General features: G+C 32.3%; 4 protein-coding genes across 8 annotated transcripts; 3 read left to right on the forward strand and 1 right to left on the reverse strand.

Moving 5' to 3' along the window:
* Window positions 1–3890: 3890 nt before the first annotated feature.
* Window positions 3891–9747, forward strand: LOC112710445 (uncharacterized). The gene is made up of 9 exons (XM_025762655.2): window positions 3891–4328; window positions 4439–4616; window positions 5117–5440; window positions 5575–5785; window positions 6291–6428; window positions 6534–6658; window positions 7351–7555; window positions 8140–8393; window positions 9435–9747. The coding sequence occupies exons 2-9, from the start codon at window positions 4510–4512 to the stop codon at window positions 9601–9603; spliced, it is 1533 nt and encodes a 510-aa protein (XP_025618440.1). The 5' UTR covers window positions 3891–4328; window positions 4439–4509; the 3' UTR covers window positions 9604–9747.
* Window positions 9748–18542: 8795 nt separating this feature from the next.
* Window positions 18543–30203, reverse strand: LOC112710447 (uncharacterized). Its single transcript, XM_025762657.3, has 19 exons — window positions 30009–30203; window positions 29536–29648; window positions 29367–29442; window positions 29113–29255; window positions 28455–28625; window positions 24878–25082; window positions 24174–24259; window positions 23742–23973; window positions 23484–23607; window positions 22633–22769; window positions 22329–22437; window positions 21910–21952; window positions 21580–21742; window positions 21318–21388; window positions 21124–21217; window positions 20053–20271; window positions 19706–19915; window positions 18874–19176; window positions 18543–18801 (listed from the first exon to the last, which is right to left on the reverse strand). The coding sequence occupies exons 1-19, from the start codon at window positions 30033–30035 to the stop codon at window positions 18676–18678; spliced, it is 2652 nt and encodes an 883-aa protein (XP_025618442.1). The 5' UTR covers window positions 30036–30203; the 3' UTR covers window positions 18543–18675.
* A 109-nt stretch (window positions 30204–30312) lies between these two features.
* Window positions 30313–35767, forward strand: LOC112710448 (cation/calcium exchanger 4). 5 transcript variants are annotated; one of them, XM_025762662.3, is made up of 4 exons: window positions 30313–31198; window positions 32073–32178; window positions 32938–32998; window positions 33345–35767. In XM_025762662.3, exon 4 carries the CDS (start codon window positions 33473–33475, stop codon window positions 35441–35443), a length of 1971 nt encoding a protein of 656 aa, XP_025618447.1. In that variant the 5' UTR covers window positions 30313–31198; window positions 32073–32178; window positions 32938–32998; window positions 33345–33472; the 3' UTR covers window positions 35444–35767. The 5 variants fall into 5 exon arrangements, with proteins under 5 accessions (XP_025618447.1, XP_072058662.1, XP_025618446.1 ...); XM_025762661.3 differs by having other exon boundaries at window positions 30368–31198; window positions 32025–32178; XM_025762660.3 differs by having other exon boundaries at window positions 30370–31198; window positions 32009–32178.
* A 2511-nt stretch (window positions 35768–38278) lies between these two features.
* LOC112710450 (large ribosomal subunit protein bL17c) lies at window positions 38279–40813 on the forward strand. Its single transcript, XM_025762663.3, has 2 exons — window positions 38279–38693; window positions 40195–40813. Exons 1-2 carry the CDS (start codon window positions 38426–38428, stop codon window positions 40602–40604), a joined length of 678 nt encoding a protein of 225 aa, XP_025618448.1. The 5' UTR covers window positions 38279–38425; the 3' UTR covers window positions 40605–40813.
* Window positions 40814–72089: the final 31276 nt, after the last annotated feature.

Raw genomic sequence — 72089 nt, forward strand, 5'->3', positions numbered from 1 at the left:
CCGTCTTTGAGTCCCCATTTAGAACAGCCTCCACATGAATCCTTGCGTTTTGAGAAATTTTGTCATTTCTATTTCTTTTTTTTTTGTAAAATAGTTTGTGTACCAATATGACTAAATAAAATGTCATATTTTTAAATTAATTTGAGTTGGTCGAATAGTCAGCTTACTTGTTTGTCTAAATAAATATCGAAAGTTTAAATTCCTTTTTTTATATACAGCAATTCATTGTTCAGTAGCAGATTCTTAAATTAAATTCAGAATTAATTCTTAACCTATCAGATTAAGAGATATTATGGACAAAAAAAAATCATTTTTTAAAATATTAGTATTTCTATTATTATCGAAAAAGTTGTAATATGTTAATAATAAAGTGCATTAAAAAAATTTATTAAACTTAAACTCAGAACTTGGTTGTACAACTCGTATATTAATAAATTATTTTAAATTTAACTGGTATTACATATAGAAAATGAGTTGGAAAACCACGAGGAAGAAAATAATTGAGATTTTAGCTAGTGATGAACAAGTTGTTAGTTATAAATGTATACTAGCAATTCTTTATTTTATGTTTAAAGTAATTTTACACATTTATTTCAATTCATGTTACCTTAAATTTTATTTGTTATTTTCTATGAAAAATTATGGTATCTTGTGTTTTAATATATTTTAGAATTTTTTAATATTTGTATAGTTTGTGACAAAGAAGTCAATTATTATTCTCAACCAAATCAGCAAATGCACTTTTGCATTCACCAAGAATTAGAGTAAACTTTCACTTTAATCTCTAACAATCTGCTAATTAATAAAATCAAAATGCTATGTCCATCTTTAACTATTTATTTTAGGAATCAATATGTACAAATATTTTTATTTTTTTATTTTTAATATTAAATTAATAATGGTGTTTTTTTAAATTGTGATTTATTGTGATATTTTTTTAAAATGTTGGATGATTTAATGTACGGAATACAAATCGGACTGTCCGATTTTTAAGAGATACAGAAATTGGACCATCTGATTTTTAGGTACACAAATCGGACCGTCCGATTTCTGTACACGGATCGTCCGATTTGTGTTGAAAAAATTAAAAAATTTTAAAGTACACAAATCGGTGGATCCGATTTGTATACTCCAAATTTTTTTAATTTTTTAACACAAATCGGTAGGTCCGATTTGTGTATTCTAAATTTTTTAAAATTTTTTCAACACAAATTGGTGTATCCCATAGTTTTAAAAAATATCAAAAGTTACCACGTTAAAGTATAACACTCACTTTACTACCATATCAAAATTTTTTAGCCAAATTTTTTTGACAATTAAATTTAAATTAACTCAATTATAAAAACTATTTACAAAATAAAATGCATGACATGTGTTCCAATGCTTAGCACACAATTTAAAGAACTTATATTATATTTATAAGTCTTTTTACACTTTTTATACTTTTTATTAACATTCATGTGAACAGATAATGATGCAATTCTAGTTATTGGAGGAGACTTATACAAAAATATTTTAAATATCTTTTTTTAAAGTTGTTGACGCGTCACATTAACTAGTTAATAATTTATTCTTCAAATTTGATTCAGCTCGATTGGTAAACATAAACCAGACTGAGTCATGATTAATTTTTTTTAATTTTATATTATGACATCGTGTATCAAATCGATAAACTCTACCTTCTTCTTCCTCAACGTCACTCTCTCATTTAAACTCGAACTTTCTTATCTTTCTCAGTATGGCTCATTATTCTCGCTCCTAAATATGCTCAATTTGTTTGGGATAAATAATTCCTTACACAATCAATAAAATGTATACATTTTGTTTACTTTTAAATTAATACAAATTCTTCATATCTTGTTCATAGATAAAAAATTTTAACAAAAAATCATGAGATACACAAATTAAATTTTCAGCTTTAAATCATCGTTCATAAAAAGAGACACTTAAACCCCTATTTGTTTAAAAAAAAAAAAATACTTAAACCCTCATCTATTTAAAGAAAAAAATATTTAAATTTTGTATTGTTACCGGTTAATATAATTATTAACACAGGAGTTAGAATGTCCCAACAAAATGAATAAATAAAAATTGGTACAATATTTAAGGAAAAAAAAGTATAATTTTTGTCTTTTGAGATTTGTTAAAAATTTTAAAAATATTCTTAAATTTTATTTTATTTTAATTTTATTTTAAAATTTTTTGATTTATATTAAATATATTTTTAACAGTAAAATGTTCAAAAAAATTAGGACTGATTCATCAATAATACATAATAACGATGTATAATTTGATTATTTTAAAGATTATTTTTGTAAAATTATTACTCAATTAATCTTAAATTTAAAAAAAAAATAATAATGGTTAAGAATATATTTGATGTAATAAAAAATTTTTAGAACAAAATTAAAATAAAATAAATTTAAAAATATTTTTAAAATTTTTAATAAACATTATGAACAAAAAAATATTTTATTCTATTTTAATTTGTTAAAAAAAAGTGTATTCATATGAAATTAATATTTAAAAATTATTAAATAATTTAATAAAGTTGATTAAATTAATATTGAGTACTTTTTTCATTTCTAAGATCTAAGGTCAAAATCAAAATCGTTTCAAAACAATTTTGCTCTTAAACAAAAATAAAAAACCCTCCTTACCCTCACAACTAACTTCTGCATCATCATCATCATCGTTGCGCATCTCTCTCCCTCTCCCTTTCTTTAGCGCCATCACCACTACCACCATAACCATCACACCTTCTTTCTCTCTAAATCACTATCACTCACCACAAACTAAATTCAGTAACAGCAACAACCAAACTTAGCAACAACAAATTCAGCAATTTCAGCAACAGCAACACACTTTCAGCAACAGCAACAGCAACAGCAACATCCACAAAATAAATCAACAGAAATTTTAAATTTAATAACAATTCAACAATTATCAACTACAACTTCAGATACAAAATTAACAACAACAGAAATTATAAAAAATAAAAAAGAAGAAAATAATGTTTATGTTTTTCAAAAAAAAAAAAGAAGAACGAAAAGAAGAGGAAGGAAATGACAGTGCGAGAACCTACTGTCATCAACCTCTGGCTGCCGCTGCCCTCAGTGTGCTGGTTCTACCATCTTTCTTCCCCCCCTTCTTTTCTTCTTCCTCTTCCTTCCAACTGCCATCCACCGTCGCTGTCCGTCGAAATCTAGCAGCCAGTACAAGCACCGCCTTTTCCTTTTCAGAACACGTCACAACGCCGCCATGTTGAGGGATTCGAACCTGAAGACGACAAACTCGAAAATGCTTCTATTGATTCCACCACTCTCCACTCTCTATTTTTCCAGCTTCTCACAACTGACTTCACTCCTTCTACCTCCATCGATCCCCAACCCAAACTCGCACCGTTCGATCTCTCGAAATTGCTGCTTACCACCTTAGATTTCTGGATGAGAATGAATTCGAAGGCCTTTCCATCAAATACTCCTTCTCCAATCACAATGCTTCTCACTCCAATTTTACTTTCTCTCTCACCCATCCCAACGTAAAGCTTCTTTGGAATTTTCTTTTTCTTCTCAACTTGAAGTAAAGGTAATTTGACGAGAAAGAGTAAAATTTTGAGAGAAAGGAAGAAAAAATTGGTGATAATGATAAAGGGAGTTAGAAGTTAATAGAGAAGGAAATTTTTTTTAATAATAAAATCATCTGAAAAATATTATTTATGAATAAAAAAATAATTTTATAATATTTTATAATGTTAAAGATGATTTTAATAAAAAAAAATTAAAATCAATTTTAATTTTAAATTAAAATTTTAAAAATAAAAAAATACTTAACTCATTAAATTATTATCTAATAACTTTTAACTAGTAAATCTTGTGGCATCACCTATCACCTAACTATTCTTAAATACAAACTCCACGAAAAGACACCTGCTTTCCCAGGAATCAGTATTAGATTTGACTCCATAAACCATAATGGGAACAAAGACAAACTAAATAGGAAGGGTAATAACAAAGTTCGTTACATTTTTCGTTTCGTTTCGTTTCGTTTTGTTCCCACCCGCCGCACACTAGAGTTCATTATCCAAAGGCAACCACATACCCAAACACATTGCATTTCTTTTATCCATAAACCCCGACCCATTTCTTCCGTTTATTCCCAGATCCGACACTCTATCCATCTCGCTCTCTGTTTTCCCACTCTTCCATCCCTCACTACCACATTGCCGCCACCGCAACCACTCACGAGGACCCCATCCGCCGCCACCTCCGCCGCCGAGGATCTCCACTGTTCCTCCATCCCTCTCTTTATCACTCACGATATTCAAGGTATGATATCTCTGCTAGGGTTTTTTATTTTATTTTTTAAATTTCTGTTAGGGTTTCAAAATTTCAGAATTTTGTGATTGATAATTTGTTGCTAATGTTTGTTTTTGTAGGTTTTGCAGTCGGCCAAATACGTATGTGAAAAGCACACAATGTGTTGACTTTGAAGCAAGAGGTTTGATCAATGGCGGCATGTGTGGCTTCCCCGTTCTCTAGTATGCCACATTTGCAGAGAGGAGCTGTTAGAGCAAGAGCCTACTCAAATCAGCCTAGTTTCAAGACTGTTAACAGGTTTCGTGCCTCTTATTTACGTTATTTTTGAAAGTATCAGTAATTCAACATATATTGAATATTTACTATTTATAAAATAGTAAGAACTGTAAATATGGCATATTGAACCCTTTTTAATTTTTTATATTCTACTCATTCTAGCCAATAATAGGTATTTCATTAAAAATATAATTTTGAAAACCGAACCTTTAATTGTCGTACAATATGAGAGTCCTGGGTAATTTTGCATAGTCAGTGTGGATGCATTATGTAAACTGAAACTTTAGTTCCTTACATGCATTTTTCTTTTTTCTCTCTTGATTAAGTTTCTAAAATTACAATCAGCATTAATAGTTCTCCATTTCTCCTAGTTCACCCTGTATAACTTAAATGCTTTGTTTATACGCGGGAGCTAGGAAATAGAATCTTTGTGCTTTGCTACGAGATAAATTGGGTGATCTTTGTTGCTTCGTTGCCTGTTATGAAGTTGCTAGTCTAAAATTCCAACTTTTTTTTACCAGAAACTCTTCCAGAAATCAATGTCAGTTAGTTCGCTTTGCTGCTTGGAAAATGTTTGAGCCAAATGCATCTGTCACCACACATTGTAAAATTAGTAGTCGTCTTCAGGTGACCTCCTTCAAGTGCATAGGCTTGGGGGCTTTGGTTGATTTGGATGGTGTAGCAGTCTCTAATTTGGTGCCCGTTGTTGATCAAGTGCTGTTGTTGGCCAGCATATTTCTCACGTATACGGCAGGAATAGTTAATTTTGGGAAACCTTCTACTAGTTATGAGAAGGTCACTTCTGATAAAAAAGTGCTTTCTGGAAGCTCTGACAACTATGGTAGGTAAGGGTAAGCGTGTCAAAGATATCAGGGTTTAATTATTTTCATCATTTTTCATGTAAAGAAAATTTCTTAGGATTTCGGAGAGAAAATTATAGTTTTTTTAAAATTTAATTGGTACCTATGTATTTTTGCAGTGTAGTGAAAGAAAATTACAAACTTGAGTCAAAGTATACATTCAATGCGGTGAGAGGAAAGCTGTTGAATTCTCTAAATGCTCTAGAGCAAAAAACTTATTCAGGAGATATCATCCTTCATTCTACTAAACAAAGCTTGAGTTTAAAAGCTATCTCTGGGGCTCCAAAGTTAAGGTTGCTTTGGGGTGCCTTTCAGAAAGTTGAGGAAGAGGTAGGCAGTGTCTTTATTTTCTCATATGTTATGTTGTCACATCTGTACTGGAGTTTTGACATGCTTGGGATGAGCAGTTGTTCTATTTGAATAAACACTTGAAACATGTTTTGCGTTTAAATATATTTCAGATATCATCAATATGATAGTTTTTCATTGCTGATGTGTTGTGAAAAGTCTAATTTGGAGATGTATTTTCTTTGAACATTCATATGAAAGAGAAGTCAAGCAATGGCTTTTTTTTGTGAAAGTCTAATTAATAGTTTTTTTTTATTATATAGATGTCATTAGAAACTTAAAATATTTTCTCTTATGGGCTTGGGAAAACTATGTCAGGAAAAAAAAAATCAGTTTCCAAGTTTGATTCCCTACCCCATTATGTTGCTAAGTTTTCTCTATATAATTTATTTCTTGATTCAATGATGCATACCAATGTGATTATGGACGCCAGTTACTTTTGCAACCTTTTAATATTGTTTTGAATGGTCTTAAATTTATTTTCCAGGTTAAGAATATTTCGAGCACTAGATCTGTTGCCATGGAGGATAATTTCTTTTCTGAATTTATACAAAGATCCTGTCATTCTATCTGCGACAGTTGGCTGGAAGATGAATATTCCCTATTAAAGGGTAATTTTGACAAGGTATATCAGGAAAGCAAATTTTAGTGACTTTAGTCATGACCTTACTGCCAATATGTTTGAATAGTTACTGAATTACTGATTCTACTTCTTTGCCTTTCTTGTTAGGAGCTTTCTTCTGTGATACATGAAAAGGTAAAACAAGATAATTCTATTGTACAGAGCATTACAAGGTCCGGAAAGATAGATCTATATTTGGAGTTACTGCAGTATCTTAGTTTTGGTTCACTTAGGTAAACCCTATCATTTTTTTTTTACCTATATAATATTTTTAAATTATAATCATTTCTATTACTCAATGTGCTTTTTTCCTTACACTTTCATTCATGCAGTCTTTGGATTGTATCAGTATGTCTTCTATCATGTATATAGTCAATGCTATAGATAACATGAATTCTAGTTGAGGTCTGCTGCCAATGGGCATAAAATCTTTAGCTTTGTTTTTGTATGTGAAAAACATATATTGTTGTCATCCAGGTTTCTGTTGATGTTGTCACTTGGTTAATGGTTTGTGTTGTTTAATTTCCAAAGGAAACATAATCAGAGAAGAGATTTTTTTTTCTTCTGGATTCTATTTTCACTTAAAAATGTTTCAAGTTGGAAAAAGAGTAAAAGAATGCCTGATGTCTCAGTGAAATTTCTAATGCATTAGCAGCCATTGCATGATTTCTAAATCCAGATCTGGCCTAGTATACAAAGGAAGACATGTCTTGCTTTAATGATGATGATGAGTGTTGTGACATCAAGTTATTAAAAGTGAAATACCCATTTAGATGTACAAATATCATTTTCCTGTCTTGAGGCTATGATTATGCATTTGTGCTGTAGTTTTTTCTTTCGATTCCAACAAGTTTTGAAATTATGTTTTTTTTTTTTTTTTGAGATAATCTTTAAGGAATCTAATCGATCATCCATATCTTATTAGGGAGGATTGTTGCTATGATTCCTGTATATTTGGTTTGCATGGCATTTCTATATTGGAAGATTTAGTGATAGCTATAGCAGATGGGGTTGCAAGTGTATATCTGGAGTTTATTTCTGTTGATAGTGATGTATCGAGTAAAACCAATAGCTTGGACATGTCATTATGTGCTTTGTCCACCAGAGAACTCCAAAAATTACGTAACGAGGTACATGGTTACATCTATGCTGGTCCGATGCTTGTTACAATTTGAAAACATTTACATTTATAATTTCTTTTATTTACTTTAATTTTTTAATTTTAATATTTTATTTACTCCGTCTACCTGAGTACCTGACCGAGCAGCATACTACTATCCACTAAATGGTAGGGTACCTCAACTAGGATTCTTACCCACGTTTTTTGTTATCATCACTTCTCCATGTTTCCCTTTCCTTTTGCTCACACCTTTCTACTATGAATTGTCCTCTTATGCGCGCTGTTCTTTCATTCTTTGCTATTTATTTATTAATTCGGAGCCTTAAACATTGCTAAAATAATCAGAAAATTATTATTTGCCATAAGCCCATAGCTTTCATTTGCAATTCAGCGCCAGAGTGGGCTTCAGCTTTGTATCTGGTCCTTCAAGAGTTTGGGGAGTTGGGGATTGTCCTGCTATCTGAGGAAACTTGTAAAAGGAACAATAATTAAAGTTCATTGGTTCCCAAGATATACCTGTTTTTCAGTATTTTTACATTTTTTTTCTCTACTGCCCATGAAATTTGATGGAAACTTTGATACACCTGATATCAGGTGGCTTTGAACCAATGGTTGTACCATAACATGGATACGGTTGTGTCAATGTATGAGGATCGATTTGATTTGTGCACACTTGGGAGTCAGCGCATTGATCTGCCAAATATTAGTCAGACTGAAACACAAAGTTGGTGGAGGAGGCTTAGCCAGCTAAATTCAAAAACTGTGTCCCCTGAATTACAGTGCTTGGTGATAAATCATTTTTCAATGCCAGTAAAGCGGACTAAGGAATTAAGAGCCTTGGCAGGATGGTATACTTTCTTGTTACTCTATTTAGGCTTATCAAATTCTTTTTCTCTCTTTCTATTTGAACTCTTTGAAAATGGTTTTCTTCCTATCCTTTTCTATCAGACATTGATCCATTTAGGCTGTAGCTGATCTCTTCTATTAGGACAAGGCTTAGTTGTCACTCTGCCTTTATTCCTTTCAATTTTTTATAACATACAAAGGAAATTGATTGTGGGAATACAAAGGAAATTGATTGTGGGAATACATTGTATGCATCAGGGACTGAAAATGAACTTTTAGTCTGAATATAGATAAAGATTAAGCTTAGGCTGTCAAATCTTTATTTCGTTTATTATATTTTTCTTAAACAAGACGTGAAATTCTATTAAGTAAATTTTTACAATGTAACGAGCCCACTTGGGGAAGGTACCTTATGGTAAGGCCTTGTGCGCTCTCACCACAATAGCTTATTAGCTATCTTCTGAGTTGTGATTCTCCTATGGTTTTATACTCGTAACATACTCTCCCTTCTGGATGTATAATATGTTTGTGTTTACATTGAGAATTCTAGACTTCTAGTTATGTTTAGGGGCTGAAGAGGGCATCTCTGTCATCCTTAAACAGAACTCATGCTTTGGTGAATGAAATAATGAATCTTTGGAATTAAGAAATTGGAAAATCTGCCAATGTGAATTTCAACTCTCTTTCAAATACTAGTTAGTGATGTGACCATTAAAAAATAAATCGATTTTTGACCATATCAGAAATACTTTGCATACAACACGAAAACATCCAACAAATTTCCAACAGTTTTTGTGTATTTTGAACACAATTTGAACAATATTTGTAATTTTACATCTTGAAAAGTTTGTGTAATTTGAGAACAACAGTATGTATTTTGTTTTGAAATGGCATTGTATTTGTGATAAACAGGTTTGTGCACATGTTTTTAAAATATATTTATAAACATTTATGTATTGAATGTTTATTGGATACTTTTTTGTTGTAAAAGTGGCATTGCTTGACAGCAGATATTTACTTGTTTTTGTTGTAATGCATTGTAGGCGATATTATTTCAGCTTGTTCCTGGAGTTATCTGACATATCAATGCCTCTGATTAGAGCAGTTATTGACAAAATGAGTTCTGCAATCTCATTCTTTTTGGTTACTTTGATAGGGAGGTCTCTAGGACTTATTTATACAGGCATTAGGCAGTCCCTCAGATGGAAATGAGAGATTACAAACAGGTGCAGTTTTGTGTGGTTCGGTATATTTCTTTTAATCATTATATTTGGCTTTCATACACGATGGGATTAGCGATAAATTTTTGTATAGGTACTGGTAAATTGAAAATTTGCGTCTTTCTTTCTTGTTCAAGTGAGGCTTCCCTAGTTTATATGTTTTATACATCTGAAAGCTTTTTTTAATGGCCGTTAATACATATACTGGTATACCATGGCCAGCATCGGGATCCTTACTTCGTGCAGCCCTAAAACAGTAAAATTTTGCATATAAAGCCTAAGCACTCTTTCATATGATCTGTCCAATTGAATCGTATTTATGCCATTTTCAATTTCTCTATGGTCTTGAAAAATAAAATCAAAATACCTAAATCTCCTTGGTTTGTAGTATGACACTCTCTCTATTTGGACTTCTGTTAGACGAAATTCCCACTATAAGTAGACAGAATTCTCTTCATTAAGGTTCAAATTTGTAACTAATGTTTATTTAATTATCGTAGATAAATTGAAATAAATGGATTAGGTTGTACTCTAATACATGAATATTAATTTCGTGTTTCATACGAGTTTTCCCTTAAATTCTAACCTTGTTTTGTATGTTTTATTCGGGAGCTTAAATTTTAGGCTAATTTTTTTCCTCCATGAAAGTGAGATGAATGATATACTTAAAGATTGTAATTGTTGGTGTTTTTTAAAATTGTGGTACAAATAGGGTTTGAACTCTGAACTCAATTTTTTTAATTTGTTCAAAACAGAAATCTGTATCTAAAATTAATCGGTGCCGCATTTAAAATTAACATTCTAATAGTTTACAGTCCAAAAAATAAAAAAAAACACTATTGTCAATTTAATATTAAAAAAATAAAGTGTAAATTTTACTCCCTTAAAAGTGATCTGTTTAGTATGCGGTAACAAATTTCAACAAGAAAAATTAATTCGTATTAAAAAAAAATACAATTAGCTATTTTTTAAAAATAGTACAATATTTAATTTTTTATTACAATAATTTTAAAAAATAAAACAAAATATCTAAAAATTGTAAATAGATTTAATGTCTTTTAAAAATTAAATTCATATTTAAAATACAAATTAAATCAAATTGAAATTTAAAATTTAAATCTTAAATTTTTGTTTCAAATTTAATATATTTAATATATTAATATATTATAATTTAAACATACATCTAAAATTTAAAATAAACTATAAATCATTTAATTATTAACTAAATCCATTTAAAATAAAAGCAGAGAAGTCACAAAACCCCACATCCAAAACTCAGAGGCTCACAACGACAATTCAGCGGCACACTCTGAAGACACAGAGAATTCATCCCGTGCTGCCATGTCTGCACCACAATTCTCCTCGACCTGCATCGTCTACGCCCTACATCCAAAACCTAGAGGCTCATAATGGTGCACTTAGAAAACTAAGAGAAGCCATTCATTGCCGCAGTTTGTTCGTGCCACCGTCCTCCTCGACCCTCATCATCGACGCCCCACATCCAAAATCCAGAGGCTCACAACGGCAACTCAGCGGTGCACATTGAAAACCCAGAGAAGTCAGCCGCCGTTCATCCGCGCCACCCTTTCTCCACCATGGCACTCATCCACAACGCCGCATTCCTCTCCTTCCAAGCTCATCTTCGTCGCCGCCGTTTGTCCACATCAACCATGCCGACGACTTACCTGAGGTTTGGATTATTTTGACACCACTAATTTTTGTATTATTCTGTCTAAACTTTTGATTTTTTTTTTAAAATGAAATTCGAATAAAATGGTGTGAGGAGATTTTCATATATATTGTAATGTAAAATTATTTTTTTATGTGCAATTTCTGTATTTTGGAAGTGTTTACATTTTTTAATCGATATTTTTGTGTTGGTTAGCTTGCAGTAATTGCTATTTGTGGATAAGCTTATGCTTGCTGCTTTACATTACATCAATGTAACTATTACGGGGCAATTGGGTAAAAAATTATGTCAAAGTTCAAATTAATAAGTTGACATGTTTAAAGGGTGTAACAAAATTGAACATATTTGAGCATAGTTATAGTGGACATATTTATGAATATGCCTGTATCAAACTAATAGCTGAGTGGCTTATGAACAGAATTTTAAAATTCCTAAATACATAAATTAGTTTAAACGTGATTTATTATCTTCCTAAAAGAAATAGTGCAAAGGAACCTACCGGTATAACCTAAAAGTTTGAAGATTAATTTTCACCATCCTCATCTATAGTTCATTTAATGTTTAATGAGATTGTTACTGTGATTAGTTTTCTTTTTTATGACTAGTTTTGTTTTGTTCCTGGTCTGTGTGTACTTGATTTTCTGCTCGGTCAAACTTATAAATAAATTATTTATTATTCAAGCTCTATGTTCTATATGCAATCTTTGTATTGGGAATGTATTTGTTTTGATTGGTAACTTTTTTGTTGTGGATTTTTTCCTAAATTCAATCTTTAATTTAGCGAAAGAGCGATTAATCAACCTATCATCGATTATTTATTGATTTAGGATGTGTAATTTTATAAATTTAGATTTATAATCTTATCATAGATATATGAGTTTCAAATGTGTTGTTGAAGTAATTAGTGTAGGCTTAAAATTCATATCGTAGGCTTGAACGATTATTAGACTTAAGCACTTATATTCTTATTTGTGTGTTTTAGTGTTACGCATTACATGAAAGTTTTCTTTTCTACCCCCAATAATAAATAATTTTCTTAATTTAGGGTTTTTTACTTTTTAGAATGAATTAACTCTGACGGGTGCAAGAAAATTATGATTAAGTTATATTTTATAGTGTGTTAATGATCGAAAAGTGTTATTTTTGTTAAATAGCTTTTATAGTTAATTAGCTTGCTGGGTGGATTGCCTGAGTTGGTTACACTGCAAATAAAAGAAATATATCTATTTGTTAGGATGAGAATAAAAATAAGAATTTGTACAAGTAATTAGCATGGATTATTATGATTCAGGATGTGTTTATGTTGTTACCTCAATTTTACAAGTGTTTTTGGTGAAAACTTTATGTTTAATTTTGTGATATGAACAATGTGCAGTGTAGAATTATAATGCCGGTTAAAAAACGTACTTCAGCTGGTCCAAAGAAAGGAAAATCAGCAGCTAGTAAGACTTCCCATGGCAAACTTGATGAATCTAATGTTAACAATGTCAAAAAAAAGTTGGAAGGTCGAAAAAATCAGAGGGTCCTAAAAAGGTAGTTTGTTTCTCACTTTAAAAATTTTCAAGTATAGCAAGTGAGGTACACAGTTTCACATATACTAACTAGTGACTCAATTTTTTAGAAAACATTTGATACCCGCTGCTCTCCAACTACCATTGAGGATATGATGGAGCATCTAAAAGATAAATATCCAATCAAATACTAAGAAGTTGAGAAAATGAATTTTAGATGCTTGAGGCACATCCCTAAGTGGTTGATGAATCAAGATTTGATTGTCGTCTTGGCACGGTCATATAACAAGGATCGAATACATTTGGAAGTTGAGACCGGAGACATACCGGTGAATGCACGAGTGATAAGTCAAGCATTGGGACTCCCTACAAAGGTAATACGTAAAATATATATTTAATGTAAAGTGCATATATGTTCTCTTCTATGGTGCCTAGTAAGTCTATTGCTAATTAGTGTTTTTTCGATGTAGTAATACTTCTCTCAACCATGTGGTTTTCGTTTTACAGGTGATAGTTTCTCGAAATTAGATCAGAAGAAGCATCATCACCTAATAGAGATCTTTGAAGGCAGAACCCAACAAGAGGTTAAAACCTATGTTATTAGATGTTCAGTTACAACAGAAGTAGAAAAGGAGGAGTTCTGGCACTACTTCATAATGTTTGTCATGAAGGACTTTCTGTTTGCTTCTAGTAATAAGTATATTACCACTTTATTCATCTTAGACGTGATGGATATGCGTAATCCAATGAGATTTTTTTGGGGTAGACACATCTATGACTATGTTAAGGAGGACTTAAGGAAATATAAGTAAGATGAGATAAGGACTATTGATGGATGCATGTTTGCTCTCTTGGTATAACAAGTGATATGGCTCAACTTACCAAGAGAGCAAACATGCATCCATCAATAGTCCTTATCTCATCTTTCTTATATTTCCTTAAACCCTCCTTAACACAGTCATAGATGTGTCTACCCCAAAAAATCTCATTGGATTACGCACATCCATCACGTCCGGGATGAATGAAGTGGTAATATACTTATTACTTGAAGTAAACAGAAAGTCCTTCGTGACAAACATTATGAAGTAGCGTCGGAACTCCTCCTTTTCTACTTCTGTTGTAACCGAGCATCTAATAACATGGGTCTTAACCTCTTTTTGGGTTCTGCCTTCAAAGGTCTCTATTAGGTGACGATACTTTTTCGAATCTAATTTCGGGAAGCTATCACCAGTAAAAACGGAAACCACAGGGTTGAGAGAAGTATTACTACATCCAAAAAATATTAACTAGCAATAGACTTACTAGGTACCGTAGAAGAGAACATATATGCACTTTACATTAAATATATATTTTACGTATTATCCTTTGCAGGAAGTCTCATTGCTTGACTCATCACTCGTGCATTCACCGGTATGTCTCCGGTCTCAATTTCCAAATGCATTCGATCTTATTATATGATTGTGCCAGGACGACAATTAAATCTTGGTTCATCGACCACTTAGGGACGTGCCTTAGGCATCCAAAAAATCTTGGTTCATCGACCACTTAGGGACGTGCCTTAGGCATCCAAAACCCATTTTCTCAACTTCTTGGTATTTTGATCGGATATTTATCTTTTAGATGCTCCATCACATCCGCAATGGCAATTAGAGACCAGCGGGTATCAAGTGTTTTCTAAAAAATTGAGCTATTAATTAGTATATGTTAAACTGTGTACCTCACTTGCTATACTCGAAAATTTCTAAAGTGAAAAACAAACTACCTTTTTAGGATCCTCTGGCCTTCCAACTTTCTTTTTGACATTGTTAATATTAGATTCATCAAATCTGTCATCGGAAGTCTTGTTAACTGCTGATTTTCCTGTATTTAGACCAGATGAAGTACGTTTTTTAATTGGCATTATGATTCTACACTGCACATTGTTTATATCATAAGATTAAACATAAAGTCTTCACTGAAAATACTTGTAGAATTGAGGTAACAACATAAACACATCCTGAATCATAATAATTCAAGCTAATTACTTATACAAATTCTTATCTTTATTCTCATCCTAACAAATAGATATATTTCTTTTATTTGCAGTGTAACCAGCTTATGCAACCCACCCAGCAAGTTAATTGACTATGAAAGCTATTTAACAAAAATAACACCTTTCAGTCATTAACACACTATAAAATAGAACTTAATCATAATTTTCTTGCACCCATCAGAGTTAATCCATTCTAAAAAGTAAAAAATCTAAAATTAAGAAAATGATTTATTATTGTGGAAGAAAAGAAAGTTTTCATGTAATGCTGTAATACTTAAACACACAAATAAGAATATAAGTGTTTAAATCTAATAATCGTTCAAGCCTACGATATAAATTTTAAGCCTACGCTAATTATTTTATTAACACGTTTGAAACTCATATATTTATGATAAGATTATAAATATAAATTTATAAAATTACACATCCTAAATCAAAAAATAATCAATGATAAGTTGATTAATCGTTCTTTGGCTAAATTAAAGATTGAAATTTTTAGAAAAAAATTCACAACAAAAAATTACCAATCAAAACAAATACATTTCCAACACAAAGATTGCATATAGAACATAGAGCTTGAATAATAAATAATTTATTTATAAGTCTGACCGAGTAAAATATTAAGTACACACAAACTAGAAACAAAACAAAACTAGTCATAAAAGGAAAAACTAATCACACTAACAATCTCATTAAACATTAAATGAACTTTGGATGAGGATGGTAAAAACTAATCTTCAAACTTTTAGGTTATACCGGTAGATTCCTCTACACTATTTCTTTTAGCAAAAGATAATAAATTACGTTCAAATTAATTCATGTATTTAGGATTTTGAAATCCTGTTCATAAGCCATTCAGCTATTAGTTTGATATAGGCATATTCATAAATATGTCCACTATAATTATGCTCAAATATGTTCAATTTTGTTACACTCTTTAAATATATCCACTTATTAATTTGAATTTCGACATAATTTCTGACCCAATTGCCCATTAATAGTTACATTGATGTAATGTAAAGCAGCAAGCATGAACTTACCCACAAATAGCAATTACTGCAAGCTAACCAACACAAAAATATCGATTAAAAAATGTAAACACTTCTAAAATACAGAAATTACACATGAAAAAATAATTTCACATTACAATATATATGAAAATCTCCTCACGCCGTTTTATTCGAATTTCATTTTCAAAAAAAAAAAATCAAAACTTTATATAGAATAATACAAAAATTAGTGGTGTCAGAATAATCCAAACCTCAGGTAAGTCATCGGCGTGGTTGATGTGGACAAATGACGGTGACAAAGATGAGCTTGGAAGGAGAGGAATGCGGTGTTGTAGATGAGCGCCATGGTGGAGGAAGGGTGGCGCGGACGAACGGCGGCAGGAGATGACTTCTCTGGGTTTTTAATGTGTGCCGCTGAGTTGCCGTTGTGAGCCTCTGGGTTTTGGATGTGGGGCATCGATGATGAGGGCCGAGGAGGACGGTGGCGCGGACGAACTGCGGCAATGAATGGCTTCTCTGGTTTTCTAAGTGCACCGTTGTGAGCCTCTGGATTTTGGATGTGGGGCGTCGACGATGAAGGCCGAGGAGGACTGTGGTGTAGACGAATAGCGATAGGGGATGAATTTTGTGTCTTTAGAGTGCGCCGCTGAATTGCCGGTGTGACTTGTGAGCCTATGGGTTTTGGATGTGGGATTTTGTGATTTCTCTGCATTTATTTTGAATGAGTTTAGTTAATAATTAAATAATTTAAAGTTTATTTTAAAATTTTAAAATTTAAATTTTAAATAATTTAAATTTTAGATGTGTATTTAAAGTATAATATATTAATATATTAAATATATTAAATTTCAAACAAAAATTTAAGATTTAAATTTTAAATTTTAAATTTTAGTTTGATTTAATTTGTATTTTAAATATGGATTTAATTTTTAAAAAATACTAAATTTATTTACAATTTTAGGATGTGTTTATTTTAATTTTTTTAAATTATTATAATAAAAAATTTAATATTATATTATTTTTAAAAAATATCTAGTTGAATTGTTAAAAAAAATCCATAGCAATCCAATCGCAGCATGCCTTGCCACAACCTTCGTGGCTCACTAAAACAACCATTCATCCAATATATATACATATATAATGCCATTCGTGCATAGGTATTTATCCAGTAGTTTAAAGCTTTGGAAAAATTATTTAACTTAATATTGGATGATCATGATATATTTTTTATGGTAAAGCCGTGTTAAAGACTCGTATTAGTTTCTGAAGTTTGATCCAAACTCCAATTTGGTCTTTCAAATTTGACCTCCATAACTATTGTTACTCCTAATCCTATTTCCGTAATGCCGTGCTGAGGTCTGATAGTTGGCATGTTGAACCCCATTAGGGCTGGCAATGGGTAGGGTAGGGTAGGGTTTGGACCATACTCTAACCCTACCCGCGGGTTGAAAATTTTATTAAAATTCTACTCTACCCTACTCGCGGGTTGAGAATCTCTCAACCCTAACCCTACCCGCACCCTAAAATTCTAAACCCTATCCTATCCTACCCTACTCGCAGAAATATCAAATTTTTTCAAAGTAAATATAAAATTCAATTATTTCGAATTTTATACGTATTAATAACATAAAAAATAAAAAACTAATGCTCTAAATTACTTAATTAACTAACTAGTTTTGTGGTTGTTCACTTATTATAAGTCATTACATAAAAGATATTGTGGGTTCAACTCTCCCTTTACTATACAGAGAGATTTTTATAAAATATGTGTTATATATGAGGTGCGGGTAGGGTAGGGTAAGGTAGGACATACCCTAAACCCGTACCCTACCCTACCCGCAGGCATACCCGGATCGTACCCTACCCTACCCGAACGGGTTGGACCAGATTGGATACCCGCGGATAGGGTATGAATTGCCAGCCCTAAACCCCATAGAAACGACGACGCTGCTGTGTAACTCAAATAGCCATTAGTCAGTCCATCTCCCCAAAACTGCCACTCTTCCCGGTTGCCGAGGTCAATTGCCATCTAACTACGAAGCCTCGGGACCACCATGGACCATATTGGCAACGCTATAAATTTTTAAGAATGGCCAATTTTATTTATTATATATTGAATAAAATGCTAAAACTGACTATGAAAAATTACAATGCTGATAAATTTGATCATAAAAAAAAAAAAACTAAGTTGTTACAACGAGAGAGGAATTCTGATATATAAAATTACTCAAACTCAAAATCTATTGACAATTCCTAAATTACCCACCAACTAAACCTAACCACCCCAAATTCTAACCCAATCTCATCCTCAATTCCAATACCCTTTGGTCTTCACCACCACCCCCAATCTTGGTCTGAACATCCGGCAATGGTTTGAATCAGGTGCAGAGGACGAGGTCGTAACACCAGCGTCAAAAACGTCGTTGTCTTCGTGTTTATTGGCAACAGTCACATCATTATTTTTTATAGTTTTTTAGGATTTGAATAATTTTGTCTATCAAAATCCATCTTTAATAATTACAAATTAATTTTATTTTTTTATAATCAAATTTATTAGCATCATAATCTTTCATGTTAGTTTTGATATTTTACTCTATTCTAAACTTAAATTGGATCCGGCCAAAGGGGTTAAGTTCCCACAACCAGGTTTACCATGGTTCAAATACTAGTCAAGAGAAGTACCTATAGTTTGTGTTCAAAGAGTTATCTCCGATAAAAACTACCTGGGTGTGAAAAGATCATGTAAGAACATTATCCTTTTGGCAAAGTCGCAAAGATGCAGTTGGCTGTTGAAATTAAGTAGTTCAACCAATCTACTTAATTACAGGACCCTATACATGCCACCTTTTTTATAAATTAAAAAGTCACTTTCCAATAAATTCAGCAGATCAACCACACAATCTTTGCCAGACCCGTTGAAGTGCCCTTGAATTTCAACCAAAGTAGCCTGAAACCAATAAACAAAACCGTTTTAGAATTGCAACCACAAAGCAAAGACACGTTTAGAGTTTTCACTAACCCCTTCATCATGGTGCTTTAGCCACTCTAATATAGAATTCTCAGTAGCTTTAAAGTCAGTTGAATTTATTTCCTTCATGTCACTGACTTTCTGACGTTTGGTTGTGAATTCCACTGGTCTAGATGGTACTATATCCATTTCCAAGTCACATTTTTCCATCAAGCTGTGCTCAGAAATGTTGGCTTCACAATGCGTTTCCACTTGCTGTATTTCCGATTCGCTGTCTTTCTGAGCCTGGATGTCATCTTTGGATACACCACAGCTTTGCATTGTCAAATAAGTCTTGATGTGCTGATAAGTGACCTGCGAGATTGAAAAACTATTCAATTGCAAGCTCAACTAAGTGACAAGCATTTCAAATAGCCAGAAGTTACAAAATATTACTGATATGTATTACATGAAAATGAACTTTGCATAGGTTTTTGATACACTCAATTTCATTCATTAATGATAAACGCTTATTAACACGAGAAAAACTTAACGGGTGAAAAAGATAATGATAAAAATCTCTATTCTGGCGACGATACTGTAGAGGTATGTTTGGTTGAGGGATATCATGAGATGAAAATTTTCATGAATAAGCTCCATGTATAAGTTTACACACAAAAATCATCCATTAAAATTTCCTCCATACTTATACCCTGTAACCAAACATCGAGTTAGTTACAATTTACAACTTGTTGCTGAAGTACCTAGCTGTTTCTAATCTTGCTCATTGACCATTATCCACTCTGATTGGTCATTGGATAGAAACACAACATACAATGAACCATATGTATCAAACAAACTATCAATTATCAAAGTACTCGAATAATAAAGGTAACAAACTCACATTTTCTGGCAATTCATCTTTTATAGGCTTCAGCTTATCTTTAGATCCAACCTTTAAAATAGCACCCTGAATTTCAGATTCGATCTCTTGCGTCAGTCCTATCACCTCACAGAATCTACTCCAATCAAAAGGTAATCCTTCTTGTGCAGCTTCCAACAGATATTCAGCAACAGTTTGCTCTTTTATAGGAGCTGATCTACCTGGAAAGTTCTGAGATTACAAAGATTTTGTTTATTTGAATTCATTGGTTTGGTGGAGGAAGAAGCAGGGGAAGGAGAGGGTAAAGTAAGAAGTCAAAGACACATGAATGATAAATCTGAAAGAGTGACAATAGAATAATGACATACAGCAATCGTCTGAATAGAAAGACCATCTTCATGCCACATTTTCCATGCTTCAAACTTTGCTGGTGTCAACTTCTTTGAACTGTTTTTTACTGACACTGTAGATAATTTCCTTACTTCGTTATTTAGTAAATTAGCTTCCCCGTCCAATGGTAAGTTTAATCCTTGTGACAGTTGCTGGATAACTCTAAGAAAATGATCTCCATATTTTGTTACTAGGTGCTGCAGAAAATAGTCAGAGCAAGTCATTTAGATAATAGAAAGAAGAAAACAGCATACTTTGGTATGTAAACTATTGTCAAATGATTGACCAATGAAAGGATTAATCATACTGCACTCTACCATCATTGTAACTGCTGCTAAAATACCTACTACGTAATACCTATAGTACTGGCTTCCATGTAGGGGAAAAAATTTAGAGAGAATTTAATAGACACTGAAATCCAGCAGTAGAATGGTTTGATTATGATTGACTATCACCCATCAACATGCATTATTCTGACAAAACAAAATATAAAACAATAGATATTTTAGGGAAAAAAATTAGAACAGAATCAAGAATCAAATAATTTGTCAAAAATAATGTCTGCTTAAACTAAATAAGCTTTTTTATTAAAATTGTGAAAAGAGTGTCCAATGCATCAGGGAATGGAACTCCATAAAATTATAAACCTTATTAGTTCAGTTTTCATTGAAAACCAGAAAGTAAGGAATTCAGCCAGGAACAAAAACATTATGGGAACCAGCATTGAGTTTTAACAAACAATGGAAAACAAGAACTCAAATAGGAAAATTAATTCTAACTCTCTTTTTTCACTCTACCAAAAAGAATTCTCATTCCTTTGATGTAATGTGGTTGTTTATTTCGGGTTTTACTTATTTATTAATAGAGAAAGAAAAATTACTTAAAAAGTATTCAATAGATGCCTTCAACCTTGTCAACCAGACTAAGAAAGTAAAATGGGGATAAATTCCAATTCTTATCACAGGTATAAGGATAGAAATCAAAATAATCATTTTTGCAGCCCTTAAGCTTGAAAATACAGACCAAAATCAGGAAATTAGAATATCTACCTGATTCACACCATCAATGTTTGCTAGCCTTGCTTTTGTAGATGGTCTTACAAGAGTAATTTTCTTGATTGTTTGATCGCCACATATGGCATATCTACAAAGAAGGTAAAAGAGCTTTATGAAAAAAGTATTGATCAAAGGAATTGTAAGAATTGGTAGCCTTAAAAATGTTTCAAAAATTAATAAAAACCTACGGAGCAGTTCCAACACTTCTTGCAAGCTTTAATCTTTCTTCTAAAAGCATCTGGTAGAGCTGTCGCTCAACCTGAATAGAGGGTTAGAACGCAAAGATCTATTGTTAATGGATGCCAAATGTATCTGTACGGCATATGACAGAAAGCTAATGTATCTTACTAACAATAAATGGTAGGTAATAAGACCACCTTTCCATGGAGCATTACCGAGGAGGAGAGGAAAAAGGTAGTTGAATAAACATAGTGCCATCGAATTACCAACCTCTGAAAACCCGTCTAAATCTGAAGTGGCCAGAGTTTTTGATTCTTCTTGTGTGCTCATATTTTCCTCTTCTCCGAGCAACTCAGCAGTCAGTGACAAAACTAAGGAAGGTTGATAATCAGGTGTAGAAGAGGCCAAAAATTGTTCTCCTTTTAAACTGACACTGATCCATGAAGAACAAATTTTATAGCTGAGTATACATTCACTTTGAAACATAATAAGATCTGGAGAAACATCAGCACACAATAGATGAACTTATAGACAATAAGAAGTTTCATTAATGGAATTTAAATAATTAATGTAGTCTACCCAATAACTTGAATAACCTACCTTATAGTTCTGTACACATCACTGACAGTTTCCTTCAAATAACCTGTGGATCAGTAGAAGACAATTATAAATTGCATCTAGTACTTTTTGGTAATGGCATTTGTTGTATAAAAGAAAATGTTCTGTCATCGTGTTAATCATAAATTATCATGCCATATGTTTCTGGGATAGACCAAATGAACTATTTAAAGGAAACTCCCTATCAAAAGATCATCCTTTCAATCAAAATATATGCCAAATTCCTATCTTTCCCGTAAGAGTTGTGTGTCAAAAAGTATGTCATCAAAGGGTACAAGAACTATATTCCAACCAAATAGTGGCATAGACTACACTACCACAAGATATTTGGCTTTCTTCCATTTCCTAAAACCATCAAAAGATAACAACAGAAACTGGGTACGTTTTTGCACTCTACATACCATGAGCGATCAATTGATGCCCGAGTGCTTTCCACCAGTTTGGTGCGTAAGTTTTTCCAAGTCCATGAAGGGGAAGCTTATCAAACTGAGCATCGAGAATCTTTTTCGCCTGCAACACCACAAGCAAATACCATTATCAGCAGTTCAAAGAAGTATGGAAAGTACAAGGGTAAGATAATGGAGAATGTGAACTGAAAAGAACTCAAAGAAATGCTACCAACAAAACTAAGATCTTACTGAAATAGTACTTTTAGTTTAAATAAAATGTTAATATGTTTCTTAGCTTTAATTTTGGAAAGCTTACTCGAGACCCACGCAAGATATCAATGGGCATATTAAGACCCCATTTTCCCTTGCATGAATGAATGCAAGCCATTAGAAGAAATGCTTCTCTAGACATGTCGCGCTCCTTCTTTGAGACTGTGCAGTTATCACAGTTTCCTGCCACAAGATATGAAATAAAATATAAATATGTAACTAAATAAGTAACACGGGACATTGAAAGATAACATATTCATAACCAGGATTCAATTTATCAAGCGCAACAAGGTAATCATCAGTAGTAAAAATTACTATCTGACATGGTAGTCACTTTCAAAATCTGAGCCTTGACACAATAAATTATGATTGCTACCTTGTGATTCACAGTTCATAAGCTCAAAAGCTGCAGATCCTGTCCTTTTGGTCTATAACAAGTCATTATACTAAAGTACTAAACCAGAACTCTTAAGAACTAACATCTTTTCTGCTCAAATAATGATACTGACAATAGTTAGACAAATTGTATTGGTTGGTAGTAACATGTTAGGCCATGTTACACTTCGTGTGAAGGTCTAATTTGTCAGGAACCTTGGTATCAAGAGACAAGATCAATATGAAAGAACAAAGAAAGAGAGTATGAAGACCATGTTTTCAATGGTGAGCAAAACCAAAGATGATATACAATTCCCACTACACAAAGAAAATTAAAAAGGGAGAAGTAAATAACATGCATCACAAGTTAAATAGATGCAATGGATTTTACTAGGTTATAGCAGGGCAAGAAAAATGCTGCTTCAAGTCAAGCAAATGAAAAAGCAGGCTCATAATGTAGCTTAAGCTTTTATTTTACTAAAACTGTATGATTATATTGAAGGGTACAAGTGAAAGCCAAACCACATCTATCAGCTGGATATTGTTCCCCAAAGTGTTCAAGCAAGAACTTTCTCCTGCAAGTTGCAAGCACACAATAACGTTCAGCAGCAAGCAATGACTCCATAACAGCTCTTTTTTGGGTTTCCTGGCAAATTGGAAGCCGGCATATATTAGGCAGGAAATGGTTATAACTTGTAATGTGAAATATGCATGAAGTGGCAACTTCAATGTACACTAAACCGTGGAATATTAGCTACTGTTCCTGATATGTAAACATACTGTTTTTAGGTCTCCGCAATAAAAGTCACCCTTTGCAAAGTCACTTCTTGTGTAATAAAGCCAACAAACAGAAGCTATACCATCTCTACCACAGCGTCCACTTTCCTGGTAGTAGCACTCAAGACTCTTAGGGCAACCATAATGAATCACTTGTCTTATGTTAGGCTTATCTATGCCCATGCCAAAAGCAATTGTAGCCACCATGATTTGCAGTTCATCCCTGACAAATAACCTAAAGAAATTTGCGAACAGTTTAGTTAGGCTTAAAAGCACACCAAAGCACACTAGCATATTCAACATAACAAAAAACACGAGGGAAGAAAAGAAGAAAATGGATATGGGAATTGGGAAGGAGCAAGCTCTGCACTCACAAGGACCATAAGGGAAATGATTCATTTGATATTCTGAAAGTACACAAGACAGAATATTAACCTATGAGACTCTTCACGAGATTTTTTATCCATTTGGCCATGGTACATTCCAGCCTCAATTCCTGCTTCTGCAAGTGACTTGGATATCTATGTAAAATAAGATCAAGCAAATATTAACAAAAAGAAAAGGCCACAGTCAATCTGTTCGCGCATATTTCAACTGGAAAATTCCCAAAGAAGAGTGCCAGTAAATAGATAAAACAGGGACACATCACTAGTTTTAGATTTTTTTTAAAAGAAAAAGGAAAAACATGTTGTAGAACTACATATAAAGACGTGAAATTTTAGGCATTATGCCAGGCAAATATTTCACTTCAATAACTACATACGTTTTCTTTCCCCATATGAAAGAATCCATAGCTGACGCTAGTGAAGCAATTTTATAGTTATACAATTTTCTCTTATAATGTGATGGGTTGAAAGTTCACATATTTGTCTTTAATGATTAAAATATTCACCATCTGATCATATAGTATCCTGCAGAACTACTTTGAATTACTATGCCCAAAAGATAAAAATTCACAAGCGGTAAATTCAAGCAATTTGTCTCTCAGCTTATCAAATGTGTAAACGCTTCCAAGAAAAAGACTAGAATATTACTTTCAATACAAAAACAAAAGTAGCAATCAGATGAGTTTAAGGTTCAAGTGGATAGTAGTTATATGACAGCATGCAAAATTTCCGTCACATTTCAAGTATATTTACCTGCTCTACGTCCTTTATTGTTGTGCAGTAAATTATAGTTGAACCACTACTAACAACTTTTGAAATTTCTTGTACAAGTTCATTAACAAAAGATGGTCCACGGCTAAATGGCTTGACCCCATAGAAAAGATTGGAGCGATCAAATGAACCAACCAAAACATATGGATTCTTCAACTTCAGGGAGTTGATAATGTCAAATCGAACCCTGGCAGTATATCATGTAAATGACCATGACTGTGATGTTTGTTTCATTTCACAAAATAAAGTTAAGCATATTATTGATGGAACTATGAAGTACAGCAGGTAACTAAAAGAGGCATCACATAAAAATACTGAACAAAGTTTAGAATGTAGAAAGACCAATAAAGAAATATTCAAAAGAGAGCTTAATAAAAGTAAAAAACCCAACAGATATAGTAAGAAGCTGTGACGATGAAAGAGTTGGCAACAACTTGGGAGATTCACTAAAAATGATTAAGAGAGAGAGAGAGAGAATCTGAGAGAGAGAGAGAGAGAGAGAGAGAGAGAGAGAGAGAGAGAGAGAATCAGAGAGAGTAGTGTGAAATGTTCATTCTTAAGCACTAACTATTGAAACACTGAATCCGTGCTTATAATTATATACATAGAGGAGAAGCTTGTTCAGCAAGCTAGTGCAAAGGGTAGAAGAGTCTTACATGCTTAAGTTACTTAGGGGAATCTATCGTAGATGGCACCTGCTCTAACTGCCTAACAGATCAGCTTAACTGTTTCTAACTCTTCTAGACTTTTACTCAGTTCACTCTATTATGCCCCCTGAAACTGGACACACCACTACTTTGGACAACTGTTGCAAGTAATTTCTCTCTTAGGCTCAGAAACTTTGCTTTAGATACTGCCTTAGTTAACATATCTGCTGGTTGTTCATCAGTGGGAATATAAACAATCAGTAGCCTTCCTTCCATGACCCTTTCTCTCACAAAGAAGAGATTTAACTCCACGTGCTTTGTTCTGTTATGCAACACAGAATTGTGAGCTAGCATTATAGCACTAATGTTGTCACAATACACCACTGGCCTTAAGGTGGGAACCTTTAATTTAGTGAGCAAGGTTTGTATCCAGATGAGTTCTGCAGTAAGATCTACCATACTCCTGTATTTTGCCCCGCGTGTTGGTTGTTCTCTAGATAACCATGAAATTATATTAAGACCTAGATAGACACAGGCACCTGAAGTGGACCTTCTATCATCCACATCTGCAACTTAATAAGCATCCCAGTACCTTCTCAAATTCAAATTCAGTGGGTCTGAAGCTGGTCTGAGAAAAATTCCTAGCTCCTGAGTGCCAACAAGGTTTCTTAGAGTCCTTTTCACAGCCTTCCAATGACTCTCTTGAGGAGAGGATGTAAACTGACAAGCCTTGTTCACACTAAAGGAGATCTGGGGTCTTGTAACAGTTGCATATTATAAAGCTCCTACAATTGATCTATACAGAGTAGGATTACCCATAGTATCACTGCCACTATATGAGAATTTGAGAGCAGAGACCATTGGAATGGAGAGAGCTCTGGTTTTGTCCATTTTGCTCTTTTGGAGGAGGTCTCGAACATATTTATCCTGCGACACACACAATAAACCATTTGGGCGCTTTTGCACTCATGTTAAGAAATAGTGCAAGTCCCCTAAATCATTGAGTGCAAATTTGCTGTTAAGAGTGATGAGCTCTTGAATGTAGGAAGGAGAAGAGTCTGTGATGATTATATCATCCATGTACACAGGGATATAGTTAACATGACATTGATGAGTCTTGATAAAGAGAGAGGTCACACTTGGCACTGCTAAACCCCAAGCTCTTGAGTGAGGCTTTAAGTGTTTCGAATCATGCCCATGGTGCTTGTTTTAACCTCTACAACAATTTGTTCAGCTTGAACACTAGCCCAGACCCATCCAAGAACCATTCTAGTTGCTTCATGTACACTTCTTTAGTGAGCACACCATTTAGGAAGAAATTGTTCACAGCTAACTGCCTCAGGACCCAACCATTTGTAAGGACAAGAGCTAGAACCACCCAAATAGTTGCAGCCTTCGCAATGGGTGAAAAAGTCTCCACATGATCAAAGCCAACCTTTTGTAAGAAACCTTTGGCAGTAAGGCAAGCCTTTAACTTATTGATGCTGCCATCTAAGTTCTGTTTTACACTAAAGACCCACTTACAGCCAATGACAGTGCGGGTTGGGGTAAAAGGAACCAAGCGGAAGTGCAAGAGAGGGCTTGAAACTCTTCTGTCATTGCAGCAAACCACTGAGATGAGGCCAAGGCTCCACTTACTAAGCTAGGTTCGAGGGAAACTACGTGTGTGGCAGTGTGCATGAGTGTATGGGCCAGATCTTTTAGACTTTTACCCAGTTCACTCTATTAGTCACTAACTCCTGAACTGGACAAATCATTTCTTGCCACAAACAGCACCATTTTAAAGGTTTTGTTCATCATTAATAATCTCTTTCAAACACAAGTCCTACCACTGCCAAGATTTTCCAAATAGGTCTGTAAAGTCTGTTGCCCTTGATGGCAGCGAGTGCTTGGTGGAGCCATAGGAGAAAGTTTATATCTCAAGCTTCTACGATAAAGTAGGCAGCAGTCATTGGCAGTACTTCAGAAATAGGGAGAGGAGGTGGTGGAATTGAGCGCTTCAGTAGGAGTGGATCAGAATCTCCATTGCTGTTATGCAATTGTAGCTCAGATTCCATAACAGAAAATTGAATAGAGAGAGAGAGAGAGAGCATATTTTTTAAATGTGTAATATTGAGTAACTGAATTTCTGTTAGCTCTCTCTCGCTGCTTATATACAACTGTAAGGAGGCTTGTGGGAGAAGTTACATAAAGGATAGACTAGGTATTTAGCTCATAAGTTAGTTATCCTAATCTAGCTGGTAGTCGTACCTGGCAGGGTTAGTTTGTCAAGTCAAGACTCTTCTAATCTGGTTAGAGAATTTCCTAGCTTACTCTATTAAGAGTAGTATAGCTTTTTCTTCTTTTTTGTTTTTCTTTTTCCCGAAGAAAAAGAAATAAATTGTGAAAAACAATACTTCTCAGGCAACAAATTGCACTATGAATCTATGATAGAGGAGCCTTTATTATGATTGTTCTATGCCAAAAAGCAATAGTATTATATTATGTGGTTACTTTAGACTTCACAGCTTGATCTTATGATTTTGTAATCCTTTCATATTTCTTCAGTATTAGCCCTTATTATTTGCAGGAAGAGAAAAAAAAAATGTATGGATGAGAGAGAAAAACAGATGAAATTTCTATTTACAGAGACTGAAATTTCTAATTCACTCAAACTAGCAAAGGATGGTGATAAAGCTTCCAAGTCAAAGTAGAAAACCATAATAAAATTGTCGACAAAAAGCAGATGAAGAGGAAAATATGTAAAAGATAAAGGAGGTACAGAATGTGCATCAGGATCACTGTAAAATACAGCAATGATATGCTTCTTTTTGTTTCCTTTGATAGAAGAATTTCATTAAGACAAAGAGAAGAATAATACAAGATAACTAGTAATGGTATGCTTCACTATCAGCCAAACAAAAGGTACTTACTTTTCAGTAGCTGTGGCAGTTAAGCCAACAAAAGGAACATCTAGTAGAACACCACGTAAATTGTCTAAGTTCTTGTATTCCACCCTAAAATCATGCCCCCATTCTGATATACAATGAGCTTCATCAACAGCAAAAAGGCTAATTCCTTCCTTCAGCAAGTTAGACCAGAAACTGCATAAAATGAGATGAAATATAACACGAAATCACAATTAGACAAAGCATAATATGCACGAAAGTTAATGATCTATGGCATAAAATATATCAAACAATAAGAAAACTTTGGTTAAATAAAAGCATTATCATCTAAACAAAAAGAAATATACAAAAAGGATGCCACCATACAAGAAGCATTGGATTCATAACTCAACTCAAATGTTCAAGTCATAGTAAAATATACAGCACACAAACACAGAGAAAGGAGCACGAGAAGCACAAGTAGAAGTAGAAGACTTAATGAACGAGATACCCAGGCTTGATACCCTCCAAGACAAACAGTTTCAGGTCCAACTAATAAACTCCAAGCACTATTTTATCCCAAAAATAAAAAGAAAATGTATAAGTTATCTAGTGTCATTCGACACGAGAGCATCAATAGTTTGTTCACTCAAACTAAGGTAACGAACACAGCTTAAGATTATACATAGGTTTATCACAACACCTGGTAGGAACTGAGCAAGCCTTTTCCGGAGTCATGAACAAAATGTCAAATTGACCCTGCTCGGCTTTTCTCTGAACAGTGGAATCCTTCTGAGCACTTCCAAGATATTCAGCCTTGATGCCCCGCTGTTTTAAAGCCATTACCTGTTTTCCTCATTTTTTATATATATAGTAGATAATCACTACTTGAACAACTAATAGCACGGAAATGAGAAAAAAAAAAAAGAAGATGCATTTGGACTAAAATCAACTCACCTGGTCTTGCATCAATGATATTAGAGGGCTAACAACTATCCCAGTCTTTCTAACAACCAAGGGTGGTACCTGGTAACTGTTTGAAAAAGGTATAGTTTCTATCTCACTCTCCAATTTAGGTAACTAATAAATTCAAATAAGAGTGAAATATTAAGATAATGCTATTTACCACAAGGATTTCCCACTACCAGTAGCCATGACTACCAAGCAGTCCCTTTTCTCAATAATTTTCTGAATGGCATCTTTCTGATAAGGCCGAAAATCTGAAAACCCAAAATATTGCTGGAAATCCAATTTCAAACATGTCAAAACTCGGAAGCATTCAATGACCCCAAACAGTCAAATTTGATAACAACTTTTCCACAATGCACATTCCCCCCCCCCCCCTCTCTTTTATTTCCTTCTTTTTCTTTATAAAACAGGAAAAGTCAAATCCTTTTGTTCAATACCCACCAACTAAACTCAATTACCTTTCATTTCCCTTACAAATTTCAATAATTTATTCTCTAAAAACGAAATAGGGTATCAAAATTAACAAACTTTGTCCTACAACAACGAAAAAAAGAATAAGAAATAAAGACAGTGAAGTTAGTGCAATGCACAAGAAATCTTCTGAGTGACAGAAGAGAGTGCTTAGGGTACCTTGAGAACAGAGTGCATAGTGTCCATGGTGAAACTGCATGCGACCTCGAAGCTCTCAAGTCTCAAGAAATGAGATATTATTTGTTCCCGCCACTTCCACTTCCACTACCACTGTCCGTAAGTCTCGGAGCTTGGATAATGGGCCTCGAGGGGAATTGTTGGGCCTCATTATTGTTTAGTTTTCTTAATTTGATCTTGAATTTTCATATGGTATTGGTATAGAAATCGCGTGACTAAAATAGAAATCGCGTGACCATTTGCTCAATAAAAAACAATAAAACATGGCCAACGAACCTTAGCTCACATGGCATATCTCCTATTTTTTGCCTCAAAGGTCGCAGGTTCAAATCCAATCGATTACAATCAGAGAAAAAATGTGGTAAGTGTGTAAAGAGTGTGGTAGACCAACAAAAAACAATAAAACATGGCGTGAGCTTAAGTTCAACAACCTTCCTTCGTTAATTCTTCTTCAATCTTCATCCAACAAAACATTGTGCTTTTCTTCATCATCCCAACTACTTATTCATCTTCCTCCTCCTCCTTCAAACCAAAACATTGTGCTTTTCTTCTTCCTGCCGCGCTCCCCACTCCTCCACCCATTGACAAGCAGTGAGAGGCGGACCATCTCCGCCCCACAATTCCCGACGACCACACCACCACCATCACAGCTCTGCCCCCGACCACCAGTCCCAGCCGGAGTGATACCGGAGGATTTCAAGAACCCCAAGGACTACCTCAACTGCGAGACAAGTTAAATGTCACCGACAGGCTCCAATTTTTTCCCTCTTTGAGCAGCCAAGTTTGATGCGGTGGAAGCGCCTCGATCCGCGATTCCACGCGCTTGGACGGCGATTCTACTATTCCCTGCCTCATCCGACGCCGGAAGCGTGAACTGAGACGAATAACTTTTCCTGAAGCGTAGAAACGTCCGATTCCACGCGGGAGAACGCGATTTTCGCTACCTTAATTATTACCCAATCATACCCTAACCTACAGCTCTACAATCTGCGATTCTAGGGTTCCTCTCCCGTTCTTGTGCTTAGGCTGCTCTGGTGCTGCGGGCGTTGCCTCTTTTGCCGCCGTCGCCCCCTCTCGTCAATTTGCTTTTGGGCCGCCGTGGTGCCTCCTCTCGTGCATGTGCTTCTGCTTTCCTCTGCTCCGGCGGCCTGCTTCTTCCTTCTGCTCCGCCGGTCTGCTCTGCCTCTTCTAATTTTTGTTGTTGATCAATGTGATGTTGTTGCATGTTATTGTTGCCGCTGCTATTTATAAAAGTTTTTGTTATTTAAATCAAATTACTGGCTTGGGCATGATCATCGGATGCCTATATAAACTAATATGAGTTTGATAGTTTAACTACTGTTTGCAATGAATACACTAAAATTTCACCAAAATACTGTGTTTTGTTAGTGAATGTGTAGAGGTAAGCAGGGCATTATATTTCTTCTGGTTTCGGATTTTGTGCTTTTTTAGGAGTAAATATCAAATTCATTTCTTCAAATTAAAAATTTATTTTGGTTATAATGATTTTTGCTGCATTTTAACTACAATTATGAGTTTTATTGGGTTAAGACATATTGAGCATATATTGATGGGTGTTTAGTGTTTACAGATTTTGAGCAGATAATGTGTTTAAAGATGTTTATCTTTAACCAACTTTGGTTGGTAGAGTAGTTAGCTCACTCACCTGCATAAATAAGGGTTGGGGGTTTTGACTCTCACCTTGTATATACAGCAATCCATTGGCAGCATACCCCAAATGAAGCTCAGATCCTCATGGGAAACAAAAGAAAAAACCATGTCCATCTTTTGATCACTTTAAATAGAAGAAGGAGAAGTTTGATGTATTAATTCTGAGTTTCTTCTCCACTTTTTTCATTGTTGGAAAAGTCCACATTAGAGTTGCATTGAATGTTTACTTGGTTGATACATTCAAGTTGGACTTCATTTGACAATTATGTTAGTTACAGCAGAGGCACTTTCATTCATCATGCCTTTTTCAGTATTTCTCTATTACAGATGCTTACAATGGAGGCTTGGATGTTTCTGATGTCCTGTTGTATGCAGTTGTCCTTCCATCTACAATGCTGCAGACCAGATCTATTACATCTATTCTCTAGATAATTGTAGCAGGGAGACCTTCCTAGAAAAGGATGCTGATTTAAGTCAAGATGTAACTGACTTTTACTTTTTTAAGATAATTGTTGTTTTCCGATTTGAGTAGTTTTGATTTATTTCAGTTTTAATTTTGTTTGAGCTTGCTTGAATTACTTTTTGGTTTAAGTGTTAATGTCTTGAAATATATATGTGTTGTGTGTTTTATACTCTTTTTGAACAAGTTGCATATCATAATCTATATTCTATAATGAATTTCAAACCATGTTCTTCTGCCATTTCTGTGATATCAATTGTAATCTTAACTTTCCAGACCTTTTCTTCTGATCTGCATGGATATTACATAGTAATAATGCTCAGCTACCAATATAACTCTACTAGGATACAAATTGTAAATTATCCTGCTAAAACAGTGCTAATCACACCACCCTGCTCATATCAATAGCCACTATGTAAGACATTATAAAGTTATATAGCAATTTGACGTGGGTGCTTGTGTATTGAGCTGTCCTTATTTAATCTTTGTTATACTTTAATTGCTGAATTGAATTTTGTCCAAAACTCAATTAAGAGTGTTAACACACTCTCTCTCTCTCTCTCTCTCTCTCTCTCTCTCTCTCTCTCTCTCTCTCACATCTCTAGAAATTTATTGTCTTATACCTTAATTAAATACTAAAACTTATTTTGAACATTATGGTTTTGTGTCAAAACATCCTTTTTTAATCCTAGAATTTTTTAAGGGTAAAAGATTCTCTATGGTGAATACTTGATTCTATGTTGGTATCATTTTCCTGATTACAATGAAATATGATTTTAGGACCTTGGCAGATGAAGGTGTTGCGTCTCGGATCTGCACTTAGAAAACCCTTGCATCCAAGGTAACTTACCTAGCTATTCCATTTGTTCATCTCCGTAGTTTCTTTTAAAGGTTTAGAAAAATGGTAGAGGAGATAGTATTGGGTAATACATAAAACAACTATTATGTTTTGCTTGCAAATTTTATTGCTCATGGCATTGGGAATCATGCATTTTGTTTGTTGGATTGTTCATGATTTCCTTGGCATATACTTTTTAGTTTATACTTGACAATCCTTATAAATTAGCAAGTTTGGAGTTTGTGAAAGTTTATTATGTTTGTTTACTATTCTTTCCTTAAAAAAAAATTTGCTATTGTAATGTATATTATCTTGTCATGACTTGACTTTGATTACTCCTTGTGCTCAGGGTCAAGTGGTTAGTCACCATCCTGCTGGTGGATTTATTTCAATTTTAATAAGGCTGTTTTCATATTGGAGCTGATACCACGCTGTGAGTGATCTTAGTAACTTTGGGAGGTGGTAAAAAGATTGGTAATGAAGAAGTTTAGTGGCTTATTTGGTGCAAGAAGCAGAAAGCTTCGTAGGGTTTTCAATGGCCTTTGTGCGGTGGTTGTGTTTTTCTTTTTTTACAACCGAGAAGATATTCTTCATAACCCGCTTCTTAGGCAATCTGCAAATTTGGCAAAACACCACCTGCCTCCGAATTCAATATCGAGATATAGGTATTCTCACACTGGGGTTACTCACCGTAGAATGGTTGAAATTAGCCTCAATAGTTCAAGTATAATTAGTGAGCCTTCAGACACAGATTTGCCTGCAGCTACGCCAGGAATGTGTAATGGGTTGCGAAACCATGCTGGTTATGCCAACCATTGTGATTACCTAAAGGCCAATCCGCAGTGTTCTTCGGATGGATATCTTGATTACCTGAGGTTTTTCTATTGCACATGTGGCAGTGTCAGAGTTCTTGGTTATCTAGTATTGGGCGTGTGGCTTGCTGCTTTGTTTTATCTTTTAGGTAACACTGCGGCTGACTACTTTTGCCCTTCTCTTGAGCATCTCTCAAGGCTCTTGAAATTGCCCCCGACTGTGGCTGGGGTTGTGCTGCTTCCGCTTGGTAATGGTGCACCTGATGTGTTTTCCAGTATAGCATCCTTTGTGGGTACTGAAACAGGTGAAGTAGGTCTTAACAGCGTGTTAGGTGGAGCTCTATTTGTTACCTGTGTTGTTGTTGGAGCTGTTTCTCTGTGTGTTTCAGATAAGGAGAGTCAAGTTGATCGCAGATGCTTTATAAGGGATGTTAGTTTCTTTCTAATCACTCTTATCTCGCTGCTAGTGATTTTGGTTGTAGGTAAGGTGAGCGTTGGAGCAGCCATTGCTTTTGTGTCGATTTATGTTGTTTATGCATTCATTGTTGCTGCCAATGAGATATTACGTAAACATGCACATAGTTTGAAATTGGATGTTGTCACGCCGTTGCTTCCTGTCCAGGGAAGCATCTTCTCTATGGGATCTGAAGAGGATACTTCTGTCTATAGCCCTTTCCTTGACTTAGACACTGAGAGTGATCCACCCCGGTTACCTCCTTCCTTGCCTCAATGGATGTGGTCTTCAAACGTGGCAATATATTCAAACCAGGCAAATAAAATTCATATGTTAGATGATGAAAGGCCTCCTTGGGGATGGAGTGATCAGCCCACTGAAAACAACAGGTCGTTCTCTGTTATGAAACTTCTTTTGCTGCTGGAGGTGCCATTGGCAATTCCTAGACAGCTTACAATTCCGATGGTCAATGATGAAGTCTGGTCTAAGCCATATGCTATGGCCTGTGCTACATTGGCTCCCATTCTCCTAGCCTTCTTGTGGAGCACACAAGATAGTGTGAGTTCTTTGAGTGCAATACTATCTTATTGTATTAGTATTGCAATTGGATGCACCCTTGGTATTCTGGCATATAAATATACAAGGCCTGATCATCCACCACGTAGGTATCTAATTCCTTGGGTTCTTGGAGGATTCCTCATGAGCATAGTGTGGTTCTACATAATTGCAAATGAGCTTGTGGCTCTATTGGTTGCATTTGGTATAATTTTTGGAATTAATCCATCCATCCTTGGATTAACCGTATTAGCATGGGGAAATTCTATGGGTGATTTGATGTCAAATGTTGCATTAGCATTGGATGGAGAAGACGGAGTTCAGATAGCCGTATCTGGGTGCTATGCAGGTCCTATGTTCAACACACTTGTTGGTTTGGGGATCTCGTTGCTTCTCGGGGCATGGTCAAAGAAACCTGCATTGTTCGTGGTGCCGGAAGACAGTACCTTATTTTACACACTGGGATTTCTTATCGCTGGACTGCTATGGGCGCTTGTTGTTTTACCTCGCAACAATATGCATCCTAATCGAGTGCTAGGAATTGGTCTCATCGGCCTTTATTTGGTGTTTCTTTCGTTCAGGGTGTGCACTTCCATGGGCCTCATAACAGTTGATGGTTCAAGTTGAACTCTCACATTTGAACGATGTTGCCGCCAATATAGGTGGTTTGAGCATCCCTTTGAGCCTTGATGCAATCTGCTATGATTTCTGTCCTGCATCTGATAGGGCCCTCAAAACTTAAGGAATATATAAATTGGTAGTCATATGGCAGGAATAAGTTGCAGCCCCAATTGAAGGCCATTGTTGTATATGGAAAACACTATTATGTAGTCATCAGGCGAATTAGAAGTAGGTAGAGTCTATTTGCATTTACTGGGAAAAAGAAATGTACATCATTTAATGGAACCGCGTACTGCACAGAATAGAATAATAATGACTCTGTTCGGGGCATTTGGCATTTCGTATGCTTAAGAAATCTGGTATTAGATTATGTGATAACTTAAAAATAGAACATCTGTCGGAATTTTATTTTTGTTTGTGTTGACAAGATGAGGAATTTATAGTGTTTTATGGATTTCTTTGCAGAGATCTTTTGTTCTTCATTATGATTGGCTTTTTAATTAAACTTCATTTGTCTTGAGCAAGAATTAGAGAACTGGACAGGTTGAATAGCTAGACTTTTGAGGCAGATAAGTAGGGTGTTACTGTGTTTATAGTTTACATCATTTGTCTTCGTGATTCTCCTTATCTTTGTTTTTATAGTTTACTCTTTTTTAAAATTATATCATATTTCTAATTCAATATAAATTACTTTAATCTTAAAAAGATATTTTAATTTTTAAAATTAACTCTAAAAAGATATAATTATAATTTCAGCTATTTCAATTTTTTTTTTTTTTGTTAATCGTATAATGGTCTAAACAAATTAAATATACTAAAATAAAATAAAAGTTCTTAGCCCAAATATTTTTTTGCTCGCAATAATATCAAATACTAACAACAATTGTCATTCAACTTAAAACTGGTCAATTGGTTCTGGGCAAAAAAGAAAAAATATTCTCTTCCTTCTCATTTATGGAACTTTAAAATTTCAAACATATACTTTTGGTCTATATCTTGTCATTAGAGCATTGAAACTCCATTGAAGTTTGGAGTATCAAATCAGGTCCCAATCTTTTACGGTGTTTGCTATGGTACGACGATAAATTCATACGTATCGATACGTTTAAAATATGGACAAATAATAATAATCCATGTGGAATTTATTTTCCACATCAACATTTAATTTTTGTTTTTTTAAATATATATTATATCACCACTTTTACTAATACATCCTTTAATTAAATAAAAATAAAAAATATTTTTTATTTAATTTTATAAAAAGTCTTAAACATCTTTTTTTTATTTGATTAGACAAAAATATCCTTTTAAATTAACGAAATTTTAGAATTCAATTAATCCTACTTTTATAGTTTCAAATAATTTAAACAACAAAATAAAAATATATTAAAAAAACAAAAAATCAAAATTTCTTCATCTTCTCCAATTTCTCTAATCATTCGTGCTCCTCTAAGCAAAACATATCAAAGAAACAAAAAATCAATCGTTCTTTATCTTCTCGAATTATCCCTTTAAAACAAGGCAGTGAAAATCCAAACTAAAACCCTAGCCAATAGTTTGATCAGGTCATCTTTTATGTATCTAGTCAATGGCCCTCGATGTTTTACATCTTATTGCTTTTAATTGAACACCAAACCCTTGTTCTAACAGGGTCTTGGCAAGACAGTTTCAATGATTGCCCTCATCCTAATGCAGAGGTTACTGCTCTCAAAATCTAAAACAGACGATGCATCCAATCATAAAGCTGAAGCTTTGAATTTGGATGATGAAGATGATCATGTTACTGTGGATGTAGAAAAGCTTGAAAATAAAGAAGAGTCTGATAATGTACAACCTATTGCAGAATGGCCAGCTGCTGGTACATTTGTTGTTTGCCCGGCAAATGTTCTTCGACAATGGGCGGCGACAAAGAAATTAGGATTTTGGTTTGAGATTTTTACTGCTTTGCTTCAGAAGGATAATGGGAGAAGATGAAGAACCATCTATTTTTTGTTTTTTTGATATGTTTTGCTTAGAGGGGGCACAAATCATTAGAGAAATCGGAGAAGATGAAAAAATTTTGATTTTTTGTTTTTTAATATGTTTTTGTTTTGTTATTTAAATTATTTGAAACAATAAAATTAGGATTAATTGAATTCTAACATTTTGTTAATTTAAAAGGATATTTTTGTTTAATTAAATAAAAGAAGGATGTTTAAGATTTTTTATAAAATTAAATAAAAAATATTTTTTTTATTTAATTAAATAGGTGTATTAATAAAAGTGGTGATATAATATATATTTAGAAAAACAAAAATTAAATGTTAATGTGAAAAATAAATTTTACGTGACTTATTATTATTTGTCTATATTTTAAACATATCAGTACGTATAAATTTATTATCGTACCGTAATAAACACCATCTTTTATACTCATTTAAAGATTATAAATTTAAGTTTCACTCTTAATTTTATATAAAAAAAATCACAGCGATTCTGATCCAAATCCAATCGCAGCTATTTACTCATAATTATTATCTCGCAAGTAAAAAATACAAAGTATTTATTATGATACCTAAAAAATATTGTCTAATTACTAAAATAGATAAAATAATTAATTTTAAATTTAAAAGTATAAAAGTTAAAAAATTTTAAATATTTTAAAATTATTATAAAAAATAATTTAGACAAAATTAGACATCAAACAAAAGACATCATAAAATAAGAGTGAATTTTTTTTTATAAAAAGAATTAAATAGTATTAATTGTGATCTCTTATTTTTTATTGTCTTTTCTCTCATATTTAATTTTAGTTTTATTTATAAAATTAATGATAAAAAATCACACTTTATTTTTTTAAGTGTTAAAAAATTTAAAGAGGTTCATTTTCTCGTAAAATTGGCCAAAACACAAACACCTCTCTCTCTCTCTCTCTAGTTTATCTTTTTCTTTTCTTTGTGGGACGGATAACAGAGCTCAAACACTCTTCCTCGTTTCTCAACGTCACAAATGGCGCTCTCCTCACCCTTTGCGGTCACTGCAACCACCACCGCCGCCGCTGACACCACCAGCAGGAGCAGCTGGTGCATGAATTCCCTCCGTTCCACTCTCCCATCCCTTCCTCCTCTTCCTGCTTCTTCAATTCGCTTCCCTCACTCTCCTTCTTCCTCCTCGCGAACGCTCCGAATTTCGCGCTCCAAACCCAAAGCGCTTCTTCCCTCTTTCACTGGCCTTGCCCCTCTCCACCCTCTCTTCCTCTCCGGTTCTTCCTCTTCAGGTAAATCTATACCCATCTTGCTTCAATTTCTGCTGCTTTAGCACTGTTTTTTAAATTACTTTCTTGCTTTTTATTTTTATTTTACTGTTTTGAACCCTAGTATATGGGAGAAGGCTCCTGACAATTCAGCTACTCCAATGATAGATTCTGTTATTGCTAAAGGATTCAGCAAATTGTTGCTTAGGAACTAATTTTTCATAAACAAGGAGGTAGATAGATATGATTGGTAGTACTGAGAAAGAGAAAGAGAAAGAGAGATACATGGTGGGATTAAGAACGAATTTGTCTTTCTCTTTGTCTCAATGTACTATCCCATCGTGTCCTTGGATCCAAAAGCAGTCTTAATGATTGCTTTGTTAGTCCAACTGTGCAAGTTCATTGGGAAATCTTGGTTAAATATAATGTTCTAAGGCTAAATTATCAGCATTTTGATTTTTTTGGATCAAATTAGTGATTATCCGTTAGAGTATTTGATGAAGTTTTGTCATGAAGATAGGAATATATGTCTTTTGCTATCTCTTTTTATATCGAACAAGCAGTGGTTTTGCTTATTCGAATGGTGTAGCAGCTGTTCCCTTGAGCATGGTTGCAAGTCTGAGTATTTTGAATGAAAAGAACCAAAGCTGGGAGATTTTTGTTTTAGGCTTTTAGCCTATAGTTGATTTGCCTGGCTCACGCTAGATTAATTTAGGTACATTTGACTCTAGTTTGTAAATAAAAACAAGATCGTGTTAATTTGAGTAAACGAGGATCGTTTTATAGTCTTAGGGTCTATATATGTATATAGTGATCTTACTAAGTTCAAGCTACATTAACTTGGAACATTGACATGTGGAATTATGAATCACGGTGTTCTAGGTGCAAATAAGTAATTTGTTAGTTTCAGTTCACACCAAAGTTGAGTTAAAATTTTGGCTGCAAGAGCTACCCTATATTAGCTTGAGCATTTTATTTAATTCTGATGTATCAAAATATTATTAGTCCGCTGTTTATCTGTGAAACAGAAATGCTTAATTTTGCTCGGTGTCTTGTTATAAGTTTGTACTGAAACTGCTTTTTGGTAGAAGATAGCTGCGATTCACCCACCTAACGTTCTACGTTTGCTGCTTATATTAATGGCACGTGGTGTAAAATATTAACAACTCAGCTACTTAATATTTAGTGATGACTCTTTAATATCAAGAAGGTTGGCACTTTGTTTTCTTTTTATTCCTCATTCCCGTTTAGAATTGATTGATAAACTTAATGGAACTGTGAAAGTTGTTACTGATGTGTATTCTGGTTAATATGTTTGAAGAAACTAATCTGATAGGAACCAATCTATAGCAACGTGTTGGTCTTGTTAGATCAAGTAAAGAAATGTGATCACACTGTATGACTGCTGCAGAGATTGCTGTGTGTTGCTTCCTCTTGTACGAATGAGGCTTTGAAATATTGTAGTTGGATTCCACTGACTTCGATATGCATTAAACACTACCTGCTTTTTCTCTTCTTGGTACAGAATTCACTGGCTTTGATCACTGTTTCACCATTATCGACAATGGTGGTCGTGTCTCTGCCATGAGGCATGGAAGGCGAGTGCCCAAACTCAACAGGCCCCCTGATCAGCGCCGAGCACTTATTCGAGGACTTACAACTCAGCTCCTTAAATACGGTCGCATCAAAACCACCAGGGCAAGAGCCAGCGCAATTAGGAAGTATGTCGATAAGATGATCACTTTGGCCAAGGATGGTTCTCTTCATAAAAGGAGGCAAGCCCTCGGCTTCATCTATGAGAAGCAGATTGTTCATGCTTTATTTGCAGAGGTTCCAGAGCGATATGGTGAAAGAAATGGGGGTTATACAAGAATCATAAGAACCCTACCGAGGCGGGGCGATAATGCACCTATGGCATTCATTGAACTTGTGTAGCCTTGATTTGACTGCAATTACTAGAAATGGTAAATTGATTTAGGGTTGATAATCCATCCAATGCTAAGTTGATTCTACAGAAAATTTTCAATGTTTATTTGTATTTGTATTATGTTTTATTCTTTTACTCGTTCTCTAGTTTCATCTATTTCTTTATGTATGGAAAGATATGCTCTTTCTTGACGAGGAAGAAAAATTTTATTCATAAATCAGCCTGAAGGTGTTTATTAAAAAAGGAAAAAAAGAACCGGATTTAATTTTAATACGGCAAAAGGAAATGCTCAAATTATTTGTCTCCTTTTTGGGTTTACTGCCAGCATTTGTTTAAAATAATCGGGTCCCTGCACTTTATTTTTAATTTCTGTAACTTGTTAACCTAATTTTCCCCTAATAAATGTGGCAGTATATGTAAAATCATTAAATTGCCTTAATTTATATATACATAAATCTATCCATATGAATTGAGTAATCCTAATTTTTATCTTTAATTCGAATATCTCATCGGAAATAAAAAAATGATGTTATTTTATTACGTTGGAAGATAATAAGATTATCTAAATCGGATGGTTCAAATCTCTTATTGTTAGATAAGATAACAAAATTATATGCCTTATATATACACGCATTAAATTATAATTAACTTGAACTTCTCTTGTCATCAGCATTAAATTGAAGCACCCTTCTTTCAAGAGTTCTTTATTCACTTTGTGTTCATAGCAATTGATAGCACTCTACATAAATATATACAGCACAAACAATTTTTTTTTGGTAACTAAAACTTTCTCAGGTATTTATGTACGGTGCCTATATAAATTTGTCTTATTTACTAAAAAGAGATAAAAATTAAAAGTAGTGCTAGAAAGTCAATGGTTTAAGTGTACAATGTGTACAATGGGCTATTGAGTTACAAAATGAGCATCACTCATATTATCCAGAATAATCATCCGTTTACTAGGATAATAAACATCTCAGGTCATGAAATCACTCATCCCAAAAGTTTAAACTGATTTTGGAGTTCACCAAGGATCGAACTCTTGACCTACTGATGGGAAAAGGTAACACTAATGATTATATCTCTAATACTCCTTAAACCTCTATTGTACACATTATACAAATATTTCATTGGCTCCTTATACTTTTTCAAAAATTAATATTTAAATTAAAAAATATAAAAGTAAATAATTTTTTAATATTTAAAACTTACCATAAAAGACAAATTCAGTAATTTCGATACCAAAATTATGGGCACCACAGAATTTGCCTTTATATCTGATCAACTATATTATTTGACAAAATTCTTAATACGAAATAAATTATCTTGGCTTAGTTTTAGTTGTTATATATAAAAACATCTGATACTTTATTTTGTAGTACCTAAAGCTCGAATAAATTGGTACAAATAGTTTCACATTAACTATTAACCTAAATAGTTTCTTGTAGAAATCAAGATTGTAATTTCAAATAGTTTTGTTTTGTTTGTTGGTAATTTTCTCAAGGGCAAGAAACAAATATCTTCTTTTCAAAGATATAATAATGGTCTACATTATTATCTTCACATAAATTGATTGATATGTGATCTTAATTGATATGTGCAAAAAGACATGCTCTTTCTTGACGTAGAAGAAAATTTTCATTCATAAATCAGCCTGAAGGTATTTATTAAAAAAATAAAAAATTGGATTTAATTTTAAACGGCAAAAAAGACATATTCTAATTAATTTTTCTTGTGGGGTTTTATTCACTTGCTGCATTTGTTTGAAATAATATCTCTGCACTTCTCTTTTGTTTTTTAAATTTTAGCGTAACTAGTACGTAAAAATTTTTAATATTCTATTAAACCATGAAAACCATTAACATATAGCTTTTAATAGCAGAAGATTAAGAATTGTGTAGAGTTTTCACACATAGAGATTTAGAATTTTTTTAAGATATTTGAGTTAGGACTTTATTTTTTAGACAAAATCTCTATTTCAAGTGGATATCAAAAATTTATTTTAGTTTATTTTGTTCATTTAAAATTATTTTTTGAATTAAATTTAAATAAAATTACAAATAAAATCTCAACTAACCATCCATGAATAAAAAAGTTATCTAATGTTTTAGTTTAAATTGATTAGCAGATTATAAGAATCTCTAATATTTTCAAGATAAATTGAAATTTGAATCAAAGATACTACATTGATTTGATTTCAATTAATATAAATAAGAGTTATTAACAACAAAATATCCATAGTTCAAATTTTTTATTTTTAAGATAAGATCATAGTTCTAAAAATCGAATTGATTAGTTGATTCAATTGAATTAATTGAAAATCGGTCATTAATCCAATTCGGTTAACTCTCTAAATTGTCAGATAAAAAAATCGGTCAAAATATCAGTCGAGCCGGCGTTAACCGGTGAATTGTTAAAATTAGTCGATTTTTTACAAGGTTTTCGGTTTAGACCCCCCCCCCCTCCCCTCCCCTTTTTCCCTCTAAAGTTCAAACGGCGCCGTTTTAAATTCTTAAAAAAAATTAATAAAAGAACCCTAAATCCCCAACGCTCCCAACCCCATTCCTCTCTTCTCTCTGAAACTGAACTGCAAATTTTAAATTGAAGGCACAAAGAACCCTAGCCCCCCAGGCCCCTAGCCACCGCGCCCCGCAGCCCCTAGAGCCACGCAACCACGCTTCATTGTCATCGCCGAACTCGTCTCCGCTAGGTAGGGGCGTCGCGTGCGGAAGCTCCGTCGCCGTCGCAGGAGCTGTGTCGCCGTTATAGGAAGATCTGTCACCATCCTTGGAAGCTGTGTCGCCATCGTAGGAAGCTTCCTCGCCGTCGTGTGGAAGCTCTGTGGCCGTCGTTGTCTCCTGTGTTCGAGCTCTCTCTCTCTGTGTTTGCCGGTGTCGCCGTCTCCTCTGTCATCGCCGTCACTCCCTTTCTTCCTCGCCGCCGGTAAGCACTGTGACTTGGATTTTGATAATACTGTGTTCGCCGGTGTCGCTGCCTCCTCCTCGTCTCCTCTGTGTTTGTTGGTTTTACTGTTAATAATTAAGTTGCTAATCTAGGGTTTGTCATTCTGAGTTACTGATTTTGTGAATTTGTTATTTTATTCTGAGTTGCCAATGTTTATGAAACTTGTGCTTATTTTGTTAAATTTTTTGGAAAGAATTTGTTATTGATCCTCTGACGTTTTGTGTTACTGATTTTGTGAATTTGTTATTTTATTTTGATTTGCCAATATTTATGAAACTGGAGTTGATTATAATGATACTCAGATTCTGAATTGCTCTTCTGTTGATTTTGGAGTCTGATTTCCGGACAGAATTTTTGTCGCTGTTGAATCCTTTTATCTTGGTTGATTGTAACCATTGTGAGTTGCTGTTTTTGTTTTTTGTTTTTTCTGTTGATTATAATGATTTTGAGTTATTTATTAGAATGATTTTGGAATAATTTGTTAATTTTTTGGATTGTCTGAGTTGTTGTTAATTATGATTTGTGATGAAGAGTTTCTTTATTTAGTTGAATTTTTTTTTTTTAATTTATTTATTTTGGTTTTAGAAAGTATGAAAAATTGAAACTGAGAGCATCTCAGTTCTATCGATAAAAGATTATAGGATGACTTTATATATTTAAAAAATTATATAAATTTTTTAATATTTTTATAATATTTAATTAAATCGATTAAATTTTGGTGAAATCTCGATCAAATCAGTAAATTGGTAACTTTACCGTGGTAACTTTACCGATTTATTGATCAGTCCGATTTTCATAACCTTAGATAAGATAAGATAACAAAATTACAATAAAGTCGAGTTTACATTATTATCTTTACCTAATAAATTGATTGAATTACCTAATAAATTGATTGTATATGTTCACAAATTATTCGTTACCTTTTTTTCTCTCACTCTATCTTCTAATTCGGCAAATCGAGACTCGAGAGTTAATCAGTCACAAATTGTTTGTTTCTTATCAGAAATTCAAACTTATCAATTAGACAATAATTAAAGACTGAACAATGAGATCAAGGCATCATTACAATACTAGGAATAAGGATATACTATTGCAAACTTTGGCCACCTTATACCCACAAAAGATAATGAAAAAGTCAAGGACTAAGAATCTACGAATAGCAAGAAGTTATCCATCAGATCGCAAAGGTTTCAAATTTACTACTTTAGAAATTTCTGATCAACAGAAAGAAAACGACTCAAACGATTTACCAGAGTGTCTTGCTGATCTTGTGATTCCAGGAGATATTCCAGATTTTGATTCTTTATTTTTTTTCCGATAAAAATAATAATTTGTTGGTAGATTTTTTCTTGAATATACCAATTTATTAGTTCATGTTACAACAAAGATATGTAAAAATAAAATTTTAAATATAAATCAATTGAAAATTTAATATTTGTATTTGTTCAAATTGAAAATCACAATGAAATTTTTTTTGTTATTTTAATTTTTATTTTAATCACGTTTCAATTCTTCTCCACCAATTATAATTACTCTGACCTTGTAAATTATGTGTCCAAGAATATTTTATTTTTTAAATAGTTTGAAAATTTCAACAATACCAGATAAACAATAAAGTGATGAACTTCATGCAACAATTACTGAGAATTTATTTAACAATGGAGTATTTTGACATTCCATTCATATGGACATATAGTCTAACACTGTAGCGCATGTATAGACACCACTTTAATTCCAAACCACTCTCTTATTTTAAATAATTGATTTAAAAATATTACATAAAATATTATTTTAAGTCAATATTTAATCCATAAACCTAGTTACGAAGAAGGTGGACAATAATCTCTTAATTTATATTCATATGTACAAATATTTACATACAAAAAATATATAATTTATATTTATATATTTTTAAAATTTATACAAATAAATTAATAAAATTTATCATAATTTAATATTTATGATACTAAATAATTATCAAAATTATTAAAAATTGTTGACCTCTGAAATTTGTGTAATTGATCCGTCCATTATAGCTTGAATATTATTTGCATTCGTAATCCAAACAAAAATTTTAACACTGCTACTTTTTTTGTTTAAGATTATCTCACCGCACACCCTAACAAACCTTGTTAATTTTATAAAGTTCATCGTGCTTCCACTAAATTTTACTTCGAATTCTTTCGTAAATAATTAGCTGACTCAAATTTTTAAGTTTGACAACGAATAATGACAAATTGACAATTGTTATAATCAATTTTAAAGTATATAAAGAAGTACACAAGAGTATTCACAAATAAACTGTTTTTTTTTAAATAATGATTTTTTTAATTTATAATAAAAAATATTATTAAATATGATTTTTTAATTTTTAATTTATATTATTTTCTTTTAAATGATTGTTTCTTTTGTAATGAATATGTTATGCATATTTAGTTTGAAAGTTAGATTATGTTGAATCATATTAGATTATATTGAATTGCGTTATATTATGTTAGATTGATTTAATTTATAATTGTTATGGGGCATTGGGGTGGAAGAGAGTACCTGCCCTGGCATCTCTAATTCTAATAACAGATTATTAAAGATTGTGTAGGGCATTTCGTATAGAGATTATTTTGTGACCAAATCTATTTTTGAGTGGATATCAAAACCTTATTTCAATTTATTTTGTTCATTTAAAATGATTTTTTATTTAAATTTAATTAAAATTACAAATAAAATCTCAAACCATCGATAAACAAAAGAGATATCTACTTGCTGTGTTAATTTAAATTGATTAGCAAGATCATAGAGATATCTAATATTTTTAAGATATACTGAAATTTAAATCAAAGATACAAGTCTGATTGTTTTTAGTTAATAACTTAATATAAATAAAAATTCTTAACAATAAGATTATCTGTATAGTGTTAGAAAATTATTTTAATTTTTTAATTTGTTTATGGACAATACATATATTAATTATAATCACAAATTATGCTATTTTAAATTAAATGACTTATATAATGGTAATCTCATTTATTGTTTTAAATGCTAAATTGAATAAGTTATTATTACTTTTGATTTGGAATTAAATGAAAATAAAATCGGATATTATCTTTTGTTCTTTAGATAATTATCTTTTGGATTTTAGATATATTATCTTTTGAATTTTAGATATTATTTTATTTGGGCTTTAGGATTTCAGTCTCCAATATACCAAAACCACTTTTGTTTGTGGAAGATCGAAAGAATCACAAAATCCAAATCCTTCCATTAATTTCAGACTTTTATGAGTAGAAGTACGCTTTCGAATTATGAGATATTTTAGTAATTTAATATGAATGATTTGAGTTAATAAAATTATTTATTCCAACAAGTGATATCAGAGCCATCCATAATTTAATCATAAAAAATATTCAATTTCTGTTTTTTTCTGTTATCAAATCAATATATATGTATGTTGTTCACGATATGAAATTGTTACATGCATACGAACTTATTTGCATTGTGCGTCAATGTATATAAATTGGTTCGTATATACATACATATAAATTTTGGTTCGTGTATAAAACGCTTCTATATATATGCATTGTTTTTGTTTGCGTTGAACTCAGATTGCGTTTTCTGTCATTTATATATATATATATATATATATATATATATTATTCTTTGATTATATATACATTCTTGCGCACAGAAAGTGTAAAGCATGTTCTATTTTATTTTGTTTGTAAAATTGATAATTTTCTTTGAAATATTGATGGAGTATTATTAAATTATAATTTTTTTAAAAGTCTGAAAAGATATCATTAAAATTTAAATTCTTTTGTGATTTAAATATTTTTTAATTGTTACATAAGAAAATTAGTAACAATTTGGATTATTATACTCACATATTTTATACAGATTTAGTTTTGGAATAAATTGATTGAACATTATGCTGTCAAAATAGCCTCTTTTGTAAAAATTGATTTATTCAAAACATAAGGAATATGGTAATATATAATTTATGCGAATATTGGTCAGCCCAAAGGAAGGTCTATATTTGGCCGAATTATATACACATATTAATAGTAAATACATGTTTAGATAACTAATTAAGAATAAAGTAATGCCTATTATTTATGCGGATAATAATCGGGCCCAAAGGAAGTTTATTATTTAGCCAAATAATAAGCATTGCACACTTTTGTTTATTTTTCTATTAATTATGCGGTCAATAATCGGCCCAAAGAAAGGTTATTGTTTGACCAATTAATAGAAAATATATGCGGTAATAAATAGGTTGAGAAGTTTAAGTCTCTACGTGCGCATTAAGTTGGTCCAAAGAAAGGCTTAATGTGTGACAAGAATTTTGACAATATTTGATTACTACAATGAGAATATCACTTACAGTTATCCAAAGATTGAAAATTAATGTTCTAGATATCTCAATATGGATTTTTTTCATTATTTAACTAAATATTTAGTGCATGTTCCTTTTGTTCTAATTTAGAAACTATGGCTTCAGCTACCAATGTTTCTGCACAAATTAGCAGTATTCCTATGCTGAATGGTTCAAACTTTAAAGTTTGGAAGGATACCGTGGAGATTGTCCTCGGTTGTATGGATCTAGATATATCTCTTTGAGAGGAGAGACTCACTTCCACTCCAGAAAATCTCAATGAGGTTAAAATAGAAAAGTGGGAGAGATCCATCGAATGAGCATTATGATCATGAAACGCTCAATTCCTGAGGCGGGGCTCAATACTGAGGATAAATATGCCAAACAGTTCCTAAAGAATGTTGAAAAATTCTTTACTAAGAATGAAAAGGCAGAGGCAAGTAGTCTTTTGAGCAAACTTATCTCCATGAGGTATAAAGGTAAAGGGAACATAAGGGAGTACATCATGGAAATGTCTCGTCTTGCTTCAAAATTGAAAGCACTAAAGTTAGAGTTGTCTGAAGATTTACTCGTGCATTTCATTTTGATTTCCCTTCCTACACACTTTGGACAATTCAAAGTGAGTTATAACACTCTGAAGGACACTTGGTCCATAAATGAGCTTATATCTCACTGTGTGCAAGAAGAAAAGAGGCTACAACAAGATAAGACTGAAAGTGGTCACATGACTTCATCTTCTCAGTATAAAAGAAAGCGTGATACTACAGCAAGATAAGACTGAAAGTGGTCACATGGCTACAACCTGTTTCTTCTGTAGGAAGGTGGGACACATGAAGAAGGATTGTACCAAATATGCCACTTGGCATGTAAAGAAATGTATAATTCTTACTTTCGTTTGTTCTGAGACTAGTTTAAGTTATGCACCTGTTGATACTTGGTGGGTAGATTCTGTTGCTACTACTCATGTAAGTGTTACTATGCAGGGTTGCCTATGGAACCGACCACCAAGTGATGCTGAAAGATACATCTATGTAGCAGACGGCAATATAGTTGCAGTCAAAGCTATAGGAACCTTTAGATTATGTTCGATAAGTGGATTTTACTTGGATTTATTAGAGATATTTTATGTACCGTCATTTAGACGGAATTTGGTTTCTGTTTCTCATTTGAACAAATCAGGTTATTTTTGTTCGTTCGTAGACAATAAAGTCAGTCTCTTTTATAATTCGAATAATATTTTCTCTGGTCATTTGGTGGATAATCTATATAGGCTTGACTTAAATTCCTATAATAATGAAATACTACAAACGAGTACAAAAAAACTAAATGAGAATTTGACATCATTATGGCACAAACGCCTAGGCCACATCTCTAAACAGAGAATTCAAAGGCTCGTGTCAGATGGAATTCTTGGACCCCTAAATTTGGCGGACTTTGAAGTCTGCATTGAGTGCATAAAGGGAAAAAGGACAATCGAAAGAAAATTAGGTGCCGAGAAAGCTAAAGATGTCTTAGAACTGATACATACCGATATATGTGGCCAATTCCCTACTGTCTCTTGGAATGGACAATGTTACTTTATTATGTTTATAGATGATTACTCTCAATATGAGTATCTATATTTAATTCATGAAAAGTCCTAAGTCTTGGATGTTTTCAAATCTTTCAAAAGCTGAAGTTGAACTTCAACTTGGAAAGAAAATTAAAGCTGTCAAATCTGATCGTGGTGGTGAATACTACGGAAGATATGACGGTTCATGTGAGCAATATCCCAGGCCTTTTGCTTTTTTCCTAGAGGAGTGTGGTATTGTTACACAATACACCATGCCTTGCAAACCTAGCATGAATGGTGTTGCAGAGCGAAGGAACTGAACTCTTAAGGACATGATGAAAAGTATGATTAGTCATTCTTCCTTGCCTGAATTACTCTGGGGAGAAGTCTTAAAAACCGCAGTGTACATCCTTAATAGGGTACCAAACAAAATAGTTAACAAAACCCCTTATGAAATTTGGACTGTGAAAAACCCCATTATAAAGCTTTTTCATATTTAGGGATGTCCAGCTAAGGTGCGACTTTATAGGCCGCATGAAAGAAAATTGGACTCAAGAACAATTAGTTGCTACTTTGTTGGTTACGCTGAGCGTTCACGGTGGTACAAGTTTTACAATCCTGCATCAAGGTCTATTTTGAAATGGGAAATGCAATATTTCTTGAGGATGTTGAGTTTGGAGGGAAGAAAATATTAGGAATGTTGCTTTTGATGAGGATTCTATAACTGACAATAAATCAGGTCTTTGTGTCTATTATTGTTCAAGATACAGTTATAGTACAAGAGCACAATGAGAATCCTACTTTAGATCCAGTTACTGTACAAGAGCACAATGAGAATATTGTTGTTGCTCAAGATACTGCTACAATATAGAAAAATAATGAGAATCCTCCTCAATCCTAACCCGTACAGCAAGCTCAACAACCTCAAGAAGTGTCATTAAGGAGATCCAACAGAGAAAGGAGAAAATCCATCTATGGTCTCAAACAAGCTTCGTGTCAATGGTATCACAAGTTTAATCATGTCATTACCTCATATGGTTTTGAGGTAAATATCATAGATGAGTGTGTATACCGTAAGTTCAGTGGGAATAAATACTTTTTTTGGTCTTATAAGTTGATGACGTTCTGCTTGCCAGTGACGATATAGGCTTGTTGCATGAAACTAAGAAATTTCTATCGAACAAATTCGAAATGAAAGATCTTGATGATGCCTCTTTTGTATTAGGAATCGAGATACTAAGAGATCGTTCTCAAGGTATTCTTGGATAATCACAAAAGAACTATATCGAAAAGATTTTAAGTAGACATGACATGGAAAGTTATAGACCAAAGGACACACCCGTAACTAAAAGAGACAAGTTCAGTTTCAAGCAATGCCCTAAAATGATCTTGAGAAGACAACAATGCATGACAAACCTTATTTATCAGCATTAGGAAATTTAATGTATACTCAAATCTGCACACATCCCGATATATCATTTATAGTGGGAGTGTTGGGTAGATACTTGAGCAATTTAGACATGGATCATTGGATAGCTGTTAAACGCGTAATGCGTTATTTAAAAAGAACAAAGGATTACATGCTTATTTATCGGAGATCAGAAAATTTAGAGATCATTATGTACTCTAATTTCGATTTCATGGCATATGGTTGCGAAACTTTGTCACTGAACTTCATATAGTAGATGACATTGAAAGGCCATTAAAGATATTTTGTGACAATAAGTCAGTAATACTATACTCCAACAACAATAAGAGCTTGACAAAATCGAAGTATACAGACATCAAGTTCTTAGTTGTCAAGGAGAAAGGTTAAGAAAAACAGATTTTCATAGAACATATAGATACAGAGTATATGCTAGCAGACTCACTAACCAAGGGATTGATCCCTAAAGTCTTTCATGAGCACATTACTCGGATGGGTGTCAATATTAGTGATGCCTTGGTTTCGTGGGAGTTTATTTTATGCTATATGTCCGATGACAGATATTGAATTATTTTCTGCAGAATTAAGTTGATGGTTTATTTCATGTTGTGTGAAATGTTCATTTTGCAATATTTGTATTGTATTTGATCTCAATAAAGTTTTAAAGTTGGACTAGCTGGAAATAGACATGCATGAGATCACTTGGCATGTAATTTCCATATTACTCATCCAAATTTGATCTATGTCGTTAAGTATGTTAGGATGGTGATTGTCGTGGTTTAGTCACGACATTAATGTGATAAAAGCTGTGGTAGTTCCATATCTAATGTATGAGACGGACCAGATTGTTAAAGTAATGAGAGAAATAGCATTCAGATGCGTGCATAAAGTTTATAAGATGTAATTATGTCAAGAAAGAATATATGTATAGCCCAAGTGGGAGATTGTTAGGAAATTGTTTTAATTTCCTAATTTGTTTGTGGGCAATACATATATTAATTATAATAACAAATTATGCTATTTCAAATTAAATGACTTATATAATGGTGATCTCATTTATTGTTTTAAATGCTAAATTGAATAAGTCATTATTACTTTTGATTTGGAATTAAATGAGAATAAAACCGGATATTATCTTTTGTTTTTTATATAATTATCTTTTGGATTTTAGATATATTATTTTTTGGACTTTAGATACTATTTTATTTGGGATTTAGGGTTTAATGGGTGTCATGCTCAAATATAAATAGGCCTTCAGGGTTTCGACCCCCAATATACCAAAGTCACCTTTGTTGCTTTTTCCCCATCAAAAGAGTCACAATTCAGCCGCCTAAGAAATACAGAAGGCTTTGTTTATGGAAAATCGAAAAAACCACAAAATCCAAATCCTTCCATCAATTTCAGACTTTTATGAATAGAGGTACACTTCCACATTATGAAATATTTTTGTGATTTAATATAGATAATCTGGGTTAATAAAACTATTTATTCTAACATATAGTTCAAATTTCCTATTTTTAAAAGAGATAACAAAATTATATGCTTATATACATATATGCCAGGCACTTTAAATAAATAATTAACTTAGAACTTCTTTTTTCATTGGCATTAAATTGAAGCACCCTTCTTTCAAGAAATTCTTTATTCACCTCCTGTTGATGGTAATTAATAGTACTCATTAGGAATACATAGATATATATACAGCACAAAAAAGTTTTTTGGTAGAGTAATGCTAAGAAGATAAAAAAAAAACAGTTAAAACTTGTTTTGTTTAACATTTATTAATTATCGCAATAATTAATGAATACTAAATAAAATAAATTATAGCTGTTTTTTATTAATTTTCTTTAGTTACTAAATATTTCCGTTTTTGGTAACCAAAAATTTATGAGCTATTTATTTATATCTGACCAACTATATTATTTGACAAAATTTTTAACACGAAATAAATTATCTTGGCTTAGTTTTAGTTGTTATATATAGAAACATCTGACCATTTATTTTTTAGTACTTAAAATTGGAATAAATTGGTACAAATAATTTTACATTAACTATTAACCTAAATAGTTTTTTTTGTAGAAATCAATATTGCAATTTTAATAAAAGAATTTTTTTAGGAGAAAAAATATCTGTTAGACTTTAAAAGACTAAATAATAAAATAAATTAATAAAAAATGGAAGGACCGGTTCACAAAATCCCCACATAATAAATTAATGATATATCATATATGAAACTTTTTGAGGATCATAATACATTTGTCAAGCAGGAGTGTTCATGAATCGGATCGTATCCGTAAATTTGCAGTAAATATCTGCATCCGATTCGAAAATTGTGGATACTATTCGATCTGCATATTGATCAAATCGGATAGGATATGATCTGGCCTTTTTACAGGTCGAATTACGGATCGTATCGCGGATATTTGCTTTTCATTCGCATATTTGATCCGCACAATAATAATTAATATATATATATATATATATATATATATGTGTGTGTGTGTGTTGGTATTATATTTATTTGTTTGTATGTTTTAGTTAGTAATTATTATTCATATATTGTATTATTTTATTTTTGTTATTTAAGAAAAGTTTGATTAAAAATATTTTAAAAATAAATAAGTTTAAAAGTGTGAAAAAATATTTTTATTGAATTTTTTACATAGAAATATAATTAAAAAGAGAAGGTTCAATTATGCGGATATATCTGATATCCGATCGTCGGATCTGACACAAAAAAACACAAATATCATATCTGATACATGCAAATTGTGCGAATTGGATCGAATTTTTTGCTATATCCGATCCGATCCGCGTACACCCCTATTCCCAACGCCGTCCCTCCCATACTTTTTTTTGGAAATCATACTACATAATGAATCTTTTTACTGTTGTTGTTATTATTGTTGTTATTATTATTGTTGTTGCTAGATGTTGTTATTATTATTATTATTATTATTATTATTATTATTATTATTATTATTATTATTATTATTATTATAAAAATGATTGGTTCATCTTATTATTATTATTATTATTATTATTATTATTATTATTATTATTATTATTATTATTATTATTCTACGAAATTTTTAGTTTAATTTTTAAAAAATATATTATTGAATCTTATTATTATTATTATTATTATTATTATTATTATACGAATTTTTTAATTTAATTATTTAAAAAATATGATTAGGTCTTTTATTATTGTTATTATTATTATTAGATATCACTCTCATTATTATTATTATTATTATTATTATTATTATTATTATTATTATTATTATTATTATACGAACAAAAATAATTTAATTTTTTAAATTAATTTCCTTTATTATTAATATTTGTATGCTTTTGAAGTTTTTTAGAATTTTTTTATTTTTTATTTTTTGGTTTTAACTTTTCCAAAATTTATGAATATGAAAAAGTAGAAGATAAAATTGTAGAGGGCATGAGTAATATTATTGAATAATGGGTAGTAATTAAATTTGGGCTTTTTGTTTGGATAGATTGTGGATATGATTCATATAACAAAGTCAAAAAATAAAAAAAAATTATTAATTTATCCAAAAAAAATTGGTCATTACAGAGTTGGTTCAACTAGACCATATTAAAGCCAATTTATAAATATATTTAATTTTGAGTTAAAACTAATATTTTTAACAAATTTAGTATGAATGCTATTTAAGTTATTTATTTAGAATATTTTTATATGATCCTTTAAAGATTAGATTATTCTTTCCTCAATAAAAACATTCCCTTCAATAAACTACCAAAGACGATGATGATTACGTTGTTATTTTGTTTTGTTTGTTGGTAATTTTCTGAAGGGCAAGAAATAAATATTATCTTTTCAAAGGTATAATAATAGTCTATATTATTATCTTCACATAAATTGATTGATATGTGATCTTAATTGGTATGTGCAAAAAGATATGCTCTTTCTTGACGTGGAAGTAAAATTTTATTCATAAATCAGCCTGAAGGTATTTATTTAAAAAAAATCGGATTAAATTTTAAATTGCAAAAAGACATACTCTAATTATTTTTTCTTTTGGATTTTTTGTGTTCGTTTGGATTGATTTTTGAAAAAAAAATACTTATTCTTTTATTTTTTTAAAAAATATTTTTTATAACAAATAATAATTATTTTACATTTGAATAGATTTTTTAAAAATAATTTTTAAATATTAAAAACGTTTTTTGTTTTTGTTTTTTTTAAGTATTTTTTAAAGACGTATTTAAATAGGTTTTAAATTGAATAAAAGTATTTTGTTTAAAAAAAAACTTTTTTTACTAATATTTTAATGTAAATATTAAAATAATACTTTTTTTAACTTGGCTAAATCCACACCGAATGAGAATAAACACTCTTAGCCCCTATCTTAACTAGACAATCCACAATAACATTAGCTTTTCTTCTAACCCAAGTAAAGGACACCTCCCAATTTTTACTTAACAACTCCATGATCTTCTCTGTAATATCCATATTATCACCTTCAACATAGTTGGTAATATTGTTCAACAAAAGATACACCTCCATAAAATGAGTTTCATAAATCAGAAAATTACAACCAACTTCTCACGTAATCATAAGACCACTACAGACTGCCAATAATTTATTTTTGAAAACTAAATCAAAGGGCAGACGCCCTGAGCTACCTAGAACTCGTGCCATAATGATCACGGATAACGCTTCCAAAGCCTGCAACAAGAGAGTCCAGGAGAATACTAGCATCACAGTTGACCTTAAGAATATTCTAGGGGGTGGCTGCCACAAAAAAATTCTGGACTACATAATTTCAAAAGTTTCTATCCTTCTTCACCCTTTTCAACTCATTCACCAAGGCTCTCGCAAGGCAAGAGATTTTCCTCCTAGGCCAAGATTCATTCGGGTTGAATAAATCATTACATCTATTTCACTAAATCTACCAAATTCTAGCAGTTACTACTTCCTCTTTATCATTAATAACGCTAGTAATTCAGGATCGAAAGTTAGAAGCATTAGCATGTTCAACAATAGAAGGATCTAAAGAATTCCATACATGACGAGCAGTGGAACAATCCCGAAGGCAATATAACACAGATTCAGGCTCGTAACCACATTTATTACAAAGGTCACTTACCGCTAAACCCCTTTTATGACGGAAGACATTAGTGGGAATGGCATCATGCAATGCAAGCCAAAAGAGGAATTTGACCTTTTCTGGAATGGAAAATTTCCATAGCCACTTCCAATTATCGTTACCTCTCTATTGAAATTTTATATGCGCAAGCCAAATGTACACGCTTTTGCTAGTACAACCCTTTGAAGAAGCTAGTTTCTAAATCCAACCTGATTTATTCACACTCCTTTTAGGAGGAGGAATACCTCCTCCAAAAAGGATTTAATATCCTTGAAAATTGGGTGTACAAATTTTCAAAATTTCAAGTCCCATCATAGTTTATCATCCAATTTAAGCAATAAATCAGAGACATGAACAAATGAAAAAAAATCTGCAAGAATACTTAAAGAACTTCAAGGATCATACCACAAGAACTGAAGAGAACTCCTTGTCTGCCATCCACGACCCTCTTTGATGGTCATATAGACTTTGGAGATGTTTTTCGACACAAAGGACCCATGTTTAGCCGATCCCCAATTCCTATTTTGCTTCAAATATTTATGAGAAAGAAGTTTCACCTACAACCACTCCTTATCCTTCGTCATTTGCCAAACCAATTTACCAATAAGCGCCACATTAACACATTGCGAGTCTCTAACTGCAAGCCCTTCTAAATTTTTGGGAGCCACAACTTTCTTCCACTTAACTAAAGGAAGACCTCTGCCATCCGCATTTCCTTCCGACAAGAATTGGCGCATCATGGAGTCAATCTTGTCATGAGCATAAGAGGGGAAAAAGGAAGTTTGCATTTGATAGACCGGAATTGAAGATAGAACTAATTTTACCAAATACAATCTCCCAGCCTTGTTTAGCATGCGCCCTTTCCAACTAGCCAATCTAGCACGAATTTTCTCAACCACCTCTTGGATCGTCTTTCGCGCAACTCTATCATGATCAATATTCACCCTAAATATCTTTCCAAGTGTTGAGTGAAGTGAAGTGAATGTTAGAAACACCAGATAAAATATCCTTCCTTCTCTAAGAAACATTTTTAGAGAATTGAGCTTTCGATTTGGATAAATTCAACTTAAGCCCAGATGCCTTTGTAAAAATGTCCAAAGCTTCCATGACTATTTCAATTTGATTCTTAGTGGCCTTACAAAAGAGGAGAAAATCATCAACAAACATAAGATGGGAGACTCTAGGCCCTCCTTTCAAAACAGCCACCGATGACTATTTCAATTTGATTCTTAGTGGCCTTACAAAAGAAGAGCAAATCATTAACAAACATAAGATGGGAGACTCTAGGCTCTCGTTTCGAAACAGCCACCGGAATCCAAGAATCACTAGAGACAAGGTGAGAAATAAGGCAAGCAAGTCTTTCTATGCAAATAACAAAGAGCTATCGCGACATTGGATCTCCTTGTCTCAGACCCTTTAGAGATTTGAAACTTTGAAGTCTTTTCCCATACCATAGAATGGACAAGGAAGAGGAGCACACACAACACATAATAAATCTGACAGTTGTAGTTGAAAATCCAAAATCCTTCAAGAAATGCTCCAATAAACGCCAATCAACACGGTCAATACGCCTTCTCAAGATCAATCTTGAAAGCAATAGTTCATTTTTTGGACTTTGTCTTCCGCATGAAATGAAGAAATTATTGAGTAATAATAATATTTTCACTAGTTCCTCTTTCAGGAATAAATTCGCCTTGCAATGGACCAATCGCCTCAGAAAGAAACGGACGAAATTGATTCACCAGAACCTTAGTTACAATTTTATAAATAACATTGCATAAGCTAATTAACCTAAATTCCTTCATATTCGTCGGATCATCCACTTTTGGAATAAACTAAGAATAATCAAAGCCTCAAAAAAATAATCATCAATACAACATTATTTTAGGTCAATATTTAGTTTAGGAACCTCATAGTAAAAAAAGTGGGCAATGACCCCTTTAAATTTGAATTTTTTATATAAATTATATAAAAATTTTGGTTTAACTTTTCAAAAATTTTTATTTAATTTTATTTTATTGTAAAAATATTTTTTTGTTTCTTTCAAATATTTTATCTAACTTTATTTTTGATTTGACCAATAATAATTTTTACTTATATTTATAGATATTTGTATATAAAAAATATATAATTTATATTTATACCTTTTTTAGAATTTATATAAATAAATTAATAAAATTTATTTGTTGAAGATAATTTAGTCTTTATAATGCCTAAATAATTACTAAAATTACGAAAAATTGCTAATCCCTAAAATTTGTGTAATTGATCCGTCCATTATAGCTTGAATATTATTTGCATTCGGACTCGAAACAAAAATTTTAACACTATAAATCAGTTATTGTTCTTGGCAATCATTCTCATCATTATGAATTAATACACATTCCTAGCAAACCACAAGTCCACAACGGACACATATTTTCACATCATGCTCTCCTTTATTAGATAAGAAACTAGAAACCCTAATAAAAGTACCCATGCTCCATGTTTTTGGTGTTACAACGTATACCTCATTCTAAATAGTAGAGACAAATTTAATCTCACTTCGAATTTGTTATATTTCGGCAAGAGTCGATTTCAGTGCATTATAAAAAGATAAATTTTATCAAATCCTTTTTAAGATTGTGTAAAGCGTGGACATTAATTATTAAATATAGTAGTATATGTTACTCTTTGTCACAGATTTAGATAAATACGATAATATATAAATATACATAAAATATATATTTTTTTATATTTTTTTAAATTAAGACATAGAGACACAATATATAAAATATAAAATTTGACTTTTTTATTTCTAATTATTTTTTAAATTACTAATTTTTATTTCTGACTGATTGTAATAGTGATGAAGTATATTAAAGAAGATAAAATTGACGTTTAGTTTATACAAGTGTAATTACTCGTATCATACACGTGATAAGATTAAAATTATAATTTTAAATTATTTTTAAAATTAATTTAAATTATAATAATTTGATTAATAAAAAATTAATATATTATGCATTGTTTTTTTTTTAAATTTAGTATTAATTGGATTAACTCTAAAATAGTTATTAATCAATTTTAATAATCTACTTTCTTCAATAAATCAGACATATATACTGAATGTGATCATAAATAATATAGTAATAGTTAAATCAACCAACAAACATATTGACTATTATCACACTCTAAAACAAATTAAATATAAAGGCTATTAGCACGCACTTATAAATTTATAAAATCCCACTGTCTTTAATTCGTGCAAGGGTTTATTTATCAAATAAACTTAAAATATAAACAAAAAATATTTATAAAATGGACCTAGCATCACTTGAAAGAATAATGGAAAATAATCAACTTACCTTATCATCCATAAGAACCATTTCTATGTAAGTCGTGTTGTTCTTGTCAAATTTGGATGTGACTTTTCATAACCTTATAATTCTTGCCTTTATTTTTCAAATTCTTTCATTACATAATCTATCATAAGTAATACTGTTGATAGAATCGTAGTTAGTATCCTTTAGGTATGAAAAATAATAAACAGAAAAAGTTATATGTCTGAGGTACGAATTTTCTAGATGATAAATAATTGTAACAATTCACTATTAATCCTTATATATATACACACACTAATTATACACGTTAATATTTAACAAATATTTTCAATGGAGATACTTACTCAATATATATGTTATCGACATTAATTATATGCCAATATTTTTAGGAAAGAGCTAAAAGAGGAGATATATAAATATATATAATATTAATGCTATATAGGAAGCATACATAAATTGCTACATTTTTTATTATGTTATACAACTTAAAATTATACTATCATGTTATTATTAATCCTAGATACTTGCTATAATTATATCAAATTTAATTATGAATCTAAATAAATAAAATAGATAACATTCAATATTATTTTTTTCTTTTTTACATTCAATATTACTGTAAATATAAAAAGTAAAATAATTAATGAAAAAATATGAGCAGAAAATAAAACATATTAATTAAAATTCAATTTGTTATCTAATTAATCTTGTGTCCATACGATATAACTTTACAAAAGTGTTATGAATCACAATCTTTTTTATTCTACAAAAAAGAAAAATACTATATGTAGCCTTTAGTAGTACAAAAAATAATTATAAATATTAATTATTGATATTGATATTAATCATAATTGATTATTAATACTCTAATTTTTTAAAATATATTTTACCTTTTTAAAATATAATGCATGTACCGTGTAGACTTTATTATTATTATTGTTGTTGTTGTTGTTGTTGTTGTTGTTGTTGTTGTTGTCCACTATTGATATCAAATTAAATGGGTCACTATTAATGTGTGCATCAATTATCTCCTAATAAAATTATTACACTTGAATGAGAATTAGAACTATATCAATTGATATAATTAGAATGATTAAAAATATCAATGATTTATAAGTAGTTTAATAACGCATTAAATATTAATTTGATATAATTATAATGAAGATATTTTCTTAAAATAATATAATCATGCATTATTCACGAGCTAATTGTAATATAATTAAAATAAATTTATTTGAGAAAAAAATCATGTATAATTTTTAGAAATTATAATAATTTTTTATTTATATATACGTATATATTAATTTTGTTAAATAATTATATATATATATAATTATATACATATATATAAATAAAAAAATATATGAATTATATTTTGTTAAACTCCATGTTATCAGCTATTAAAAACATTTAAATCACATGTGTTCATTTTTTTTGTTATAATTATTACATTATATATATATGATTATTTTTTGTTCTACAATCGTGCAATAATATTTTTTATAATATTATTGCTATATATGAAGCAATTTTATATTACTATAATTATATCAAATTTAATTATGACTATAAATAAATAAAATAGGAAACAATCAAAACTAATTTTTTTTATAGTCAAAATTTACTGTAAATATAAAAAATAAAATCACTAATGATTAAAAATTTGAGTAGAAAATAAAAATCCATAAGCTAAATTCAATTTGTTAACTAATTAATTTTATGTCCATATAATATTATTATTATTATATATTGATTAAAACTGTGAATAATACTAATAAAACTATTACATACGAATGAGAATTAGAACTATATCAATTATATTAATTATATAAATTCAAAATTATTATTATTATTATTATTATTATTATTATTATTATTATTATTATTATTATTATTGAGTAATGATGATAATTCATGTGATAATGAATATTACCTATAAAACATCTAAAATTAAATAATATTTAAGTATAATTATGTGACAATTATAATTCAAAAATTATTATATATGAAGTCAGGTGAATTATTATTATAATTGATATAATAATTGCTATAATTGCTACATATTCTCAATCTTATCGGTTGTATCAATTTAATTATATCAATTATATTCAAATTAATAGTCAATTTTTTATGAAAATTCTTTCTATAATTAGGTTATACTTATGAGATTATCTTGTATTAATCGTTATAATTAATTTAATAAAGATATTTATTAAGTATATATGTTATCTATATTAATTATATGCCAATATTTGTAAGAATGAGTTTAAAAAAGTGATATATAAATATATATAATATTATTGTTATATAAAAAATAGATTTAAATAATATATTAAATATTAATTTGATATAATTATAATAAAAATATTTTTCTAAAATAATATAATCATACATTATTCATGAGCTAAATGCAATTAAATGTATAATATTATTCTATATTATTTATTTACCGTCATGATTTGATTTCATTGTTTTCTAGTTTATTTACTTACATAAATGATTAAAATATATAACATAACTATCGTAATTATTATAATTTTATGATATAATTATAATTAACATATTTTATCATAATTAAATATTGATTTGATATAATTATAATGAAAAAAATTTCCTAAAATAATATAATCATACATTATTTATGAGCTAATTATAATACAATTAAAGATATTATTATATCATAATGTCTACTTACTATATTAATATAATATCAAAAGATACATGTTTCATTATTTTTTATAGATAAAATCAGTTTTTATTGGCAACTAAATTGTGTTTAGGTCAACGAAAACTATATGTTTAGGTAGAGATTTTTTGTCAAATATAATGAAAATACAAATAAAGAAATAAAGGATAAAAATAAACTTAAATAATATATCTGGCACCACTTCATTTTATTAATTATTAAATTATTTATAAATAGTACATAAAAATACTCATAATATATAAATTGAGACAATAATTTAAAATTTTTTAATTGTAATTTAATCAAATACTAATATTAAAACCAAATTACTTAAACAATATTGAATCTATTCTAGTTTTTAGTCATGTATAATATAGAGTCATTCTCGTAACGATAATCAACTGAAATAACATCGTAAATATCAATATTTAGAATTCGTGCAAATTCAAACCATCCTCTTGTTAAATAAGCTTCATCATTCGCTATCCATGCAATGCGGCAAGGTATAGAATTGCCACACCGAGAAACCAAACTAACCCTTATTCCTCTCAATGGCATTGCATGCATGCAAAAGAAAGCCAGTAATTTCTGAAAAAAATCACAATATGTTATAAAATTATTATAATAATGAACAAATTAGAATAAGAAAATTTAAATATATTACCAATCATTGAAATTACATATCCGAATTTGTCACGAATTTAGCAAAACTGAACTTAAACTGAGAGAATTCAATCTCATTATGTGCTCCACTTTGAAGATTTTTGGGCAGACGTAAAAAGCATGGAGGGGATGGAACTTGAACTTGCCCTATAAAATTCTGTGGATGCAATTCCTCAATCAAAAATCGAGCTCCTCCCAAGAAAGCTAACTTTAACCACATTCCATTAGGTTAGTCATAATAGGTGAGTAGATCCAACCGTCCTTCGGTAAAGTAGAGATTATTGCCCTTTCTTTGAACGCTTACATCCATGTAATTGGAACCTGAATCAGTGAAGACAACTCGATGAGGTATTTCATGGATGTGATGCATTGTAAACGATTGTGGTAAAAGACAATCGAACTAGAACATTAGACGATAAGAATAACTTAGAGTAACAACAATTAATAAATTATTAAAAGAATAATATAATAGAATGAATATATGAAAAATATTATAAAAAATTATAAATTGTACCTTAAAAGGATCAACTTCAATAAAAAACGAAGAATACATTCTTATTCTATGAAGTAGTAGAAAAAATACTAAATATAAAATTATGAGATGACTCTCAAATTTAGATTCATGTACCACAGAAAAATACTATTTATAGACCTTAGTAAAATAAAAATAAATATGTAAATTACTTATTATTAAGACAATTTTTTATTATGTACGGTAATTACGTATTATAATTGATAAGTAGTTTAATAGTACATTAAATATTGATTTGATATAATTATAATAAAGATATGTTCCTATCTTAGTATAATTATATATTATTCATTAAATATTAATTATAATACAATAATATAATTATAATAAAGGTATTTTTTATAAAATAATTTAGAATAGATGAAAAATTTCATTCGTTTTGGAAGAAAAATGGATTCACGAGAGATCGACACGTCACCCTTATTAGCCGGAAAAAAAATCTAATTTTAGTATATTATATATATATATATATATATATATATATATATATATATATATATATATATATATTATACAATTAGTTTATACATATGCATATTGTACATGTGTATATAATTAAATTATTATTTAAAATAGGTAATTATATAATAATTTATTAGAATTTTAATAACTAAATTTTATTTTTTTTCCTAATTCATTCTTTTTCAAACACAGCAGAAAAAAAAGGTAAAAAATTGAAAAAATTTCTTTCTTCAAATCAGATACCCTAACTCTGTCTTCGTAACGACTTTCACTCCTTTCCATTCTTTCATCATTATTGAGCCTCCCAAGCATCACCGCCTCACTGGATGTTCTGTTTTTTTCGACTATTGTGCCATTGTCATCCTTCAAAGCATGACCACCGTCATCGTCATAAGCAGCGCCATCGTCCTCCTCATGGTCTCCTTTTTGTTAGTGTTGCAAGTGTGAGGAGTGTTGAAGTTAGTCCCACATCTAAGAAAACATGGAAGAGTGAGGAGTTTAAAAGATGAGAGACCCATTAACTTGACACCTTAAGGTTTTGAGTTGGATGTGGTGTCTTCTCATCTTATGTTCTCTCACTTGATTCCTCCCCGAAATCTCCCCGATTGTCGAGAGCTCCCCACGGTTGACCCAACAAAGTGGTATCAGAGCCGATGGTTAATCGGTCTGGTGGTTTTAAGGGGTATTCAAGGTGAAGCATCGAAAGTCTTCCCGGCAAAGGTGGTCCGGGCGGCGTGTCCCGCGGTGTTTTGCGGCGGTGTGATGGACGAATACTCATGGTGGTGGAGGAGCTAGAGGGGAGTTGATGCTTGATGTGGAGGCTCACACTTGAGGGGGAGATTGTTAGTGTTGCAAGTGTGAGGAGTGTTGAAGTTAGTCCCACATCTAAGAAAGCATGGAAGAGTGAGGAGTTTAAAAGATGAGAGACCCATTAACTTGACACCTTAAGGTTTTGAGTTGGATGTGGTGTCTTCTCATCTTATGTTCTCTCACTTGATTCCTCCCCGAAATCTTCCCGATTGTCGAGAGCTCCCCACGGTTGACCCAACACTTTTCTCTCACTGAGTCTCTATTTCTGCCTTTTCTTAGAACTTAACAATGTCATTCAAGTGCCATCATAGTAGTTGTTATTGTTATTATCGTTTTCCTGTGACCTCCTTATTTCCAAGATTAAGTTTTTGTTTTATATTTTCTATTTGCTTTATGAAATTTAATTTTGTTCAATTTTAAACAGATAAGAATCTAAACTTCTACTTTGATAGATAGTTGGAATAATAATTGCATCTGAGCATGTGACAGGAGAGCGATGTCACCAAATCTTGAAGTTAGAAGAGAAAAGTTGGGTTGAGCAAGATAGAAAGTGATGCCATCCGAATTGTAGCTTTTGTTTAGTGTGTTGATGGAGAAAGTGAAATGTGTGGAAAAATTCATGACCTTGCCTGTTTTTTTGTCCGAAAGATGTAATGGTTTGTGATATTTAACTCTGCCAAGGCTATCAGTCCCATAATAAGTAAGGAGAACTGATCGCTTGAACGTTAAAAGAGGTGTTCTTTTAGGAAAGAATGATTTGAGTTTTGGAAAAATAAAAATAAATTTAGTTAATAATATTTTAAGAAATTATATAATTATTCATTTTAAATAATAATTTAATTACAAAATGGTTCAACTATAATTAAGATATTAATTCTCATTAAATTAAAATAGCTCAAGTTATAAATATGGTTAGTTATCAAGTTAAGATAATATCTAATTAGAAAGTGACACATCATAGAGAGTAAATTATATGTTACTTTAGGGAGAATAGGTAGAATTCACCTTAAAATTTATGTTAGTACCGTTAGATTTAGCATTGACCTTTATCGGCCGATTTACTAGTGGATTTTCCGATGATTACAACATTAAATTTGTCATCGAAAAAATATTACTGTCGAATTTTTCTTTTCCATCAGAAAATTCAACGATAATGAGTGGCACAAAAAACATTTAAACATTACTCCATTTAATTATAGACACAAACATAAATACACAACGAGACATAAAAATATAAATATAGACAAATTTATTAATGTGTTTAATGATAATGCAAAAGACACACGGCACAAACATAGACGTAAATTTTACTCTCTTCTGAGTTACATATGCTTCATCACCACCGTTACCATCATTACTTTCTACTATCACCACCACTCATATTTCAACATCAAACCAACTTACTTCCAGTAAGAACTCAATTTCAATAATTAATTTAATATTTTTTTTAAAAAAAGAAAAAAATTGAAAGAAACATTGAAAAAGAAAAAAGGTGATACAGACAGGTGAATGTTGAGCCAACAGAGGTGACGGGACGAAGTAGAGACGGCGTAGAGTTGGGAATGCGACGACGGTGAGCAACACGATGACGGTTGGCCATAAACTCGATGCTTGGTGACTGAGTTCGCATATCTGAGTTTGTAAATATGAGTTCACAGAGTTTTCTCTCCCAATTGATGTCCCCGTTGCCAGTGGCGCTTTCTCCTTCCTACGCACGTACTTGGCAACTGAGTTTGCAAAACTAAATGACAGTGGAGTTAGATCTGAACAACGGTGGTGCAAAGTGGTAGATTTGGACAAGTAAGACACAGATGACGAAGAGAATAGGATGCAGTGACGTTGGTGTTGGCAGAAGAAACAGGAGAGAAAAGCAGTGGTAGAGAGAAGAGGAAGAGAAAAAAGGGAGAAGGGAGGAACATAATGTAGTAGAAAAAAGGTTTAATTACTCTATTGGTCCCTATAGTTTTGCGAAATTTTCAATTAGGTCCCTATACTTTTTTACTTTTTAATTGAGTCCTTGCACCAAATTTTTTTTAAAGGTCAAAATTTGTGTTTTATACATTATATTTCAGTATCATAATTTTAAAAAAAAGACACTAAAAATATGTATTTCTTATGTATTTATCTACCATTATGTCTATAAAAAATTTATGTCTCACCAAATAAACAAAACATATATCTCTCTAACTAAACGCAAGCATGATTAAGAATCTTGTATCTTCTCTATAATTTATTGTCCTCAAACTTACATGATCCTTTTTTTTTCAAGATAAATTAATTTCATTGAATGAAATGGGTGGTCCAAAACCGGACAGCACAACAAAGATAAAGGTGGAATGGTCCAACTTAAGTCATAATAGCCTAATTTAATAGAAAGAAAGGAAACCAAAAGGTAAAGTAACTAGAAGGTGAAGGGGATCTTCAGGAAAGGGTAGTCAAGGAAGGTGTCGGTCTTCTTCCATGGCGTGGCGAGCAGAATCAATAATTTGAAGAGGATGGCATCTCTGGTTTTTTAATAGAGTCTTGTTCCGGGCCTTCCAAATTCGCCATTGTACGTTTGCGGCAAGCTCCTTCTTCTTCTTCTTTGAATTGCTTCCAAACTTTAGATTTTTGTCAAGCTCACTCCACCAAATTCATGATTCTTCAATTAAAGTTGAAACATGTAGATTAGTGATTTGCCAAGCCTCAGCAGCATCTGTGCACATCCAGAGGCAATGAGAAACAGTTTTAGGAAACCAGTTGCATCGCTGACAGAATAGACTTACAAATGGAAGTCTTTCACTTAGTCGTTGTTGGGTAGGCCTTTGTGCATAATTTTTCAGAGAAAATTTTTAATCTTGGGTTGGCATTTGATGCTCTAAATATCATACCATAGTTGCTGATTTTGACATTGTTCTGGCAGAAACTTTACTGGGGGTGGGAGAATTGGAATGCTAGGTGGTACCCAAACGCTACTGAATAACATCCATTTTTCTCCTTCAGGCAGGTAACCTCATCATCACCTTATTGGATTTCAGTGTTTATGATAGCCTCTGTAATTTCTGGTCTGAATAGTTCTTGTATTAGTATCTAGTTTCATGTTCTGTTTGGTAAAATTATGTTTGAAACCCATGTAGGATTGTGCTCTGAATTAGTCTCTGTATTAGGAGTAATAGACATATAATCACGAACCCATGAATCTTCTCTTATTCTGATATCTGAACCGTTGCCCACCCTCCATAGGTTACTCATTTCCAGAACTTTTCTGCCTTCTACTACACTCCTCCATCCCCAAGATGGGTTGTTGCCAACTTTTTCATTGAGAAAAATGGAGTCTTTGAAATACTTACTTCGGTATACCCTAAAGATTAGAGAATTTGTTCTTGTAAGCAGTCTCCAGCCTTACTTAGCTAGCATTGCAAGGTTGAAAGCTTTAAAATATTTGAAATTGAGACCTCCTTGGCTCTTGGGCCTACAAGTAATCTGCCACCCAATCCATTGCATTCTTCTTTCCGATCCTTTTTTATCCCACCAAAACTGCAAGATGGCTTTTTGTATATCTTCTATTAGTGTTTCTGGGAGTTTAAAGCAACTGAGAGTGTAAATAGGCACTGCTGTGGCCACTGCCTTAATAAGAACCTTCCTTCCACTCGATGATAGTAGAGTCCGTTTTCAATGTTGCAGTTTCTGTAGCACTTTATCCTTGATGTAATTAAAGGTAGATTTTTTTTACCTCTACACTATAACCGGCAAGCCCAAGTATCTATTCTGGTTACCCACGTGTGGAACATGTAGTAATTCAGAAAATATATCTCGGGTTTGGGTGGGTGTGTTCCTGCTAAAAAAGATTGAAGACTTGTCCAAGTTAACTGTTTGTCCACTAATCTCTTCATAGTTACGTAAGACCCGGAGTAAACTCTGGCAATTCTGAACCGTAGCCTTACTGAACAAAATTGAGTCATCTGCAAAAAATAAGTGGCTGACTTTAGGGCATCTGCGATTAAGTCTCAACCCAGAAAACTCTAGGCTCCGTTCTCCTCTGTGGAGCAGATGGGATAGACCCTCTGCACAGAATAAAAAGAGATAGGGAAAAGAGGATCGCCTTGTCACAATCCTCTACATGATCTAAAAAAACTATGAGGTGCACCATCCACAGTAACAGAGTAGGAAATCGTAGTCACTAGTTCCTTAATCTAATCTACCCACTTTTACAAAATCCCAGTTTCTCCATCATGACCCAGACAAAATTCCATTCAACCCGGTCATACGCTTTGTTCATATCAAATTTCGAAGCAAATTCATAATCTCCATATCTTTTGTTCTTCAAAGAGTGCATAAATTCATGGGCTATCAAAACATTGTCACTATTAAGTCTTCCTTTTATAAAGGCACTTTGTGAGTCGCTAATAACCCTGTGCATAACTGGTTGCAATCTATGGACAATTATCTTTAAAATAATTTTATAAGCTACAGTGCTAAGGCTAATAGGTCTAATCTGTTTCAAAAAATTAGTATCATGCACCTTAGGAATTAGGCATATATTGGTATGATTGAAAGCTTTTAGTACTTTACCTCCACCGAAAAAACTCTTAACTGCACAGACCATATCTCCTTTGATAGTCTCCCAAAAGTATTGAAAGAATTTAGCCGTGAAACCATCTTCACTCGGGGCTGAAAAAAGGTTAATTGAAAACACAACTGATTTGACTTCTTTTACTGAAATAGTCCTCACCAGAGTTCTGTTTATTGCTGCTGTTATTTTCCTAGGCATTTCTTGTAACTCTTCAGTAGGATCTTTAGGAAAGCTGGTTGAGAAAAGTTTTTCAAAATATCTTTGAGCGATTTCAGCAATGCCCATCGCATCTGATGCCGTCTCCTCATCTTTAAGCTATTTAATTTTGTTCCTTATATTCCTAGCTTGAAACTTGGAGTGGAAGAACTTCGTATTTTTATCCGCCCCCCCTCATTTCAACCATTGTACTCGAAATTTTTCTCTCCATTATGTTTCTTCTTGCTCAAAAGCTTCCTCAAGTTCAGCTTCCAAAATACGAATTGTTGCTCCATTTACAAGCTATCCCTTATTTGTTTCATCTGATATCTTCTCCTTAAGACTCATGATTTTTAAATTTGAATTGGAACTAGAGGTTCTTTGCCATTCCACTAGCTTGTGCCTACAAAATTTTAACTTTCCAGCCAATTTAAACATTGTTGACCTCATTACCTCGTGCCTCCAAGCTTGCTTGATTAAATTGACAACCTCTTCATTCTCACACCATCGCTCTTGAAATCGAAATCTTCTTTTATATCTCCTTTCTTCCTCGTGTGAGCATAGTAGCAATGCCTTATGGTCCGATCCTAAGTTATCTAGATGTTTGACAAAGGTATAAAAAATTCAGACCTCTATGCCATTGAAACAAGAGCTCTGTCTAGCCTTTCCTGTATAAAATTACCTCCAAACTACCTATTATTCCAAGTAAATTTTTCTTCTTCAAACCTCATGTCAACCAATCCTCCCGCATTAATGAAATCATTGAACTTTTGGATGGAGGCATCTGATTTAGCTCTACTACCCTCTTTCTCGTGATGCACTCTGATAGCGTTGAAATCCCCAATTACTAGCACTTGGTCTCCCCCATGCGCCATAATCTACAATAGCTCTATGTATTGTTCATCTCTTCCAGCCTCATCAATTTGTATGTAAACACCAATAACTTCCCATTTCCTACTCTCCTGTTGGCTTTCCATGATAAAGTGAATGAAGAATGTATCATAGTTCAAAATTTGTACCTTAACTACCTCCTGTCATTCCAGTAGGGTTCACCGCAAAGCAAGACTAAAAACCTGTCCTCTGCAGCACTATTTCCACAGTCGAGATATTATTTTTTGTTTTGGATAAAAATAATACCTCGAAGGAATGAGATTTATTAATCCCTCTGATATTGTGAACTGTCAAGGGTTCTCCCAAACCTCGACAATTCCACATCACCATCTTCATACCTCCTTGGATGCCAATTGTTGGGTGGCACCCACTCTTTGTTCTGATTCAGCCATTTTCTCCAAGCACTGTTTCTTATAGCTAGCTATACCGCTGCTCCTTTCCGTCCCCTTTTACTCCTAGAGATTGCACTATACAAATTTTTCCTTCTAGCTATCTGTTTCATTTTCAATTTCTTCGGATTCTCCTTCTCTCCTTTTGCCTCCACCACCCCAATGGAAAAAGTTATCCCCTCCATTTTGTTCTGATTTGTAATTATATTTTTTTTCTCCCCCACCCCTTATAACCTCCCCTCCTTTTACTATTTCAGTCTCTCTTCTTTCATTTTTCTTACTGGTTAGGACCCTACAAGAGCTCTAAACCTCATTCTCCTCTTCCTTTTTTTGTGAACTTCTATCTGGGACATAGAGGTTTGCAAATTCCAACATTAGATTAACAGGTACTGGCTTCTGTTCTCTGCCTTTCCCACGTCTGTTGTTGTTATTGCTGTTTGGATTCTGATTTTCTTTTTCATCTTTCACTCTTCTGCCAAATTGGTCTGCTCGAAGCCATCCTCCCATTTATCCTCTACTTCCCTTCCAGCTGCCATATTCTCCAAGTGCTGTTGACAATTTTTGTTTTCATGTCCAATACTCCCACAACAATAACAAAAGTTACCAATGCATTCGTATTTGAGTTGAAGTTCAGTAATTATGTTATTGCTGCTAGAGATTTTTAACACTCTTCTCAATGGCTTTGTAATATCGAGCTTGACCTTAATTTTTAGCAGTCTTCCTTCTTTATTCCTTATAGAGAAAATACCAATATCTATCACCTCCCCTAAGGTCTCTCCTATCCTCTTTCCCAAACCTTTTGTTTTGCACTGCTCTGGAAATCTCCAAATCTGAATCCAGATTGGTACAGTGGTAAATTCTGCATCACAGATCGAAAACTTCTCCCTCTATTGCTTCAGATTAAGAATGTAATTCTTGAACAACCACGAAGCTCCCTTTTCTATTCACAGAACATCAATCTCTTTTTCAAAAAAGAATTGATAAAGGTTGTCTCCATACTCTAAAACTTTAAAACTCTCTGGTTGAGATCAAATGGCATAAAGGGCTGCCTTCAATGTTCCTCTGCTGAATTGTCTGTCAGCGAGGAGTCTTCCAACCATAGTTATCAAACCCGGCTTGACCCGGCCGGTTCGACCGGAAACCCGGTCACGCGGTCACCTGCCCGGGCTGAGCCATACGTTGAACCGGACTTGCAATAGACCCGGTGGAACTCGGTTCAACCCGGCGGGTTTTGATTAAAATCGGTGACCCGGCCGGGTGATGTGACCCGGTCCGGGTTGGGATTTTTTTTTATTCCTAAGCAAAACGGCGTCGTTCTAATGCATAATTCCCCCCCAAACTGAAATGAAACCCTAATGTCTATCCCCCCTTCCCCCATTGCCTCACGCCCTCACGGCCTCACCTCACATCTCCTGGTCTCTCTAATGGCGTCTGAGAAGAGTTCTCACTTCTCTGACTCTCTGAGACTTTGAGAGTCTAAGTTCATCAACCTCGTCGTCACTCTCAGTTTCGTGTCGTCCTCGTCGTCACCCCCCTGCCAACCTCGTCGT

This window comes from Arachis hypogaea, chromosome 9 (genome assembly GCF_003086295.3).
Source record: "Arachis hypogaea cultivar Tifrunner chromosome 9, arahy.Tifrunner.gnm2.J5K5, whole genome shotgun sequence".
Taxonomy (NCBI): domain Eukaryota; kingdom Viridiplantae; phylum Streptophyta; class Magnoliopsida; order Fabales; family Fabaceae; genus Arachis; species Arachis hypogaea.

Excerpts from the sequence above, each read along its gene's own strand:
- LOC112710445 (XM_025762655.2), top strand. The coding sequence starts at position 4,510 with ATGGCGGCATGTGTGGCTTCCCCGTTCTCTAGTATGCCACATTTGCAG. Across the intron at positions 5,786-6,290 it reads TTCAGAAAGTTGAGGAAGAG|GTTAAGAATATTTCGAGCAC; the intron begins GTAGGCAGTGTC and ends TTTATTTTCCAG. Across the intron at positions 7,556-8,139 it reads TCCAAAAATTACGTAACGAG|GTGGCTTTGAACCAATGGTT; the intron begins GTACATGGTTAC and ends ACCTGATATCAG.
- LOC112710447 (XM_025762657.3), bottom strand. The coding sequence starts at position 30,035 with ATGGACACTATGCACTCTGTTCTCAAG. Across the intron at positions 24,260-24,877 it reads CAATAAAGGACGTAGAGCAG|ATATCCAAGTCACTTGCAGA; the intron begins GTAAATATACTT and ends TATTTTACATAG. Across the intron at positions 19,916-20,052 it reads TTTCTATTCAGACGATTGCT|AACTTTCCAGGTAGATCAGC; the intron begins GTATGTCATTAT and ends TTGTAATCTCAG.
- LOC112710448 (XM_025762662.3), top strand. The coding sequence starts at position 33,473 with ATGAAGAAGTTTAGTGGCTTATTTGGTGCAAGAAGCAGAAAGCTTCGT.
- LOC112710450 (XM_025762663.3), top strand. The coding sequence starts at position 38,426 with ATGGCGCTCTCCTCACCCTTTGCGGTCACTGCAACCACCACCGCCGCC. Across the intron at positions 38,694-40,194 it reads CTCCGGTTCTTCCTCTTCAG|AATTCACTGGCTTTGATCAC; the intron begins GTAAATCTATAC and ends TTCTTGGTACAG.